Raw genomic sequence first — 72,089 nt, 5'->3', positions numbered from 1 at the left:
GGGCACGGAAGCCGAGTCGGGAAGCGTAACGGTCATAGTGACCGTGGAATTGGTGTCCAAGAGAGTCTTTACCAGGAGTCTTGGTTTTAGTAACGAATTCAGGAATGATGCTAGACTTAGAACTGATAGTCCTAAGTACCATGGAACGAGGTTACTCATACACGAGTCGACCAACGAACTGGCAGCTCCTTGTTGTGATCACAGAGTCTTTATCCTGCAGTTTCTGATGAGAAGCAGATGTGTGTAGTTAGTGGAACCTGGGAATGATTGGAAATTAAATGACGTGATGAGGCCCAATTCCTGTGGTAAGTAGAAAGGTGGGGGATTGCCAGAAGGGACCATGACACTTTTACCCAAAACATAAATTGTTTGTCTTTCTATAGGTGGTGCCTGCTGAATATTTCCAGCATTTTCTGTTTTTCATCATTTACAAACTGATTTAAATCACCATTGTTTAAATCATTATTTACAAACTGATGTTTTTCCATTTCGGTTTATTCAGATTATCTGAGACACGTGACACCAAATGGTAGCGTTTTGCAGTACAGTATTAACCAACTTGTTCAACAGTAGCATTTTATATTTTAAGTGAAACTGAGTTCCAAATGAGTGAAAGTAAAAGATCAATCAAAAACTGCAATTTTCTCCTTCAATTGAATTGAATTGACTTCATTTCTTACATCCTTCATATACATGAGGAGTAAAAATCCTTATGTTATGTCTCCATCTAAATGCTCCATGTGCAACCACAGTAATTTATAATAATTTATAATAAATAGAACAGTTAATGTAACATAGAAATACACGCAAATCAGCGTGAGTTCATCAGTCTGATGGCCTGGTGGAAGAAGTTGTCCAGGAGCCTGTTGGTCCTGGCTTTTATGCTCCAGTACTAGATGGTAGCAGCCAGAATAAATTGTGGCTGGGATGACTTGGGTCCCCAGTGATCCTACGGGCCCTCTTTACACACCTGTCCTTGTAAATATCCTGAATCATGGGAAGTTCACAACTACAGATGTGCTGGGCTGTCCGCACCACTCTCTGAAGAGTCCTGTGATTAAGGGAGGTACAGTTCCCATACCAGGCAGTGATGCAGCCAGTAAGGATGCTCTCAATTGTGCTCCTAATGGAGATTTTGAAAAAAAGTTATAGATACGGAATGAAGTATAAAGCATGATCAATTAGGAAATAAAGTACAAACCACAAAAATAATTTAAAGTACTGTAAGTTCCCGAGTGCTAAGGGATGCACTAGGCTGAGGGTGCAGACTATACTATGCAGAGCATTGAACAGCTTTCATCACTTAGAGTGATGTGATAAAGCTGTGAGTCTGAAATAGAACAACTGGTTTGGTTTCCCAAGAGACAGGCTGAAAACCTGATGATGCTCCACTCTTTGATAATCCCTTTGCTGCCAGTTCTGGCTGCAGCTTACACTTGATGCCATGTCCTTACTTCAGCTGTGGAATTCTCAATTAATAATATGTCACGTATCCTATTTTCACAGCACTGGCCTAACTTACAAAATCAAACAGTAACAAAACATGTGCAAGCTAAGCCTGAGTCTGGCAATCAAATGATTTGTCAGTGGGGCAACTGCTTCAAGAAATTAAACTAGAGGTGGTCTTTAATGGTAGAAAGTCCAATGCCTTTGTGAACTATTGTGAACCAGGAGTTCAACAAGGAGTGTCATTTCTGTGAATATGATCAAATATTACAAAAAACTGAGATGGCTGAGGGTTGCTTTGAGTGTCGAAACAGGCCAGAGTAGCTAAATAACCTGCTTCAATTCCAGTGCTCTTGGAGCTGAGGATCAGGTTCAGTGGAGTGCTTATGGGACATAGGGATGTCAGATGATGTGGATGTTCTACAGTGTAAAGAAGGGAAATAGGCTTTTCTTACATGAAGGTGAAAATGACAAGTAACTTTTAAAGATGGAATTATATTGGCCTGATTTGCATTAAACTAAATGTCATTAATATTTACGTTATTTGGATTATAAATCCACCAGTCATAAATCCTTCTTCATTAAACATTTTTTGGACACAGATTAGGAAATTATTCATCGCAAGGAGGGCTGGGCAGGACCAAAACTAAAACACAAACAGAGTGAAAATGCTCCTAGCCTGAGCTCACACAAGCCAAATTTTGAGGAGGATATAGTTTCTCATCCCAGTTGTTCCCCTTTTTATATCTCACCAATATGGGTATACTTTCTGTCTAACTTTGGGAGCACAATGGACTGAATCACACTAATGATTCGAGATCTTCCGGTCGACTGCTATGTGTGCATCAGCATCTTCCTGACTTCTAAACTTGCAGACAGCTGCGTGGAAACAGAGAACTCACTGGAGGTCAAATGTGTCGTTCCCAAACTCTTACTCTGTCCCTGGTCACTGTTTGCAACAGCCATTTAATACATTTTTAGAACGGAATCACCAATTAACTGTGAAGATCAGTGGCTTGTTTTATCTTAATTAGATTTAAGACTTTTAATTAATTTACATCAATTGAATGTGTGTTTTGATGATTTTTCATATTTTATGAATGACTTCAATAGCTTCCATACCTGTCAAACCTTTGGGGACATTTGATGACACTGTAAAGGCTTCATATAGTCGTGAGCTGACACAACATTATCATAGCATTCTTTATTTAATTGCTACTAATAACCATAATATTACATATTTCTTTAAGATCCTTCAGCCTCTGGTCTGTAACAGCTCACAGAGCAAACCATTCTCCCACTAATCTTTCCTATAATCTGTTATCCTTCATCCATTCCATCTGTTCCACCAGCCATTTACACAAGGACAATTTAAAATAGCTGGTTAACCTATGAACGTAACAGGTGTTTGGAGATGTGAGAGGAAATCAGCATGCTTGGTTGAAACCCATATGGAGTCAAAGAGAAGAACTGCAAACTCTACCCAGACATCATTAGAAGTCAGGATTGAAGTCAAATGGCTAGAGTTGTGAGGCAGTAACTCTGCCAGCTGTGCTGCCAAAACAGCAAAACAGCACAAATGGAGGGACCAAAGGAACCACATGGTTGTAGATCTAGAAGAAAGTTTGGGTGGAGCGTGATTCAGCCTAATATTTAGTGGGATGGGGAAGAGGGTGGGCTAGAAGGTTGCAATATGGATACTGTAAATAGTTTAGAAATGCAGTAGCCTTCAGAGGAATATAGCCAACATGTGGACAAGTGTGGAATAGTTTGAGAAAGTCAGCATGGAAAATGACAAATTTTACCTGCCTAATTTAATAGAATCTTGTGATGAACAGCAATGTTGAGGATAATGTGATTGATGTGGTATGTATGCTTTACTGACAGATATTTTATGAGGTATCACATATACGCCAGCCATCAAGGCTGACAGTCATGGAATGATAGGAGCTGTAACAACATGGATAGAAAATTAACTAACAGGGTAGTTGTGAGATGCTTAATGGATGTGGACCGAATTGTACTGTATAGTTCCACAGAGTTCATATGAAAACCATTGTTTTCCTAATATGTACTAATGATTTGTACTTGGGTGTATAGCACATCATTTCCAAAGTTGCAGGTGACTCAGAATGTGTAGAGTAGTTAAATGTGAGGAGGGTAATAATAAACTTCATGGAGAAGTGGACAAACTGGGTTGGCGAGTTGCAAAAAGAAAATTAATGCTGAGACTTGTGAAGAGCTACATTTTGGAGAATGAGAAGAGACAGTATAAGCTAGGAGCACCTATTCTAAAATGAGTACGAAACAGAGATGGAAGAATATTTTACATAGTCTGTTGGGAGTGTCAGGGCCAAATCTCAGCCTCAGGGAATATTTAGTAAAGCACTGGATTATGAATTTCACAAATGGAAGCATAGAGTACAAGAATAAGGAAGTCATGATGAATCTTTATAAAACAAGAGTTGAGCTACAACTCTATTGAATTTTGGTATCACCTGTCATAGAAAGTTTGAGGGCCTTAGAAGAGAGATTTACAAATATTATTCCAGTGATGAAGAGCATTAGTTATTGGATAGACTGGAGAAACTCAAATTCTCTTACAATATAAAAGGAGGAAACCTGACCTGTTGAAAGTTATCTCCTCAGAACAGAGGGCGCTGTGAGGAGATCCAGTACAGATATTTAAAATCATGAATGGTATATATAAAGATAAGCTGTTCTTATTAGCAAAGTGATCAAAGAACTGGAGAGCATAAGACCATAAGACCATAAAATAAAGGAGCAGAGGTCAGCCATTCAGCCCATCAAGTCTGCTCCACCACTTTATCATGAGCTGATCCGTTCTCCCATTTAGTCCCACTCCCCCGTCTTCTCACCATAACCTTTGATGCCCTGGCTACTCAGGTACCGATCAATCTCTGCCTTAAATACACCCAAAGACTTGGCCTCCACTGCCTCCTGTGGCAACAAATTCCACAGATTCACCACCCTCTGGCTAAAAAAATTTATTCGCATCTCCGTTCTGAATGGATGCTCTTCAATCCGTAAGTCATGCCCTCTCATACTAGACTCCCCTACCATGGGAAACAACTTTGCCCCATCCACTCTGTCAATGCCTTTCAACATTCGAAATTTTTCTATGAGGTCTCCCCTCATTCTTCTAAACTCCAAGGAGTACAGTCCAAGAGCAGTCAAACATTTGTCATATGTTAACCCTCTCATTCCCAGAATCATTCTAGTGAAGCTTCTCTGAACCCTTTCCAACGTCAGCACATCCTTTCTTAAATAAGGAGCCCCTGCACACAGTACTCCAAGTGAGGTATTACCAGTGCCTTATAGAGCCTCAACATCACATCCCTGCTCCTATACTCTATTCCTCTAGAAATGAATGCCAACATTGCATTCGCCTTCTTCACTACTGACTCAACCTGGAGGTTAACCTTAAGGGTATCCTGCATGAGGACTCACAAGTCCCATTGCAGCTCAGAACTTTGAGTTCTCCCCCCATTTAAATAATAGTCTGCCCGTTTATTTCTTCTACCAAAATGCATAACCATACACTTTCCAACATTGTATTTCATTGCCACTTCTTTGCCCATTCTCCCAATCTATCCAAGCCTCTCTGCAGACTCTGTTTCCCCATCACTACCGGCCCCTCCACCTACCTTTGTATCGTCAGCAAACTTAGCCACAAAGCCAACTATTCCATAATCCAAATCATTGATGTACAATGTAAAAAGAAGTGGCCCCAACACGGACTCCTGTGGAACACCACTGGTAACTAGCAGCTGACCAGAATGGGATCCCTTTATTCCTATTCTCTGTTTCCTGCCAATCAGCCAATGCTCTATCTGCATATGTAAATTTCCCATAATTCCATGGGCTCTTATGTTGTTTAGCAGCCTCATGTGTGGCACCTTGTCAAAGGCCTTCTGAAAATCCAAATACACAACATCCACTTCATCTCCCTTGTCTAGCCTACTTGTAATTTCCTCAAAAAATTGCAATAGGTTTGTCAGGCAGGACTTTCCCGAGTTCTGAGTGCTGAGTTCTGCCTATCCTGTCATATGCCTCTAGGTACTCCGTAACCTCATCCTTGACAATTGACAACCTCATCCTCATCCAACAACTTCCCAACCACCGATGTCAAGCTAACAGGTCTATAATTTCCTTTTTGCTTCCTTGCCCCCTTCTTAAATAGCGGAGTGACATTTGCAATCTTCCAGTCCTCCGGAACCATGCCAGGATCTATCGACTTTTGAAAGATCATCGCTAATGCCTCCGCAATCTCCACAGCTACTTCCTTCAGAACACAAGGGTGCATTTCATCTGGTCCGGGAGATTCATCTACCCTTAGACTATTCAGCTTCCTGAGTACTTCCTCTGTCGTAATTGTGACTGCGCACACTTCTCTTCCCTGACACCCTTGGGTGTCCGGTATACTGATGAGGTCTTCCTCAGTGAATATTGATGCAATATACTCGTTCAGTTCCTCCGCCATCTCTTTATCTCCCATTACAATTTCTCCAGCATCATTTTCTATCGGTTTTATATCTACTCTCACCTGGACTCACCTACTCCTTCTATACTTGAAAAAGCTTTTAGTATCCTCTTTGATATTATTTGCTAGCTTCCTTTCATAGTTAATCTTTCCCCTCTTAATGACCTTCTTAGTATCCTCTTGTAAGGTTTTAAAAACTTCCCAATCCTCTGTCTTCCCACTAATTTTTGCTTCCTTGTATGCCCTCTCCTTTACTTTAACTTTGGCTTTGACTTCTCTTGTCAGCCACGGTTGCATCCTTTTTCCATTCGAAAATTTCTTCATTTTTGGAATATATCTGTCTTGCACCTTCCTGACTTCTCGCATAACCTCCAGCCACTGCTGCTCTGCCGTCCTTCCCGCTAGTGTCCCTTTCCAGTCAACTTTGGCCAGTTCCTCTCTCATGCCACTGTAATTTCCTTTACTCCACTGAAATACCGACACATTGGATTTTGGCTTCTGTTTTTCAAATTTCACAGTGAACTCAATCATGTTATGATCACTGCCTCCAAAGGGTTCCTTCACCTCAATCTCTCTAATCACCTCTGGTTCATTACACAATACCCAATCCAGTACAGCCGATCCCCTAGTGGGCTCAACAACAATCTGTTCTAAAAAACCATCTCTTAGATATTCTACAAATTCTCTCTCTTAAGATCCAGTGCTGACCTGATTTTCCCAATCCACTTGCATGTTAAAATCCCCCACAATTATCATAACACTTCCCTTCTGACAAACCTTTTCTATTTCCTGTTGTAATTTGTAGTCCACATCACTGCAGCTGTTTGGTGGCCTGTATATAACTGCCATCAGGGTCCTTTTACCCCTGCGATTTCTCAGCTCAACCCATAAAGATTCTGCAGCTTTCGATCCTAAGTCCCCTTTTCTAATGATTTAATATCATTTCTTCCCAATAAAGGCACACCACCCCCTCTGCCTACCTGCCTATCCTTCTGATACACCGTGTATCCTTGGATGTTCAGCTCCCAGAGACATGCATCCTTTAACCACATCTCAGTGATGGCCACAACATTATACCTGCCAATCTGTAGCTGTACGACAAGATCATCCACTTTATTTCTTATGCTGCATGCATTTAAGTACAACACCTTAAGTCTAGTATTTGGTACTTTTTGCTTTGATTTCACTGCAACTTTATTGCACTGCAACTCATCCCAAAGGCTGCAACTTAGCCCCATCATCTACCTGTCTTTCCTGACATCTTTACTGCTTACTATCTTAGATTTATTTCTGTTTTCCCCCTCCTCCACTCTATCATTATGGTTCCCATCCCCCTGCCAAATTAGTTTAAATCCTCCCTAACAGCTCTATTAAACCTTCCCGCCAGGGTACTGATCCCCTTCGGGTTCAGGTGTAACCCGTCCTTTTTGAACAAGTCATACTTCCCCCAGAAGAGATCCCAATGATCCAAGAATTTGAAGCCTGCCCACGACACCAGTCTCTCAGCCACGCATTCATCTGCCTGATCCGACTATTCTTGCCCTCACTAGCACGTGACACAGGTAGCAATTCTGAGATTACTACTCTGGAGGTCCTGCTTCTCAGCTTCCTTCCTAACTCCCGGAAATCTCTCTTCAGGACCTCCTCCCTTTTCCTATCTATGTTTTTGGTACCAACCTGTACCAAGACAGCTGGCTGCTCACCCTCCCCCTTCAGAATATTCTGGACCCGATCCGAGACATCCCGTTCCCTGGCACCTGGGAGGCAACACACCATGTGGGTATCTCTATCAGGCTCACAGAATCTCCTGTCTGTTCCCCTGACTGTGGAATCCCCTATGACTACCGCATTCCTCTTCTCCCTCCTTCCTTCCTGCACAGCAGCGCCAGGCTCAGGCTGGAGACCCAGTCACCATGACCGTCCCCTGTCAGGTCATCCCCCTCAACAGGATCCAAAACGAGATTTTTTTTTGCTGAGGGGTCAGCCACAGGGGTGCTCTCCACTATCTGGGCATTTTCCTTCCCTCTCCTGACAGTCACCCAGTTTTCTGACCCCTGTAGCCTAAGGATGACTACCTCCCTGTAGCTCCTGTTTATCACTTCTTCACTTTCCCTAATAAGCAGTAGGTCATCAAGCTGCAGCTCCAGATCCCTAACAGAGTCTCTGAGGAGCTGCATCTCGGTGCACCTGGCTGGAGGTCTCCCAGGATTCCCACATCTAACACCCTGAACAAAGCACTTACCCTGCAGGCATGCTATCTAATTCTACAGGAATGAAACAAGGAAAAATAAGTCTACTCACCCACTTACCTCACCAAACCCACAAGCTTTTTAAACCGTTAGCTCGTACCGTTAGCTGTGTGAGCCCTGCTGTTCCTCTGTCTGTCCGGGCCGATTCGCCAAGGGGGAGAAAAAGAGTTGGTGCCTCGCTCTCGCCTCTTCCCGTTACCGCCTAAGCCCATTGAGCCAAAGCTCTACACTCTGCTGCCATTCACTCCGCTGCCCGCTGTATATGGTGGTCTCCTTTTCAAACTCTCCGCGCTGTCCTGTCTACATCACATGCCCTGCGCAGTCTTGTCCTTCTTGTACTTGAAGAACTTTTTTAAAAAACTGCCTTCCTTCAGAATTTAGCTCTCACGCCAACCTTCTTGTCCCGATCCAAAAAACAACCGTTGGAAGTCCCCTTCCTTTTTAAACTTTCTCTGTGTAGAAAGTGAATGACTGGCAAAGGAAGCAGAAGTAAGCTGGTGAGTGACTTAGTGAGTAGCTGGGGTCTGGAAAGCATTACAAGGGAAAGTGGTGGAAGTAGATTCAACTGAGGCACTCAAAATTAATCTGGATAGATATCTGAAAGAACTTGTGGGAGTATGGGGAAGTGCGGGAGGTACAATGTTAACTTAGTTTATTATTGTCACATGTATGAGGTAAAGTAAAAAGCTGGTGGAGTTTTGATGAGGATCTTACCAGATGAACAGACATCTCCCATGCTGCAACTGTTCTAAGATTCTATATGAATTTAGAATTAATACAGGAAATAGACTGCAGCCTTTCTCATCACAAAGAAACAAAAATATATTCTGAAGGTAATGCTCATGCCACAGGTGGTTTAGCTACTGCATTTGCTGTGGTTCCAAATGTCTGTAATTTTGTCAAAGTTGACTCAGTCCTACAAATACTTGCCAAGGAAGCAGATGCAATCTCAGTATCCATTCTTGCTTCGCTCTAATAGGGCGGGCTGGGGCTGTACTGCTCTGTTCACGTGCAAGAGGAAGCGTCAACTTCATGTAACTTTCTGAACTGTTTTATATTAATCAATTTTCAGATTGATAGTGAAGTTACTCACCATCTACAAAATGACACACAACCTCCTGAGCTAATCTTTTCCTTTCAAACCCACAAGAATCATTTAAAGTGTCCAGCACCAATATATATGTACTCGTTACAAAATCATGATTTAAATTTCAAAAAATTGTATTACTTAATAACCAGAATAGGATTCTGTCATCTGAAGAGGAGCCATTCAGTTCATCATGCCTGTGCTAGTACTTTCAAAGCATTATAGAATTATTCCAACTGTCCTTTCCTTCCCTCTAGCTATACAACATTTTAGATTATGAGGACACACAGTCCTCTTTTATTGTCATTTAGTAATGCATGCATGAAGAAATGATACAATATTCCTCCAGTGTGATATCACAGAAACACAGGACAGACCAAGACTGAAAAACTAACAAACACCACATAATTATAACATATAGTTACAACAGTGCAACAATACAATAACTTGATGAAGAACAGGCCATGGGCACAGTAAAAAAGTTCGAAGTCTCTCAAAAGTCCTACATCTCATGCAAACGGGAGAAGGAAGAAAACTTTCCCTGCCATGCCAACCACAGTCCAACTCTGGGTCGTCCGAAAACCTCGAGCCTCTGTTCAGCCCTCGACACCGAGTACCGAGCACCATCTCTGCCGAACACTTCGACCCCAGCCTCAGTCGCCAGCAGCAGGCAAAGCCGGGGATTTTGGGGCCTTCCCTCCGGAGATTCTCGATCACACAATACTTTTTTGTGAACCTTCATAATCAAATCCCTTTTTGAATGTTACAATGGAATTTCTCATACTTTTGGATTCTTTAAGGCAATGTATCTTAGATAAGGATATCTGACTATGTTTTCCTCTTTCAGATCAGGCTCATTTGACAATTATTTTGAAGCTGTGACTTTTCAATATTGACCTTACTATAAGTGGAAACAATTCTTTTTCATTTATTCCATCATAATCTTTCATAATGCTGAATGCATTTAATTAAATCAATATTCAACCCTTTTCTGATCCAATGTAAATAGGTCCATTTCACCAACCTAGCTGAACTCTGATGCCTGGTACCGTACCAATTAATGTTTTCTTCTCAGGTAGTCCGACCACCTTCAGAGATTTGTGCGCTTCTTGCCTGCTGCGACCTCCTTGAAAGTATATCCTTTAGTTGGGTTAGGACTAGATGTCATCACATATATCAAGTAATTCATAAAGCAAATTATTCATTGAAAATAATAATCAACAATAAGTGTTCAATCACACAGGTTTTTTGTTAGGTAACATGAATGGGTAACGTGTTATAATAGCACTAGCTGATATCTGAGCTCACTGTAGATGGCAAAATTATATTAAACTCTCTTTATCTAGCTAACTGATGGTTTGAATAGCTCAGTGTTTACTATTTACTTATTTTCCAGGTTTAGATCATCACCTGTAAGACTAACATCTATTGGTTAATCCTAAATATTCCTGAGAAGGTGGTGATGAGCTGTCTTCATAAACTAAAGCTGTCATTCTGGTCACAATACTCTTGCAGTGCTGTTGGCTAGGGATTTCAAGGATTGTATGAAGGTCCACCATTACGTATAGTACTTCCAAATCAAAATGGTGTTCATTTGGAAAGGAACATGCAATTGGTGGTATTACCACGTTTGTTGTCCTTGATCGTCCTGATAGAAAAAGATAGTGCATGGCATAAATATGTAACTACAGTGCAATGCGTAGACAGAATTAGCTGTAACAATGTGTCCTGGAAATGGAGGGAACGACTGCTTAGTATGGGGAATGGGATGTCAATCAAGTGACATGCTTTGTTGGAGATGATGAGCTTCTTGAAAGTTGTTGGAGTAGGTGAAGGTATTCAGTCACCATCCTGAATTGCATATTACAGATGGTGAAAAGCCTTTAGAGTGTCAGAGGTGAGCCATTCAGCTCAGGGTACTCAGTCTTTGGTGTGGTTTTGTGAAAATTCCACTGATATTCCTATCCGCCTTCAAGTTTTTAGTCCATAATTAGACTAAAGTATAATGAGGTCTGGACTTGTGTAGTCCTGGTGAGATCCAAAATTTCAAACTAAGCGTCAGTACTGGAGGGAGTTGCTGCCACGTATTGGCACTGTTGACAGCAGCCTGCATCTTATTGGGAGTTGACTAATTGAGCAGTGATTAGTTAGGATGAGATGTCAAATTTGTTGTTGTGATGTGTCCGGTGTGGTAGTGTAGTGGGGGTAGTGCTCATTGCTCTCATTTTCAGCTTCCAACAGGAAGTCTCATGTCGTGTCTCCTCGCTGGTGACGCACAGAAACTGAACTCCTTTCAGACTCAGGCTGAAGTATAGAGGATAGGGAGGAGGTCCGGCCCCTGCACGTGCAGCACGCAGGCCCACCATTGTGTGGACACACCCTGGTGCTCATGAACCAGATCCCCAGCTCTGGGTAAATCGACCCACTGCTTGTGGACAGCCTAGGGACAGACGAAGGCTATGGGAGTAACTAAAGACATCAAATCCTAGTGGTGCTCCTAAGGCATCTGGACGTCATTAAACGTCCTTCCAGCAGCTCTTGCAGCCAAGCCAGTGCCAAACATATTGCTTCATAGCTTCCATTCGGACTACGCTGGTGAGGCCGAGAGGGGGATCTTGATGACTGTCCATCTCACCATCTCAGGATCTCAACACCTTCTGCCCAGGCTTGTGATATGGTGGTGATCATAACCCATTGTCCCTCAAGACAGATGGATGCCAACCACCACCAGATAGGTTGAGTTGACATTAAAGTAAATAAATCCAATTGACTAGAAACTGTCTTTTTTAAAATAAAGATCTTAGGAGGAAGTCAAGGAGAGCCATTTATCAGAGATGGACCATCTGTCTGGCTGAACATGAATATAATTAGTCATGTTCAGGTGATGTCAATAGAGGAATGTTGACAAAAGTATTAAGTTAATTCACTATTCTGCTTCAAATCTTCATAGGAAATTTAACATCTACCTGAACAAGTAGACATCATGTCTCTCCTCATACATCAGTTTAGGGCTTAATCATGCACCAACATTCTGAAGCAGGACCAAAACAGGAGTTAGTAACCCAGGCATTGTACAAATGCAGTGAATCAGCAATACTCTGCTTGTCACATATATGTTATAGCCTTATCTTGAATTTCTGCCAAATTTAGGTCTACATAGTGAGGTGAAAATAAACAACAATGGCAGATGTCAGAAATAGACTTTGGGCTTGCCTTCACAGTCCTGCACTGACCAAGGATGCCCTTAAATGTGAAAATTTGTTGTCCCATGTATGACCTATTCTCTGCTTAATTTTTCTGATCAGGGATAAGACCTACAAAGATCATTCTGAATTCTCTGTAATTGTTTTTATTTATTACTTTAGGGTCATTGAATCCTAGAGAAGTACAGCAAAGAAATAGGCCCTTCAGCCCATCTAGTCTGTGCAGAACCATTTTAAACTGCCTCCTCCCATTTATATGCATTGGGACCATGGCTCTCCATACCCTTATCATCCATATACCTATCCAAACTTTCCTTCAACTTTGATATCAAGCTTGCATACACCTCTATGCTGGCAGCTCATTCCATCCTATCACAATCCTCTAAGTGAAAAAGTTTCCCCTCATGCTCCCCTTAAAATTTTCACCTTTCACCCTTAACGCATCCCCATGACATCTGGTTGTACTCCCACCCAACCTCAGTGGAAACATCTGCTTGTATTTACCCTACCTATACCCCTTATAATTTTGTATACCTCTTTTAAATCTCCCCTCAATCTTTTAACTTCTAAGGAATAAAGTCTTAACCTATTCAATATTTCCTTATAACTCAGATCCTCTAGAATCGGCAACATCCTTGTAAATTTTCTAGGTACTCTTTCAACCTTATTTATATCTTTCCTGTAGGTAGGTAGGAGACCAAAGCTGCACACAATACGCCAAATTAGGCCTCACCAATGTGTTATACAACTTCAACATAACATTGCATCTCCTGTACTCAATATTTTGATTTATGAAGGCCAAAATCCACTATTGGGGTAGTGGAGGTATAATTTGTCCATCTGTGCTGATCACCCCATCCTTGACTAAGCTGTTCCACTGTGAACACGATCTGTTATGAGTCAACATGATGCTTTCAGATCAGGTCACGCATAACACATACCTCCGCCGCACTGCTCAGGTGTGTTTCTGGGGTACAGGGGTTAATGACCCTTGTGCCTGTTTTCTGTTCTATCGCTGCGCAGCAGTGAACCATCTGATTGTCTTTGGGAACTAGTTGACTTGATCAGCATTTCTGTTCTGGGTATTGTTCACGATTGCACTTAATAAAAAAAAAATCCGTCTTTATGACCCTTTCTAACTGTGACACTACTTTCAACAAATTATGGACCCGTATTCCTAGATCCCTTTGTTCTACCACACTCCTCAATGCCCTACCGTTCACAGTTTAACTCACTGTTTGGTCCTACCGAAGTGCAACACCTTGCACTCGTCTGCATTAAATTCCATCTACCATCGTTCAGCCCATTTTTCCAGCTGATGCAGATCCCTCTGCAAGCTTTGATAGCCTTCCTCACTGTCCACTACACCCCCAATCTTGGTGTCCTTTTATCTTATTTCACTTAGAGATACAGCTATTCTGACCCTTCAAGCCACACTGTCCAACTACCCCCGACAGCCCTGAGTTAACCCTAACCTAATCATAGGACTATTAACCTTCCCGGTCTGTCATTAGACTTGTGGGAGGAAACTGAGGGACACTGAGAAAACCAATGCATTCCAATGGGAAGTCCTACAGAGGATACGGTGATTGAACTCTGAGTTCTGATGCCCCGAGCTGTCATAGCACCACGCTAACCACTGCATTACTGTGGCACTCTTTTTGTCTCAGGGTTGCGGATAGAAAGAATGCCGACCACTGAAAAGATATGAACATTATTTCAAAGTAACTCTCCCAGAGGGAACTTCCAGAAGCCACTGGATTGAACGTTCCATGTTGTGGCACAGAAACAAGCACTATCTACATCAATTACCCCACAAAATCACGACCCATTATAGGCCCCTTAAATTAAAAAAGTTTGTGCCTTATGTTTGAAATCTGTGTGCAAGCTCCAGACAGTGGCTGTGCAGAATAGCTGTCTTATTCAGCACAGTGCACACCAGGTAAGGACTAGACCTCTGACCTCTGCAAGCTTCACAGCAAATTTGGCAGCACTGCCTGTTGCATGATTATCTCACTAGTTTAAACTGCTGAGTCATGAAAGAAATGCAAAATAATATCTCTCAATTGTCCCTCCACATTACTCCTCGTGAGAAGGACAGCAGGCTAATTGGTATTGCTCCAGTGTTCCAGAATTGCACTGTCACAAGATTACTTGAAATTTAAGGTCATACTGATGTATTTTCATTAAAATAAGTTGATTCAATCAGCTGGATCAAGATCAAGCAAAAGAAAGCTCAGTGGCTTCTCAGAGATGCTAGTTCTAAGAGCTTGATTTCCAAGCTTTTCAAAGTATTATTTGACAAATTAGCTGCTCAGCTGGTTCAACGACTCTAACTGTCCCTGACAACTGGCATTTACTCATTCGACTGTGGGATAATGAACAATGTCCCTATGCATGAGATGGGATGAAGGTCAGGTGCTGATGACTATAAGCGGTATTCCAGTTGTTACTCCTGTCAAGGCTGATGTCAATCAGACTCATAAACAACTGCTGCAAAACCTCAAATAGAATAACTCACAAACAAAATGCACCACATCAGCAGACCATATCACTCAACGTGACAGGCTCAGCCTTGTGATTTAGAAGTATGAATCATTTCCTCATAGACTGGGCATCAGAGACAGTCCTTTTGACATGCTGAAAGCCTTAGAAATGCCAGCCCAGTCTTTTTGAGAACATGCACTTTTGGAATATATCTAGTTAGCCACTATACAAAACATTCAACTTTTTCAGACTACAGCAAGGTCTGGTGCTGATGATTCACAATTCACCTGCTTATTTATCCTAAGAAGATAAACAACTTCATTAGGATAATGGATAAACATTTGAATAAGTATACCATGGTCATTTGCCATTATCCATGCAACTCTCATCAGTACATGTGCATAGACCCTGGGATCAAGGGATGAAGTGAAAAAGAAATTTCACTCCAGTCATGAGCAGTGCTTTGTATGAATTCTGATGGACATAAGAAGATTCTACTTGCCAGAACTGGGAAATACACAAACCTTGGAGGAGTTGCAGCTGGTAGGTAAGGAATAGGGAAGACAACAGGAATTCTGCAGATGCTGGAAATTCAAGCAACACACATAAAAGTTGCTGGTGAACGCAGCAGGCCAGGCAGCATCTCTAGGAAGAGGTGCAGTCGACGTTTCAGGCCGAGACCCTTCGTCAGGACTAACTGAAGGAAGAGTGAGTAAGGGATTTGAAAGTTGGAGGGGGAGGGGGAGATCCAAAATGACAGGAGAAGACAGGAGGGGGAGGGATGGAGCCAAGAGCTGGACAGGTGATAGGCAAAAGGGATACGAGAGGATCATGGGACAGGAGGTCTGGGAAGAAAGACAAGGAGGGTGGGGTGGAACCCAGAGGATGGGCAAGGGGTATATTCAGAGGGACAGAGGGAGAAAAAGGAGAGTGAGAGAAAGAATGTGTGTATAAAAATAAGTAACAGATGGGGTACGAGGGGGAGGTGGGGCATCAGCGGAAGTTGGAGAAGTCGATGTTCATGCCATCAGGTTGGAGGCTACTCAGACGGAATATAAGGTGTTGTTCCTCCAACCTGAGTGTGGCTTCATCTTTACAGTAGAGGAGGTCGTGGATAGACATGTCAGAATGGGAATGGGATGTGGAATTAAAATGTATGGCCACTGGGAGATCCTGCTTTCTCTGGCGGACAGAGCGTAGATGTTCAGCAAAGCGGTCTCCCAGCCTGCGTCGGGTCTCGACAATATATAAAAGGCCACATCGGGAGCACCAGACGCAGTATATCACCCCAGTCGACTCACAGGTGAAGTGTTGCCTCACCTGGAAGGACTGCTTGGGGCCCTGAATGGTGGTAAGGGAGGAAGTGTAAGGAATAGGAAGGCTGATTTCAACTGACAACAGTTTAGAACAATTTTTTTGTTGAATTAAGATCATATTTAATTGAAGAGACAAATACAAGACCTCATGACAACACCAAAATCTGGGCAATGGTACTTGTTATATTACACCATCATCCAATCGAGAGACCACAAGGATATGCCTTAACCAGAGATAGCAACTGCGAGATCAGCCATCAGTTGTTATCCGCAAAGTGTTGGGCTATTCTGGAACTGGGAACCAATACCAAGCTTAATCCTCCTGTCAGAGGTATTGCTTTCTTACAATAGGCACCTGCAAGTCTTGGGGAACTGTCAACAACCTGCCTCTGTAAACTCCTCCAGTTCCAGTGGGAAGGTTGCTAATTCAACATGAGCATTCTCTCTCAGTATAAGCTTTTGCAGCAGCAGGTTGTTGACACTTCTCCAGTACCCCTGGGTGGGTACTGCGATGCATCAATGTCTCTCACGAGAGGGCTGAGTTCAGAGTGACCTTTGAATTCCTGATTTTCCAAAATAGCAAACTCTAGTTGGGAGTGTCAGTGGGTAGATCACTCCATCCCCTTGCCGTGCACCAACAGCCCAGAGTGAGCACTCAGCTCAACTTCACCTTGACTTGAGGATTAGAGAGAATGGTCTCTCTCTCTAAATCCTTCTCCGTGTTCAAGTCCCATTCACACAGATCAGTAAAATCTTAGGCCAACTTCCTGGAGTATCATGCAGGCAGATCTGTGTTTTCTTTTTCAAAGCAATACTAAACCAAGGCCCTGTCTGCTCTTACAAGCGGATATTTCTTCCTGTGACATTATTCTGAAGGAAAGCAGAAGTTATCCACGCAAATATGTAACTCCCAATTAATGTTATTGAAAGAATAGCAAAATACTTTGCCATTATCGTTTTGCTGTTTTTTTAAAGGAATTTGCAGTTAACACATTGGCCTCTGAGCTTTAGAACTATGTAATTAATTGCAGGATACGTTGAAACACCTAGAAGGATTATGAGAGGTCTAAAGCTGACTTGTGAAAGTTGTTAAAGACTTCCTTCAGCTGCTGTGGTGGTGAGATGGTGCTCACATTGATGTTAAGTAGATCTCAGCTCAATGACAGTAAGTCCATATCAAAGTTATCTGTGAAATAAGTGAGCTCATTGTGGCAGCAGTGACTTCACATCTAAGATTTAGTGTGCCTGGGAACGAGAACGGATTCAAATAATTCTCGTTTTCCATTGCTGCTTTTTTTTGTCCTCCCACTCTTTCTCTTAAAAAATGCAAATGCAATTGTGGGAACATTATTCATTTTTTTAATTCCAACTGAGGGTCTTAAATTAAGTAAATTATTAGACTATTGAAGAAGAATAAACCTTGGTGAACTCAGCCTGCCTCCCATTCTGTTAAGGTTGACTGGATTCTTCTGGTTTACAGGCAATGTGTATTTATAATTTGTGTAAGCAAATCTTAGCTGTGTAACATGGCACTAATACTACCAATACAAATATTTGTGGAAATCTTTTATTTTCAGCTGATCAATACTAACATTACTAATGCTTGACAACAGGGCTCCAAAATCCGTGAAATAATCTGAATGTTCCTCCATGTTCATCAGCAAAAAAGAAATGCATCACTGATCCAAACAAATTTAAAGTAATTGTTTTCCATTTTAAAAATGCCCAGCCAACATGAATAAGATTGATTTTTATTCACTTTCACGGATTAAAATGAACAATTTTGCCTACATAATTAATCAGGGATCAGTTGCAAATAGTAAATCAGCTTGTTTAATACCAGGGTTTGAAATAAAATGTACATGCAGCAAACATCTTCCAGTACGTTGTGTATGGATCTGCATTATGTATACAAGTTCTCTTATAGGACTGTTCAGCCCTGATCAAACATAACTTTAGCTGGTGTCAACATTCCTCTTGCATGCAATATTGTTTACCCGTAAAATACTTAACTAAACAATATTGGATTCTGCAGCTGTTATTATACACAGAAGCAAGGTTTGCAGGCACCAGTTTGTTATTATTCACAGTGTAACCAGTTAGATTTCAGCAGATTAGAATACATAGGTACGCCAAAGAAGACAACACAGAACATTAAATTTCACATGCAATTGCCACAAAAATGAAGTCATTGCATTTCCTTTTTTGCTATGTTAAACCTTGGATTTTCTGGAAATGCTACACTTACTGTAGAAACAAATGTTGATGTTTTCTACAGACCCATTTACAACAGGGTACTATTGAAAAAGTTATGACCAGGATCCATGGTGTCAGGGTGGATATTGTCATGACATGATACCACATAAAAAGCAGACAGCAAAGTTTGATAATTACATTACAAGGATTGCTGCCAATTTCACCACTCTAGTTATATCCATCTTCTAATGTTGTATCAGATTTGTAATTAAACGGCCCTTCATAAATACAGACAGAGTTTTAACCACAATTAATATCCAAATTTTAACTAAATGACACATTGAAAGCATGTACCAGTAATTTACTAAAACTGCTTTGTCAGAATATTAACCTTGAGATTTATCTTAGGAAATCCAGTAATGAATGTTATTGACAGTGCATGCCATGGTCTGTGTTCTTTGTTATATTGAACAGTTTTGGCTGCTGCATTAAATGAATATCAAAATTATGCCCAGTATTATTCACAGGATTAGATAAAATTATGTTGTTGAAACAGACTATTCAGCCAAACAAGTCAATGTCAGTATTTTTGTTTTACATGTGCTGCATACTTGATCCTTTTTTATCTCACACTATTAGCATATCTTTCTTCTTTTTGCCCTTTCTTCCTCAGTAATCATCTGCCTGTCCAGTATGTCTTTTGCCTCAAGTTATTTCCAGATTCAGAATATTCTTTGGAGAAACTTATTAGGTTCACACAAATATCAATCATGGAACACACAGTACCACATACCTGTGGAGGGAAAATAAAAACACCTGTAGGAGTAAGTCATAGTTACCCTAAAAAGCAAGGCATGAGTTTTACTGAGACCCACAGGCCTTGTTACTTTCTATGAGCTAACCATGTTGTGTCATCTAACAACTGTGGATGTAGGCTTAATGTTGAATATTTTGCAGAAGTGACGGCTTGTGTCCAACTCGAAGTGGTGGTGACATTCTTCTAATGAAAATATAGATACAGTCTAAACTTGCTGCAAAAACGTAAGCCTTGCCAAATACAGTCTGTGACCATTTTGTTATGTTTTAGTTGATGCCAAAAGCAATCCTTGACAAATATTCAGTTTACTTCTTTCATATCTAATTATTTGATGGTGATATCAAAATATTTGTTAAAACAACTATTTCTTTTTCTCTTTGACTTATCTTTCTCCTTTAACCATTCTTTGTTTCCTTGATTCTTTCCTGCTTTGTATCTGATTTGCCGTTGAATGAAGTACTCTACCTCATCTGGTTAAGACCTACGATGCTCATTAATAATTCTCCAGTCTGACACACATCTCACTATCTAGCATTGATTTCTGGTGCACCAATATACACATTCAAAATGCACATTTAAGTGTCCAAACTAACTGAGAGAGAGTAAGCAATAGTTGTGTTTGTGGAGGCCCTTTGGGAGAGATTTGCTGTATGGTTTCCTTATTGACCATACAATAAATTTATGGGTGTGGAAGTCTAGTCATTAACACACAGAATTTGGCTTGGTTTGTGGTTGCAAAAAAGTGTGTGGGAAAGTGGATAATGCCTGGTATACAGTCTCTCTCTAAGCACTTCATTTCTATTGGCATTGGTGGTTAATGAAAGGATGCATTTCCATTATTGAAAAATTATGAGGCTTGATGTGAGCCTAATTATCTTGGGTAAACTCTTCAGTCTGACCCATTCATTGCTTTAATCTTCACTGCTTTTTGTACTTTGATCTCAGTCTCTGAGATCTCCCTCTACCTCCAATTTTCTTATCGTTGGCAGTGATGTCATAAGCATCTAAGTACCGATAATCTTGAATTTTCTCCCTAAATCTGTTATCATTTAACACTTATTAAATCTATATTTTATTCTCATATTCTTTTCTGTATCACATGTTGTAAATATTAGAGAATTTAGACATGTTCTTGTGTTAAAGGTGCTACATAAATGCGAGCTATTGAGTTGCTGCTCATGACAATAGCACGTGATATATAGAATTTCAATGTTAAGATTCATTTAGTTTCTGATGCATTCTGGGGCTTTTACATAAATCATAAACTGGATTGAAATTTAAAGAGAAAACTGAACTACAGGATACTACTCATCACCATTGATCCTCACAACTGGGCAAATCAAATAATAATAAACAACACACAACACCATCAAAACATCCTTCACAGACAGTGTCTGCTATATCCTATGCCAAGAACCACCAATGGTAAACTAACAAATTTGTCATTTGCATATTATTAAAATGAAATGTAAATGAGCCATAGACACAATGAGGATGAACGCCCTACTAATAATATTGCATTGTAGCAAGTTATGTCACAGTAGGCAGAGCCAATTCATCCATTTGCATTTAGTGGCAATACACAACTGCAATCTTTATATGTGAGCTTAGACTATCACTACAAATAGCAACAGAATAAGTGACTACCACAGAGCATTTGATATTAAAAAATTAAAATATATTGGAGTCACATAAATTGAAAATGAATGACGTGATAGTACTGCTGAAGAGTAAGTGTCAAATACATTTTCACAAGATTATCAGTGAAAAATGAGACAATATTCTATTTGAAATATTTTTGTTTGTTTCAAACTCAATGCATGTGGCCTTTTGATCAAGGCTTTACATCTTCAGTATTTGAAGACTGATGCATGAAATCCTGGAAATGAACCTCTGCACTGGCATCTTCTCTTTTCTCAAACTAGGGCAACGGCAGCACTGCAAGTCAAGGCCCAATGACAAACCTTTAACCTTCGGCTACTCAATTACAGAAAGCTACTTATGCTCGCTCTGATAGGAAGATCAGCCATTTTGTGATGTTTGCAAAAATATTTCTAAGTCATTTTAGTTTTCTTTTCAAAGCATTGCATATAAGAATATTTTTCTAAACATTTAAGTTCCGAGTAAAACCACCTTGTTAGCAGTTTCACTTGCTAAAAAGATCACTGGATGAATGCTAACAGAAATATTGATACTTAGCAAAGGGAATCAGAGACATTTGCAATCACTTTTCTGTGAAAAGATATTACGTCTGTCATTTCTGTGGTTGATAGGTATTGTGATTGTGAAACGAGATTACAACTAGACTATTCTATTACAGTTTTCACATTACGAAGTGTTACTTAAGTGATTAACATTGTCCAACTGTTTTTAATGGCTGTAATGACATTATATATCTATCATTTGTATTCACATTTTCATATAGTTTCTCCATATTTTTGATTAGTGTTAAGATCAAATATCACTGCCTTATCGGAGCTAGAATAGGACTATAGATTTTATATTTTGACTAGAATTATGATATTCACTATAGATTGACACATTTTCTTAATCGATTATTGAATATAATAAATTAATTTAGTATCATAATTAATCTTAAATTCACATATCTTTTTGGAAAAGTTTACTTGCTCAGTTTCCCTCAATCTTGTTTTTCTGTGGCAGAGACAACTTTCAGCCAAGAGGGACAACAAGAAAGGCTTTCCTCAGCCTTCACCAAAGGCAATCTTACATCAAACACTGTTTAAAAATGCAATTTCCCATCTTTCCCTGTGAAACTAATGTTACATTGGAACAAGAAAGTAATGAGACTGTCTCAGATATTTTATTGTAATGCACTGCAGCATACAAATAATGAACTGCGATTAATTACAGAAAGAAGGCAAGGCTTTCGATAGATTTCTTCAGTAATGGAGGGCAATAGCTCTTATGTCAGGTAAACCAACTAATGAACTCATAATCGACTGATAACTTTTAAAAAAAGCATGATAAAAATACATGCAAAGCAGCTTCCTGGACATTTTTTCCCCATTAGTATCATATATTGATCTTTCTTAAGGTGGAATTGAAAACATGATTTAATTTTCATAGTTTTCAGAAATAAGAGGGAATTGAGTTTCAGGATTTTTTCTGTGAGATGAGAGTTGTTTGTCACAGCTTCTGTGTGAGGTAAAAACTTTAAGTAGTGAAGAATCGAGGAGGAGCAGCAGAGCCATCCAATTGGAATGGAGCTTCCAAAGTGGAATGTGATTTAACCTTCAGCAAGAAGGGAAAACCTCTTGTAAACATATATTTTAAAAGAAGCAAGAATTTTTAAAATGAAGCATAAGTCTGGAAAAATGGAACAATCATGATTGTATTTGAGTATGTCTGTATGGTATTTTAATGCCATACCCATTGGCTATCATCACACCACATTTACACTGTTCACTTTAGTAGTAATGATTGATATGATAAAATTAAAAACATTTCAAATTTGGGAGTAATCTGAGCTTAAATTCCACTAACATTTCTTCATTGAAAATATTTTCTATAATATAAATGTAGAGAAATCAGAAACTATTATGATTAAATTGTTATTGAATTAAGATTTCATCAACATATTTATCACCTATCTGTGAAATACAGTCACATCTGACTATTGGCTCTGTTGTATTAATGTGATGATGAAACAAGACAACATACTAATTTACTAAGAGTGAACCTGCATTTACACAGACCATGGTATCATATCCTTCAACATAAAGCCAACATTTTATAATTACAAAATTTCAAAATCAGGAGATAGAAACTCATTCACTACAATATGCAGTAAATGAATTGGGGCGGATCATGCTGCACTGTGAAACACTGCCAAAGTATCTCCTTTGTTCAATGTGCTTTCCATTTTTGCATCAGATTACTGCAGTGCTGATTGCCAGCTCCAGCCCTGGACTCCGCATGGCATCGAAACATACTGAGCAAAGGGACTAGATGTACTTGATGGCTAAACAGTCAGATTCTCACTAGACATGGCTGGTACTATTCCATTCATTTAGTTGGGTTAATCACCTTCATTTAAAAACTAAGTTAAAAGGTAAGTTTTGGTTAAGTATTTTGCTTATTTTTGTTATTTTACCAAGTATATAAGTTTGATTTAATTTACAGGAATCTGCTATGCTTAATTAAAATAATCAAAAATATATATTTTAAAATATTATGTTTGATTATTTTATTTTATTTTAACTTTATTTCTGTGTCTCTGAATATCAGAAACATTTTAAAAAGTTTAAGTTATATTTGATGGCAGTGACCTTTTCATGCCCTTTCCACAAAATCAGAAAGGCCTTCAACCTGGTTCATTTCTTTGAGCTTTTTGCAAGAATACACAGCTGTAAGATCAGCAAGGGAGTTGGGAGGGATGATGGGTGATAGGGGTTGGTGACTGTGGCAGAGGTGATTGTAACATGAACTGGCCCACTAGTTGAAGACTTCTGAAATACAGTTGCATTAACTTCAATAGAACCAAATTTAAAAAAATAAAGTTTGACACGTGTAGACTACCATATTGATCTTTCATGACATACAACAAAACAAAAATTGTCACTCGAACCGTCATGCTGTGAGATGTTTGATGTAAAATCTTACAAACACTAGATGAATAACGAGCTAATTTGTTTCTGATGTTATCGAAGTGTAGGATGTTGGCCAAGACACTAGCAGAGCTCTCTGCTCTATAAATATTATGGAAGAATTTTTTGCTTTCTTTTCTTGAACCAAATTTCCATCTTCGCCCACACACAGTGCAATAGGAGCTTGTTTGTAGGAGAAAGTCATCTCAAACTATAGGATCATTTGATCCAAGAAAACTCCCTCTAAGGAAGGAAGTCTCAGTGGCATGTACCGTGAATTATTTAACATTGCAATATCGGTGCCTACATTCAGGAAAATTAGAAAGCACAGTTTAAGATGAGAAAGTTCTTCTAAGTGACCCATATCAATATTGACATATTAATATTGCTGCTTTATAACAATACACACCGATTAAATTTCTATTCAGTTCACTGAACAACTCAGCAGTCCATCAATTGTTTGTAATCTTTTTTTAAAATATCCCTCACAGGAGACAAAAAAAATACATATAGACACACAAATAGATAAGAGTACTACATATTTTCTAATTATAGTTAGGTTAGGCTTTCCGTTAAAAAAGTCTACCTACACAGCATCATTTTTTGTCTAACATTCCTAAATCATTAGACGATAGGATTTCCATTTGAGAGAATCTGTAAACTACCAGTTACATTTTATAGTTAGGTCATGCAGCAAGACAGAATTCAATGCAGATATCGAATAGAAACACAGGACATCATTTACAATGTAAAATTACTGAATATCTCTTGATCATTTTAATGGTAACAGCAACTAGATAGTTAAGACAGTAGTAAAATAGTTGAATTCTAATGCATAGGTAATAAAGCATGAGAAGAGATTTCACTCATTCAAATTATCTGGATGGATACTGTATTGGAAACATATACTATTTCACCCTGCACTCATTAAAACATTTTATGTAGCATTTTTCAAAGGTGGCAATGTAGTGCTTCTTGATTGTACTTTTACTTCATTCTTAAATAACACGAAGGTGAGAAATAAATCTGAAGTTTTTTTGGTTTTGTATTTTTTCCAGGATGTTTGAAATATCAGTAAATAATCCAACTTTAATTATGGCAAGGCTTATGTCACAATTTTCTTATGAGCACCCTCATAAATTCATGTGCTTTGACGTTTGGTTAAAGAATACTTATTAGGAAGAAAAGTTACAAATCTGACCCTCAAAACTACAGGCTTAGTCCATTTGTGAACAGATATATAATGGGAAACTGAATGTGATCATTAAGGATAGCTGCTAGGTTGTGTAATGACTAGAGATGCTTTCACAGGCAAGAATGCAATATTACAATTGCCATAACTGACTGAAGTAAGCAAAATCAGAAAAGCCTCTCATTTTCATCTTAATACTACTTTTATTTTCAGTTCAGCAGCCCATTTTGGCTCTACTTTTGCTTTTCTTTCATTCATTGTCTCAAAGGTACAACAACCAGATTGTAGTACATTATCAAGAATATACTAAATCAGCCATGATGGAATGGCAGAGCAGACTCGATAGGCTGGAGGGCCTATATTAGCTCCTATGTCTTATCGTCTTATATGTGTAATGGGGTGATCACTGTGTCCTGCTCTTAAAACCTGTTCTTTTATTATACAGGGTCATTTTTGAGCTTTATTGATAGATAGCATTTCATTGTAATTTTATCTATTGTGTTTTTCAAGTCAGTGTAAGATCAGTTGCAGTCCTTCATGTGGTGATTTCCTTACGTGCATTAGATAGTATTTTCCCCTTTCAAATCAATGCTGACTTCTTCAAGCAGATTACTGTTTTAAAAATGATTCCACCTTACTCGTTCAAAATCAGTTCCTTTACTGTCCATGAAAGAAAGTAATAATAATGGGTCAGGTGTTCTTCATTTTATCAGTTTTTCTAAGTACAGGCACCATCTTCAAATCTAATATTACCTGTTCAATGCCAGTGGATTTTCGTAAAGTGATTATTGGTGCTTTATAAATCTCATCATTGCCTTTCCCTGCACTGTGAATTATTAAGTATTTATACTACATATTTCTGCTTTTCTCCTGTCAATTGATCTACAATTTCATTCTCTGAAATGAAGGTAATTAATTTTGCTTGGAATATCTTTAGAAGGACAAAATATTCAGTTGTTTTTCAATTAAGTAGTTAGTCATAAGTCTTAGTCACAATTCTTAGTTTTGGGACTGTTTGCATCTATAATGGTGTACATATTGGAATTATACACCCCATTATGGAAAGTTATTATGGAAGTTGCTGTTCATTTTTTGTGCCAGCCTTAGATTCCAAGTCTTTTGCTTAGTCCTCTGATCAGTATTTTACTAACTTGCTTACAATTTCCTTTCAACATGCTCTTATTTTCTTGGAATTTGTCAGATAAGCAGCTTCATCTTTCACGCTTTAGGGTTTGTACAGGCTAATTATGTTTTTCATTTTAAGTGTGATAGCACAATTGGTTGTCTTTTACAGATCATTATCCACATTGATAATTGATCTCAACTTAGCTGAGCAGTATAACATCTGAATGATATGAAGATTTATTATTTGTAGTGAATTAATTGAAAAGTAATGAGAAAATCGATCAAATGTTCCTTGACATATTGAGAGCAAAGGTTGTTTTCAGCTTTTTCAGAATTATACCTCATAGAGTTGTTTTCTTTAAAAGAGCTAATTCAAGGTATTGTATATGAGGGCAGTGTCTCCGTTTCATGATATTCATTATGTAGAGGAATTCAGTATTCCAATAACTGAGAATTTAAATGTTTTATACATTTAATGAGTCTTTGCAACTTTCAAAGTGCTGATATACTGACTTAGCAGAGATAGTTTTGAAATTTACACATTTCTTACCTTTTATTTGGGTTCTATTCATTTCAGAAAAGCAAGTAAACGTTCACAGTCTAAGAAAAAAACAAATTTAGCCACCTTAAAAAAATCTGAATGTCAATTGTAATGAACTCACTATACTTCAAAATAGTATTTCCTTACAGCTTTAAAACTATTGCTGTCACAATGTTTGAATTTAACTCCGAGATACTCACATTTTGTATGACTATCTTTTTCTATCCTTTCCTCCCAACTTTTAGCTGTTCATGGAAACCTATTGCCTGTAAATTAGTTTATCAAGTTGGGCATTAAAACTAAGTGGATTAAGCAGTTATTTCTGTATCTATACATTGAATTCAGACTGGAAATAATGTGCAACTTTTATGTAAAATGGTGGGTACCAAAATGTAAACTGTTAGATTTCTCAACTTAAAGTACAGAGCCCCGGAAATGAGGGCACATGCATCCCAATGACCCAGATTAATCCCGAGTTATAAGTCCAAGGATTTTGATGTCACCAGCCTTGCTAATAAAAGAAGGTAACTGCCTGAGAGATACCTATCCGAGCAGTATCATCTAGAAGAATCACTTAAAATGTGCAGTTATTCCATCATCACACATCAGAAATAAGAAGAGAATTAGATAAAGTATCTCCTGCAAATGGAACACAGCCAACTCAAGATGGAAGTGATTTGTTGATATGCAAAGGTTTGCCTGCATATGAGCAGAGATGCAGACAGACCAATGCTTCAGATAATCCAATCACAAAACAAAATTGATCATCACCTTAAGGCAAAATACCGCCTGCCTTACTTTCCTCAAGGAGCCTCACTCCAGTATAACTACATTCAAATTTCTCTCACCTCAATAAACTGACATTTGTCTTAAGAAATCATGTTTGAGTATCCAAGATCTCAGTGTGTTTAAGTACTTTGATGAATATAAACATTTCACTGTCACTTAATCAGGTATTAATTTATTCCCTTTGCAGTTCTGATTCAACTAGATGACCAAAACTTGTCAATGAAATGGTCAAATTCTGTGAGACTCAGAAAGCTAACTGAATTCTACAACTGCCTCTTCAGGAAACATATATTCTTTGTCTGGTTTCCTCCCTTTCTACAGGACATGTCCATCAGCTGAGCATGAATGCAGGAAACAACAGGAATTCTGCAGATGCTGGAAATTCAAGCAGCACACATCAAAGTTGCTGGTGAATGCAGCAGGCCAAGCAGCATCTGTAGGAAGAGGTGCAGTCGACGTTTCAGGCCGAGACCCTTCGTCAGGACTAATGAAGGAAGAGTGAGTAAGGGATTTGAAAGTTGGAGGGGGAGGGGGAGATCCAAAATGATAGGAGAAGACAGGAGGGGGAGGGATAGAACCAAGAACTGGACAGGTGATAGGCAAAAGGGGATACGAGAGGATCATGGGACAGGAGGTCTGGGAAGAAAGACGGGGGGGGGGGGACCCAGAGGATGGGCAAGAGGTATATTCAGAGGGACAGAGGGAGAAAAAGGAGAGTGAGAATTTTTTGCTTTCTTTTCTTGAACCAAATTTTCATCTTCGCCCACACACAGTGCAATAGGAGCTTGTTTGTAGGAGAAAGTCATCTCAAACTATAGGATCATTTGATCCAAGAAAACTCCCTCTAAGGAAGGAAGTCTCAGTGGCATGTACCGTGAATTATTTAACATTGCAATATCAGTGCCTACATTCAGGAAAATTAGAAAGCACAGTTTAAGATGAGAAAGTTCTTCTAAGTGACTGCTACCAACCTTATAGTTCCCACACCCCGCACTTCCCGTTTCTACCTCCTACCCAAGGTCCACAAACCTGCCTGTCCTGGCCGACCTATTGTCTCAGCTTGCTCCTGCCCCACCAAACTCATTTCTGCATACCTCGACACTGTTTTATCACCCCTTGTTCAATCCCTTCCGACCTATGTTCGTGACACTTCTCACGCTCTTAAACTTTTCGATGATTTTCAGTTCCCTGGCCCCCACCGCTTTATTTTCACCATGGATGTCCAGTCCTTATATACTTCCATCCCCCATCAGGAAGGTCTCAAAGCTCTACGCTTCTTTTTGGATTCCAGACCTAATCAGTTCCCATCTACCACCACTCTGCTCCGTCTAGCGGAATTAGTCCTTACTCTTAATAATGACTCCTTTGGCTCCTCCCACTTCCTCCAAACTAAAGGTGTAGCTATGGGCACCCGTATGGGTCCTAGCTATGCCTGCCTTTTTGTTGGGTTTGTGGAACAATCTATGTTCCATGCCTATTCTGGTATCTGTCCCCCACCTTTCCTTCGCTACATCGACGACTGCATTGGCGCTGCTTCCTGCACGCATGCAGAACTCGTTGACTTTATTAACTTTGCCTCCAACTTTCACCCTGCCCCCAAGTTTACCTGGTCCATTTCTGACACCTCCCTCCCCTTTCTAGATCTTTCTGTCTCTGTCTCTGGAGACAGCTTATCCACTGATGTCTACTATAAGCCTACTGACTCTCACAGCTATCTGGACTATTCCTCTTCTCACCATGTCTCTTGCAAAAACGCCATCCCCTTCTCGCAATTCCTCCGTCTCCGCCGCATCTGCTCGCAGGATGAGGCTTTTCATTCTAGGACGAGGGAGATATCTTCCTTTTTTAAAGAAAGGGTCTTCCCTTCTTCCACTATCAACTCTGCTCTTAAACGCATCTCCCCCATTTCACGTACATCTGCTCTCACTCCATCCTCCCGCCACCCCACTAGGAATAGGCTTCCCCTGGTCCTCACCTACCACCCCACCAGCCTCCGGGTCCAACACATTATTCTCCGTAACTTCCGCCACCTCCAACGGGATCCCACCACTAAGCACATCTTTCCCTTCCCCCCTCTCTCTGCATTCCGCAGGGATCGCTCCCTACACAACTCCTTTGTCCATTCGACCCCCCATCCCTCCCCACTGATCTCCCTCCTGGCACTTATCCGTGTAAGCGGAACAAGTGCTACACATGCCCTTACACTTCCTCCCTTACCACCATTCAGGGCCCCAAACAGTCCTTCCAGGTGAGGCAACACTTCACCTGTGCGTCGACTGGGGTGATATACTGCGTCCAGTGCTCCCGATGTGGCCTTTTATATATTGGTGAGACCCGACGCAGACTGGGAGACCGCTTTGCTGAACATCTACGCTCTGTCCACCAGAGAAAGCAGGATCTCCCAGTGGCCACACATTTTAATTCCACATCCCATTCCCATTCTGACACGTCTATCCACGACCTCCTCTACTGTAAAGATGAAGCCACACTCAGGTTGGAGGAACAACACCGCCTGGGTAGCCTCCAACCTGATGGCATGAACATCGACTTCTCTAACTTCCGCTAAGGCCCCACCTCCCCCTCGTACCCCATCTGTTACTTATTTTTATGCACACATTCTTTCTCTCACTCTCCTTTTTCTCCCTCTGTCCCTCTGAATATACCTCTTGCCCATCCTCTGGGTCCCCCCCCCTCTTGTCTTTCTTCCCGGACCTCCTGTCCCATGATCCTCTCGTATCCCTTTTGCCTATCACCTGTCCAGCTCTTGGCTCTATCCCTCCCCCTCCTGTCTTCTCCTATCATTTTGGATCTCCCCCTCCCCCTCCAACTTTCAAATCCCTTACTCACTCTTCCTTCAGTTAGTCCTGACGAAGGGTCTCGGCCTGAAACGTCGACTGTACCTCTTCCTAGAGATGCTGCTTGGCCTGCTGCATTCACCAGCAACTTTGATGAATGCAGGAAGACATCTTATTTTAACCAAATGAACTACAACTCTAAACCTAAGCTGACATGAATAAAACAGTAAGAAATCAATCAATATCCTCTTCTTGAAGCTTCCTCTTTGCAAATTACACCACATCCGCTGAGCAACTCAGCAGCTGCATACCAGGTACCTGTAAAAAAAAGCCTGAAGCAATCACGACATTATGGGTAAGGGTATGTATTGTAAATCAATCACCACAACTTCGAAATAGTATTTATCAAGTATTTAGGTAAATGTTCCCATTTCAGCTTCAACAGAGAGAATTTCTTAATCAGTCATTTTGCTGGAAGAATAGAATGATGATCTGTGCCATGAGTAACTGCTTAACTTTAAATAAGTTAAAAGAAGAGCTAAGTCTGTCTTTCTAGTTCTATGATTGGGGTTTAAGTTCTGCTCCCTTTGCTTATTTTAGCGAAGAACTTGTATTAGGTCAAGCTATTGTGCATATAGTTAAAATATATTTGGCTTTATGATAAATTTAGCAATGGGTAAATCAGGAGCACTGTGAATACATGTGAACTGGCAACACTCTTTAATCAGATACCATTTTTGCTTCATTCTCTCTAAAATAACTCATACCATTTTCTGATGTTATGAATGCTCAAGCAAAGATGAAAGCTGGAAGAAACTAAAAAGCTGGTGATAAAACTTGTATAGTAAAATATAACATTTGTTGTAGAAAATTCTAATGACATTTATCCTATTGTCAAAGCTCAGCATGTACTGCATGTTGGTTGAAATATCCATATTAATGATTATGAAAAATCGGTAACTTAATTTTTGGATCTTATATTGAGTTTAAATAGTAAATGGGTCTATACTGTATAAATGTAATATTATTTAATCTGGGTGTTTTGGTTAACAGTGAAATAATTTGCTTTAATCCACACTGTGTATATTTTATATGAAAAGAAAACATGTCTTAATTTATTATTGCTTACTTCCTTTAGTTTGATAACCAAAAATGAACAACACCAGAGATCTTATTAGATATAAAAAGCCAATATCTACTTTGTACTGTGCCTCTAGATATTGTTGTTTAATTGAGGTTATGAAGATGTTTAATTTTCTGTAGTTGTTTTTATTTCATTCCAAAATTAAATTGTTACTTTCATCTGCAGCTTGGCCTTTTTGGTTACCAACCACAGAATGGGATAGAGCATGGGTGGATAACATGGTGAGCAGTATTTCCTGTGCACTTTATAAATGGAACTTTCCAAAGCTGCTAAACTGAAGGAAATGATTATGTTATAAGACCTAACATCTTCATTAGTGATCTATAATACAGTTTGCATTGATAGAAAGTTGAAACAGCTTTATATTGATGCAAAGTGCCTATGCTAATTGAATTGTGAATTCACTCTAATGAAAGACTGGCAGCGTGTCTCTGGGCTAAGAAAAAATAGGTGCTTGTCGGATATATGTTCGTTTAAGAATCATAGCACCTTAAAATGGCTGCTGCCTTTGTATCATAACTTGCTGACCAAGATCACATTGATGTTAAGTGCACTTAGTCTTTATGAAATACAAACATGATCAGAAAATCATGATAACATCACATTATTAATGACCTAAGTTAACTTATGTTGAATTCTATATTTCTTATGTGATAGTTTATCTGAAATCACATAGATTATTCAGAACTTTTGATTCTGCAGGTACTGAGCAAGATTACTAATATGACAATACATCATCAGTAAAAACATCCCAGCACAGTACAGAAAAAATGTCTCGGTTTAATAGAACAGCTGCTTTTATAGTTTTGATCAAAAACACCACAACCTTTGATAAACTACAATAAATAAAATGAGCAGAAAATTGGCTTGAAAGCGGATAACATTTTGTGATACAGCTTAGATTAGATTTAATTCCATTTCGTATTCAAAACTTAATGTTCATTTAAGAATGATTGATTGGATTTTCTGTGGATTTGTCCTTGGTAACTGATTGTGTTGATTTGTCCAAGATGCAATGTGGGTCACCTATCAATCAGCTGTCTGCCATATGACAAAAATGCATGTGTTAAAATGAATATAAATGTTTGTATTTTATCAAATGTACATTTTGAAAAATATCAATATTTGAAAATGTGCATGATTTATGTATATGGCACAAGAATTCAAAGTAAGTTGCATACTTAGCAGCATGTCAACTAATTCAAACATAATAATGATAAAAATTGATTTTTTTCACATTATTTTTCTTCTTAGGAAAGTGTGAAATAGTATTTCATTTTTATGACTTCAACACAATTAAACAATATATAGGCTAAAATTCTACCACTGCCGATTTATTCATCCTCTGCTTATGCTACTGAATGTTATTTTTACAGGTAAAGATACGCAATCCAATAAACCAGATTGAACAGACCAAATGCTGTTGGGAAGAATATTCTAGAGTAAGAATCAATTTTGGTAATACGGATATGTATTCGGCCCTGCCTCCATGCTCCTGTACGGCATTCCTCGAAGCAGCAGAAGAAACTGCTACAGTCTTTGCCATCCAAGCACTCATAGCCGTAGTCATCATGTTCTTGTAGATGTGCAATGTTGTTCACCTGAATTAATGTTGATCCTGGGCGAACATTAATGGCAGGTGATTTCTGCAAATATATCAAAAATAATGTATTAATTGATCTTGTTTTATTTTTGCAAGATTTTGAATTCTATAGTGGTTAATATACTGTAGCAGTGACTAAATTCATACTTGGAAGAGGACCTGTATGTATTTAAATTGCAGGCCATCTGGCATCAGTCCCAATCTTTTATTCATAGATAAACCCCTACTAAATGATGGGATGACCTTTACAACAATGCATTGCAAATATGAATGACAAATTTGTGGAAAAAAATTGATTTATTTATATTGGTTGCAGTAATTTGTCAAAGTCATTAGGGACTTACATTTCTAAGAGTATGAACAACTTAGATTACATTAATATTTTGTCACACTTGAAATTTCTTTTTAAACTTTGTCATCTAATCATGGTGGTAAAATGTTTAAACCGCTATCATTTTTTTACTTCATCTGCCAGTCCTTGCTGCTCTGATGTTTAATATTGGCAATTTAAACCACAGGCAACTTTTTTTACCAGTCTACTCTGTTAATCTTTATTAAAAGACCACTGGGAGATGAAGACATACGAACAAGAGAAAATCTGCAGATGCTGGAAATCCAAGCAACACAAGCAAAATACTGGAGGAACTCACCAGGATGTATGAAAAAGAGTACAGTCAATGTTATGGTTGAGACTGGAGAAGAAAGTTTGAGGAGCCAGCGTCAGAAGGTGAGAGGAGGAGAGGAAGAAACACAAGGTGACAGGTGAAACCAGGAGGGGAAGGGTGAAATAAAGGGTTGGGAAGTTGCTTGTGAAAGAGATACTCAGCTGGAGAAGGGTCAATCTAATAGGAGAGAACAGAGGGCCATGGAAGAGGGACACAAGGGGAGGAGCACCAGATGGAGGAGATGGGCAGGCAACAAGATAAGGTGAGAGAGGGAAAAGGGGATTGAGGTTAGAGAAGGAGGCGAACGGGGTGGGGGGCATTACCAGAAGTTCGAGAGATCAACGTTCATGCAATTAGGTTGGAGGCTATGCAGATGGAATATAAGGTGATGCTCCTCCGAACTGAGTGTGGCCTCATTATGACATTAGAGGAAGCCACAGATGGATATTGTTGGAATGGGAATGGGGATTGGAATTGAAATGGGTTGCCACTGGAAGATCCCAGTTTTTCTGGAGAATGGAGCATATGTGCTCAGTGAAGCAGTCTCCCAAAATATGTCGGGTCTCACCGATAAACAAGAGGCCACACCAGGAGCACCGGATACAATGGATGCCGCAACAGACTCACAGGTGAAGTGTCGCCTCACCTGGAAGGACTGCTTGGGGCCCTGAATGGTAGTGAGGGAGGAGGTATAGGGGCAGGTGTGGCACTTGTTCCGTTTTCAAGAATAAGTGCCAGGATGGAGATCAGTGGGGAGGGCTGAATGGACAAGGGAGTCGCAAAGGGAGCGATCCCTGTGGAAAGCAGAAAGTGGGGGAGAGGGAAAGGTGTACTTGGTGATGGTGTCCCATTGGAGGTGGTGGAAGTTACAGAGAATTATGTGTTGGACGCGGAGGCTGGTGGGGTGGTAGGTGATGAAGATATATGAACTCTTTGCTACAGTTAATGGTGGTAAAGCACTTAAGCATATCATTAATATTGTTTTTTAATGTTTCACTGATACTGAAGTTATCAATTGTAAAGTTCTCAGAACAGCTTCATATAATTATGTTTCCCCTGTGTAATCATCGGAACATCTATTTAATATATTGCAAGTTCTTATGGCTGCTAGCATTTGGCCTAGCAATGATGATCTCAGCATCTAGCACAACACAAGCTACAATCTTTCAACTACAAGGGGAATTTTCTGCTTAATGATTGGGGAAGAATGGAAGATTCTCCACAAGAGTTCAAGCATGAAGCAGTGAGTGCTCCCAAAGCAACAAACAAGGTGCTGAATGAACCCAACAGGTCAAGCAGCATCTGAAGAGGGAAGTGGACAGTAAATGTTTCAGGTCAGGATCTTCATCAGGATTGAAAGATATTAAGAGTGATAGTGAGTATAAAAAAGTGTAGCAAAAGCTGGCAGCCTATAGGTGGATCTAGGTGAGGAGTGGCGATAAGGCAGATGGAGAAGGGAAAAGGAGAAATAGGGATAAAGGCTGGGACGTGATAAGTGGAGGGAACAAATGGTTGCAGATGATAGAATTATGATAGGACAGGAAGGTGGAACATCAAATAAGGAAGTGGGCTGAGTAGATGGGAACTTTGTGGGGAGGATAACTATGATAAGGAGTCATGCTCCCAAGGGGTCATTCCCAGACTACAAGGGGAATGCTTTTTTGCAAAGAGGTCATAAAGTTATAGCTAGCTACTCATGATAGGAGGTTATTAGGCAGGTAAGGGGTAATATTAAATATCTGCCATTTGGGAAGTCTGTGATGACGATAAATTTCCTTGCCTGTTCTGTATAAATGAAAATAAGAAACGGCAACAGGAATAGGTCAATAGGCTCTTGAGCCTATTTGATAATATTATAAACAAGAGAAAATCTGCAGATGCTGGAAATCCAAGCAACACACACACAAAATGCTGGAGGAACTCAGCAGGCCAGGCAGCATCTATGGAAAAAAGTACAGTTGAAGTTCCAGGCCAAGACACTTCATCAAGACTGGAGAAAAAATAATGAGGAGTTAGAGTAGGAAGGTGAGGGAGGGGAGGACGAATATCATGGCTGACCCAGCCCTACCCTCTACGACACCTCCCTGCTTTTTCGCCATGACTGCCTCCACAACTCGCTAAGGAAGACAATTTTAGTGATTTTAAAACTTCGGAGAAAATAAATTTCTCCTTGTCTCTGTCTTAAATTGGTGTGCCCACCAGAAAAAAAATTTCCTTCGCAACATCAACATTACTAGTCCCTTTCATAACATTACATCTCATTCTTCTATATGCCAATGAATATGGTCCAATCTCAATTGACACTTCAGGAAAATAGTATAAGAATGTTTCCAGTGTTTCTTCCAACAGAGAAATAGCCTTCTTCAGATGTGGAGAACAACACTATCCACAATACATCAGGTGCTATTTTACAAGTTATCGCTGAAGTCATCAAAATATCTCCACACCCCAGCAATGAAAAATCTATTTTTCTTCCTAATTATTCCCTGTACCTGCATGCAAACGTATTGTATTGCATATGCTACAACCTTTAGGCTCCTTTGTAAAAGAATATTTTGTAATCTCACTCCATTTCAGTAATATTTTACTTTTTCATTCTTCCTTCCAAAGTAGATAAACTCATATGTTCCACATTCCATCTGCCAACCTCTTGCCCAGTCACATACCTATCCATATCTGTTTGCAGGCCTTTTATGTTCTCCTCACAACTTGCAGACTCGCGTAGCTTTGTGTCATCAGCATATTTGGCCTCTATAGGTTACAATCCTTCAACCAAGTCATTAATATAAAGTAACAAATTGTTGAAACACTGGCATTATTCCAGGTAGCACTCCTATAGTTCTTCACTGCCAATTCAAAAATTACCCATAAAGCATAATAGGGAAAGTTCTCAGGCTTATTTTAAGAGATGTGATAACAGAGCACTTAAAAAATATTAATGGATTCAGACTATCAAAGAAGAACAGAGAAGGAAGTGGGGATGTCCTTTACAAAGCACAGTTTCGATGGTGGGGATGGGAGGGAACACATAATTAAAATCTGGTTGTATTGCAGATGAATAACGGAAGTTTTCAGATCAGTGAAATGAAAAATCATGCCAGACATAAATGTGGGTTTTGGACCATCTTGGCCATCATTTGGGAGAATTTCTAAGTTGTTCTTTTTGGCAGTAACTGCATCAATGGTCCTGTTTGGAGTTGGAACATAGACTGGTGCCAGGCTCCTCCTGGAGCTACTCGGAAATGTTTCTGAACATTTTGCCCTTCACTTTTCTCCCAATCTCTCAGGAGAAATATTTGTCCTGTCATCAGTAACTCGCACAGGAATCTGGCTTCAAACACAACTCTGCTTGCAGAGTATCAGCATTGTTCATATCACAATGTGTTGTATTACATAACATGCCATGATTTTTGAAGAGATTTTGAAGGGGAAATATTTGCAAATGTTTCAGTCTGAATTAGGAATTGATGATTAAATTTGATACAGAGTTTACATTTTAACCTATCCAAATATATCTTCAAATGTTCTTTCAGGCATAAAATTAGGAGATAGTCAAATTAATTGTGTACTTTCTGATTTATCATACTGTGCATCTTAAAATGTAGTTGCACAAGGCTGCAGATGCAGAAAAATTGATTGTTGGCATTAAATTTTCTAACATGGTGAATTTCATAAATGTCACAAATCTATGTTGAGAGTGATGGAACAGAGCAAAATGTCTTCGGAATATTTGTTCAAAATCTTTGAATTTTGTTGCAATGTCAACAAAACACAGGAGATCATTAGGACTTGGATCATATAATCCAGATAGGAGCTTAAATGAGGTCATTTGAATTATCTGTAAAGTTAGATTCATGGAGTTGCATTCATAAGGTGATACTGCACAGAAGTGTCCTGTCAGCTCTCTAAATAACAATCAGCAGTCCATCTATACAAATGGCATTTTGTATTTTGGGATGATTTTTGCATTTTGGGATGATGAGGGAAACTTATTATCAAAGTATGTATAGGTCACCATATACTACCCCGAGATACATTTTTTATGCAGGGAATCGCAGTAAAGCAAAGAAAAACAGTAGAGTCAATGAAAAACTACACAAAAATAAAGACTGACAAACAACCAATGTGCAAAACTGTGCAAATACAAAAAAAAACAAAAAATAATAAAAATGAATTGTAAATAAATAATACCCGAAATGTAGGTTAAGAACTAAATTGGACACCTTATTCAAAGATGCTGCAATTCATTGGTACAATGCATTGTTAGATAGCAGACGAGGCAAAGATCTGACAAAGGAATTATGAGAAATGTATGGTGCAAAATAGGACACAGGCTGCAAACAACTGAATGTCTTTGCTTTCACAGAGAAATAAAAAAATGGGAGATTCGCCAGAAGTGTACTGGAATTGGTATGCCTGTAGGTAAAAAAAGGGTCATTGATGAGTGTTTCAGCAGCAAGTAAACTAAAGAATAATGGAGTTGAATTATGCTATAAAGATGAAGATACCGTAGGTAATCTTCCTGATGATGTAGACCAAAGTTCATCTCAGGGTCAAAAGTACACAAAACTTGTCAGGGAAAGGAATATAGTATTGACGGGAACAGAGGTTTCCTGGTGGTGGCTGATGGAGTAACAGCAATCCAACTTTAATTATCTTAATTATCTTTATTTATCTTACTATTTCCAACCTGTCTTGAAACTTCTTTTGTACGTGTGATATTCTTTCATTATGGCTGGAAGAAGTGTCAGAGGTACTAAAAACGATGATTTTCCTGTCTCTTTGGATTCTATTATGGAATTGCTGCAAATTAAAAAACACGAGAAGCCTCTGGGAAGTTTCAACAATTCAGCACTGAATATAAACAAATAGATGGCAAATTGGACTCTATTCAACAAACTCTTAATGAACACGATAAACGTGTTAAAATAATGAGGAAAATTTGTCGGCTCTGGAAACGGAAGTGGATGAATTACAGAAGCTTTGTGAAAAGCAATCAAAGTCCAATGAAAAGTTAAGACGGAAGATTATCGACCTAGAAAATAGAAGTAGAAGGAACAACCTATGGGTTCTGGGTCTCGAAAAATTAATTGAAGGTAACCATCCTACGGAGTTTTTAACAAACTTTTTGCCAGAATTATTTCCGGAGATTTTGACGTCTGTGCCTATGATCGATCGAGTTCACAGATCTCCTGCGTTTAGACCTCCTAATGCTCAGAGACCAAGATCAGTAATAATATGTTTTCAGGAATTTAAACAAAGGAACTCTTAATTCACAGATCTCATCGAAGAGGCATGATTAACTATAATGGTCGCAAGATTAGAATTGTTGAAAATTATTCATCTGAAGTTATGCAGGAATATGTTAAGTTCAAAGAAGTTATGTCCGAGCTTTTTAATATGGGTTTCAAGCCTTCCCTTTGCTACCCAGCCTGACTCAGAATCACACTTAAAAACGGTTCTTTCAAATGGTTCCGCTCCACTGTTGAAGCACAAAAATTTTTAAAATCTGAAGGTTAAATCCGAAGGCTAACAGTTTAGTTTCTCCTTACATGAAGACGCAAGATTAAATGAGAAACTTTTAATTTACAAATCCCGTCGAAGGGGCAAGATTGGTTATAGGGTGGAATATTAAGATTCTCAAAGATTATTTGCTTGAGGTTATGCAGGAATGTGCTAAGTTTAAACAAGCTCTGTTGGAAATTCTTTTACAAGGGTTTTAATCCGTCCCTTGGCTACCCAGCTTGACTGAGAATCTCATTTAAGATGGATCCTTCGAATGGTTTTGTTTGAATGCTGAAGCACAAAAATTTTCTATATTTGAAGGCTAATTGCTTAGTCCGTTTTTCCATGAACATATAAGATTAATGTTTAATGTCTATCCGTATGAATAATTGTATATTTTACTTTTGGTAAACCTTTGTAACTAATTTCATGTTTTTAATACTGTATTTTTGATATACAAGAATTGAATCTCTTGTTTGGGTATTGTTTAGCCTAGGTTGGAATATAAATAACCTTGAAACTAATTGGAGCGATCACCAGGTTTTTTGGGGGGGTTGTCCGTAGTTCATAGATGCCAATTTTCTATTGGTCGGTTTTATTTGTTTGGGAGGTGGGCGGGGTTATGTTTTTCTTTCCCAGAAGCTGTTCTCGAATTTTTAGCCAACTTGTTGCTTGGTTACCATTTTTCAAGGCTTATGGCTTGGTTTTTAATTTACATTTTAACCCTTCCTTTAAACAATATTCAAAATGGACCAAACTATTAATTTACTCAGTTTTAACGTGTAAGAGTTAAATTACCCAGTTAAACATGACAAGATTTTTACTTATATTAAGAAATTTAAGGTCCCTATTATTTTTAAACAAGAAACTCACATACGCAAATGTGATAATCTACCTTTTTTAGCCGTTGGAATGGACATTGTTTTCACTCTTCTTTTCAAGCCAAATTTAGAGTTTCAATTTTTATAGATAATATACTTTCCTTTGTCCAACATCAAGTACTGTCTGATACAAATGGACATTTTGTTATAGTTTCAGGTAAACTAGATAATAATAAACTAGATAACTAGATAATTTGCCAATGTGTATGCCCCAAATATAGATGACCCAGGATTCTTTGAACGCTTTTTTTTCATTTTTACCAGATCTGAATCTTTATTCTTTGGTGATGGGAGGAGATTTTAACTGTTGGCTAGACCCAATTTTAGACCGATCATCTTCTAAACCAGCGTCCCTCAATAAATCAGCTTTGTTTACTCAATCCTTTTTATTGAAGTGCGGTTTAGTTGATGTTTGGCATTTTTTATATCCTTTAGATAGGGAATATTTGTTTTTTTTCCCATGTTCATCGTACGTATTCCAGGATTGATTTTTTTTTATCGATAGTCAAATGATCTCATCAGTTCATTCCTGTGAATATAAAGAGATTGCTGTTTCAGACCATGCTCCTATATTTTTATCTTTAAAACTCCCTGTTCTTCTTCAAACCAACAGATTTTGGCATTTTAATACAACTTCGTTATCTGATAAGGAATTTTTAATATTTCTAGAGAAGCATATTATTTTGTTTTTTGATGAGAATAAAAAGGAAGAAACTCCTACTCTTATTGTATGGGATACTTTCAAGGCCTATATTAGAGGACAAATTATTTCTTATACTGCGAGTGTTAAGAATAAAGCTAATAAAGAAAGAATTGAATTAGCCAATCAATTAAAACAATTAGATCAAAAATATGCTACAGCTCCAGATCCTGTTTTATACAAAAGACGTATTGAAGTTAAAACTAAATATGATCTTCTGTTAACATATCCAATTGAAACTAAACTTCTTAAAGATAAAACTCAATTTTACATTCACGGAGATAAATCAGGTGAAGCATGGGCCAACCAATTAAAAACTTCTGTAGTTAAACGACAAATTAAAGAAATTTGCAAAACTAATGGTGATAGGACGACTGATTACTCTGAAATTAATGATACTTTTAGAGAATTCTATTCTAAACTTTATAGTTCTGATTCCCCTAAAGATAATACTGTAATGAATAATTTTCTAGATCAATTAAATATCCCTACACTTTCTGCAGATAACTGCAAACAGATGGAGCAACCCATTTCTTAAGAGGAAATTGCCAAGGCTATACATTCATTACACTTGGGGAAGGCTTCGGGTCCAGTTGGGTTTTCTGGAGAATTTTTTAAGGCTTTTTCTTCATTAATTATACCGCGATTACACTTAGTCTTTTTGGATTCTTTCAAATTGGGTAGTTTGCCTCAATATTTTTATGAAGCTTCTATTTTGCTTATCCTATAATAGAACAAGGCTCCAACTGAATGCTCTTCATATAGGCCAATTTCATTACTTAATGTAGATAGTAAAATTCTTTCTAAAGTTCTGGCTCGTAGGATTGAAAATATTTTACCTTCTATTATTTCTGATGATCAGACTGGATTTATTAAAAACTGACATTCCCATTTTAATATATGTTGTGTATTAAATGTTACTTACTCTCCTTCTCAGGAGATGTCAGAACGTGTGATATCCTTAGATGCAGAGAAGGCCTTCGATCATGTTGAATGGAATTATTTATTTAAAACCTTAGAAAAATTTAATTTTGGACCAGATTTTATTCAATGGATTAAATTATTTATTTCCTTCTGCCCAGGTTCTTACTAATTTTCAAAATTGCAAACAATTTAAACTTCACCGCGGAACTAGACAAGGCTGTCCGTTGAGCCCTTTGCATTTTGGTTTAGCTTTAGAACCCCTTGCCATTGCTTTTTGAGAATCTAATGATTTCTCTGGTACTTTAAGGAGAGGCATCACCAACAAAATCTTGCTTTACGCTGATGATATATTGCTTTTTATCCCTAATGTTGAGACCTCGTTACCTTGTGTACTTTCTTTACTCTCCCGTTTTAGCCAGTTTTCAGGATATAAATTGAACCCACATAAGAGTGAATTATTTCCTTTAAATAATTTGGTATCAGTTAATACTAATCTCCCTTTTAAAATTGTAAGAAATCAATTTACTTATTTGGGTGTAACAATCACTAAGAGTTACAAACACCTGTTTAAAGAAAACTTTCTTGCTTTATTGAGCCATGTAAAAAAAGATATTATTAAATTAGTCACCTCTTTCAATATAATTGATTAGATGAATTAATTCTATTAAAATGAATATTCTACTTAAATTTATATATCTTTTTCAGGCTTTACCCCTTTTTATTCCTAAATCCTTTTTTGACTCTCTTGAATCTACTTTATCCTCCTATATATGGAAAAATAAACATCCTCATTTAAATAAAGTTCATCTTCAAAAACCTAAAAAGTCTGGAGGTTTAGCCTTACCTAATTTTAGACTTTATTACTAGGCAGTTAATATACGATATCTTACGTTTTGGCTATATTATATTGATTGTGTAGACTGTCCAGTATGGTTTTCTTTAGAAGCTAATTCTGTTAATAAATTTTCTATTATTTCTCTTCTTGGACCCTCACTTCCTTTATTTGTAAGTAAACTAACTGATAATTTAATAGTTAAACATACTCTGAGAATCTGGATACTATTTAGAAAACATTATGGTTTATTGAGATTTTCCGTTTCTAGTCCCATCTATTCTAATTGTTTTAAACCCTCCATGACTGATTTAGTTTTTAAAGAATGGTACAGGTTGGGTATTAAATTTTCTTGGGATCTGTTTGTTGGAGGAAATCTTTTTTTCATTTGAGCAATTGTCAGCTAAATATAGCCTACCCAAAACTCACTATTTTAGATATCTACAAATCAGAGACTTTCTAAGATCTCAATTATGCACATTTCCTATAAGCTCAGATAAAAACTTACTAGAAGTAATTTTTAATTTGACACCTTTTTGTAATGGTTCAATATCTAATATTTATGGTATGTTACTGGAGACGAGGAATGTTCCATTAGACAAAATTAAGAATCTCTGGGAACAAGATTTACAGACATCAGTATCTGAGGAAACTCGGAATGAAATTTTTAAGCGGGTTAATACGTCATCGCTATGTGCTCACCATTCCTTCATACAATTTAAGGTGGTACATAGAGTCCATATGACTAAAGATAAACTATCTCATTTTTATTCAGATATATCTCTCCACTATGACAGATGCAATAATGGAGAAGCTTCATTAAGAGAACCTGATCATTAAATTTGCTGATGATACCACAGTGGTGGGGCTCATCAGCAAAAATGGTGAAACAATGTACAGGGAGGAGGTCAAACACCTAGAGAGCTGGTGCAGTGATAACAACTTGATGCTTAATGTCACCAAAACCAAGGAGATGATCTTCGATTTCAGACGGTCTCAACCTGAGCATACACCCCTCAGCATCAGCGGCTTCACAGTGGAGAGAGTGGAAAACATCAAGTTCTTTGGGGTGCAGATCTCGGACAATCTCACCTGGTCCAGGAACACCACTGGGATTGTGAAACGAGCCCAGCAGAGATTGCACTTTCTGAGGAAGCTTAAACAAGCATCGCTCCCCACTAACACCTTAACTACATTCTACAGAGGCATGGTTGAGAGTATGTTGACCTTTTGCATCACAACCTGGTACTCCAGCTGCAGTGCTGTTGACAAAAAAGCCTTGCATAGGGTGGTTAGGGGAGCAGAGAAGGTTATTGGGGTCTCCCTACCTTCTGTCCAAGACCTCTTTCAGAGTCGATGCCTCCAGAAGACACAGTACATAATTAAAGACCTCTTACACCCTCTCCATGAACTGTTTGTTCTTCTGCCATTAGGCAAACGTTACAGGAGCATCAAAACTAAAACCACAAGGCTACTAAACAGCTTCCTCCCACAGGCAGTCAGACTGCTAAATAGCTGCTCTACCTGACCCTGCTTTGGACACTTTTAACTTGCACTGGACACTTATAACTTGATTTTAACTGACGTGTGGCTGTTGTGTTTTACTATTTATTGTTATGTTTATTATTTAGTCTTGCGTTTGTTACGTTATGATTGCACTGCTCTTGGGAAATGCTGTCTCATTCTGCCCTGCAGAGCTGATGTACGGTTAGAATGACAATAAAGTTTTTTGAATCTTGAATCTTGCATCTCTACTATGGATCAAGCACATCTGGATTGGAAAATTTATAAAAAGGCGGGAGGAGAAGATGGCGACGCGCCTGTGCGTGCGCAGCCCACCGGTGAAAACTGATATCGTATCTGTTAAATAGGGGCCGTGGACAATTCTGATTTGATGGAGAATGGACGTGAAAGCACAAAGGAACATCTGGAGAAATTTCTGAAACGCCCGTTCGTTGCTGTCGTTACTGCATGGTCGGGAATCTTTCGGAGGGTAGGCCTCAAAATCCCCGGCCCTGCCTGATTTTGGCGACCGAGAAGGAGGTTGAATCGTTCGACAGAGATAGCGCTCAGTACTCGCTGGCGGAGAGCTGATCAGAGCTCGAAGTTTTCGGATGACTCAGAGTTGGATTGTGGTCGGCATGGCAGGGAGAGTTTTTCTTCCTTCTCCCATCTGCGTGAGATGTGGGACATTTGAGAGACTTTGAACTTTACTGTGCTCATGGACTTCTTCATCAAGTTATGGTATTGTGCACTGTTGTAACTATATGTTATAATTATGTGGTTTTGTCAGTTTTTCAGTCTTGCTCTGTCCTGTGTTTTGTGATATCATACCGGAGGAAATATTGTATCATTTCTTAATGCATGCATTACTAAATGACAATAAAAGAGGACTACGTGTCTTCATAATACAAAAAATCTAAAGGTATAGTATGATTTTGTAATTTATTTTCGGATAGTAGTTTTATGTCCTTTGAACAATTATCTAATAAATATAATCTGCCTAGATATCACTTTTTTAGATATTTGCAAGTTAGAAATTTTTAAAATACTGTTTCTCCTAACTTTCCGAATTTATATTCAATGCATATTTAGGAAAAAAGTGTAGACTTACATCCTTTTCAGAAAGGTGTTATAGCAATTATTTATAATACAGTTATGAAAACTTGTCCTGATGTAATCTAATAAAATTAAGACTGATTGGGAAAGAGAATTTAAGATTATTTACTGATTGAAAAATGGGAAAAAATTCTTCAATTGGTTAATTCATCCTCTATATGTGCTAAACATGCATTGATACAGTTTAAAGTAGTGCATAGGGCTCATACGTCTAAAGGTAAATTATCTTGTTATTATTCTTATATAAATCCTATATGTGATAGATGTCACTCTGAGATAGCTTCTTTAATTCATATGTTTTGGTCATGTCCTTTGTTGAAAAAATATTGGAAAGATATTTTTGATATTATCTCAACTGTTTTGAATATTGATTTACAACCTCATCCAATTACTGCCATTTTTGAGTTACCAATGATAGAATCAAGTCATTTAACTTCTTCAGGTCGTCGGATAATTGCATTTCTTACATTAATGGCTAGAAGATCCATTTTGCTGAATTGGAAAGAGATTAATCCTCCTAACACATTTCATTGGATCTCTCAAACTATGCTGCGTTTAAATTTGGAAAAAAAAATAGAAGTATTGTTTATGATCCCTCTATTAAATTCGAAAAGACTTGGAGGCCATTCATTCAACATTTTCATATGATGTAATTTGACCTTTTCCAAACTTATTCTATTTCTTTGTAATATTTGTTGAGAGGAACAGAGTCGTCGACACTAATGGTTCCTTTTTTTATGATGTTACATAACAGCCCATGTCTTTTTTTTTAGTTTAGTTGATTTACACTGTTTAGGTTAGTTTTTTTTTGAAGGGGGGTTATATTTTTACTTTTTTTTCTTTTTCATAATTTTTTGAGAGATATTTTTCATTGTTCTATATCGTTCATCTGTACCCTGTATGATTGGGAGTTTTAACATTTAAGTGTCAACTGGGCTGAAATTTAACTATGTCAATTACAACAATGTAGTCCCAATAACTTTGTATCAATACTATGTTATGTTTATTATTATGAAACTATTAAAAAGATTGAAAAAGAAAGAAAAGATTTAGAGAAGATTCATTGTTCAATTTCTGAATCTCATCAAGACTTTCAAACATTGTGGGGACCCTTTCTGAATTATTTTCAAAACTTTCAAAACCCTCAATTCATTGTTTAAATTTAGATGTTGGCTATTACTAATTTTTATTATACGAGAAGGTATTTTACTTTTTTTTCTCCTTAATAAATAGCTTCGGTCTTGGTAGGGGTTAGATTCTTCTTTTGTAATAAATTAGTATATTTCAATATACACATCAAAGTTGCTGGTGAACGCAGCAGGCCAGGCAGCATCTGTAGGAAGAGGTGCAGTCGACGTTTCAGGCCGAGACCCTTCGTCAGGACTAACTGAAGGAAGAGTGAGTAAGGGATTTGAAAGTTGGAGGGGGAGGGGGAGATCCAAAATGATAGGAGAAGACAGGAGGGGGAGGGATAGAGCCAAGAGCTGGACAGGTGATAGGCAAAAGGGGATACGAGAGGATCATGGGACAGGAGGTCTGGGAAGAAAGACAGGGGGGGGACCCAGAGGATGGGCAAGGGGTATATTCAGAGGGACAGAGGGAGAAAAAGGGGAGTGAGAGAAAGAATGTGTGCATAAAAATAAGTAACAGATGGGGTACGAGGGGGAGGTGGGGCTTTAGCAGAAGTTAGAGAAGTCGATGTTCATACCATCAGGTTGGAGGCTACCCAGACGGAATATAAGGTGTTGTTCCTCCAACCTGAGTGTGGCTTCATCTTTACAGTAGAGAAGGCCATGGATAGACATGTCAGAATGGGAACAGGATGTGGAATTAAAATGTGTGGCCACTGGGAGATCCTGCTTTCTCTGGTGGATAGAGCGTAGATGTTCAGCAAAGCGGTCTCCCAGTCTGCGTTGGGTCTCGCCAATATATAAAAGGCCACATCGGGAGCACCAGACGCAGTATATCACCCCAGTCGACTCACCGGTGAAGTGTTGCCTCACCTGGAAGGACTGTTTGGGGCCCTGAATGGTGGTAAGGGCATGTGTAGCACTTGTTCCGCTTACACGGATAAGTGCCAGGAGGGAGATCAGTGGGGAGGGATGGGGGGATATATTTCAATATAACTTTGACTAACCTACATGAATACGGAGTAATGAGATTGTTATTATGAATAGATATAATGTAATTGGTAGTTGTTTTTTCCGACCTTTATATATACTTTCTTGTACTTTGTATTCTCTTCTATGTAGGAACTAATAAAAATATTGAAAGTGACTAGAACAGAGATTGCAGCAAAGATTGACGACATTAGGACCATACGGACTCCATTAATGCTTCATTAGAACTGTCAAATAAATGACATGATTTGGGCACCATGGTTCAGAGATCAATCCCAGCATTCTCTGTAAGGAATCTCTGTACGTCCTCCCCATGGAATGCATGGGTTTTCTCTGGGTTCTCTGGTTTCCTCCCACAGTTCGAAGACATACTGGATAGGTTAATTGGTCATAATAAATTGTCCCATGATTAGGTCAGGGTTATATTGGGGTTGTCAGGGGTTGCTGGGGCAATGCTGCTCGAATGGCTGCAAGGGTCTATTCCATGATGTATCTCCAAAATAAAATGATTGAATCATTTTAATCTGCTCTCTTTTCACCACGTCTCTACTAAGTTAGGGTTCCATGCAGGTTGCAGGGACTTGAAGAAAGTAAGGCTGAATAACTTGCAGCCATCAGTTTTGGAGGTTAATGTACACAACCTTGAATTTTTGGAATGCCCTCGTGTCCTCACAATTGAACATTGCCATTGCTGGAAGAAATGGACAGAGGTGACGTACCCCAAGGTCCTAGTGGTTATAAAATTTGTAGAATTCAAGAAAGCAACACAAATGTTAATAGTAATAAGAAAAAATATTCACAACATGCAGGCTTTGGAATGAAACTGCAATAAAAGGGCCTACACTTTCACAAGCATCTTCCAACCTCAATATTTAATAGACAGTGTAATAGTAAATAATTGATTGTAATTCTCATCACTGCAACATTTTAGTTTTGAATCATTTGTAATCGAGACCAGCAATCACTGTGATCACTGCCTCTTGACCAGCGTTCATTTTTGTATAGGTTTTGGAGCTGCTTTGGGGAAGGTGGAAGACGGATGACCCAGTCACACATTAGATGCCTTGTATTAATTTGTGAGCTGCATTTCATAGCACAATTTTTCACAAATATTTGACCAATTTCACAATATATCTCAGGAGATGCGATCTCTAATTTCTATTTAAGGCTTATTTGAGTTACAGCAGGAAATCCACATCTTGAAACTCGGAGTTTTTCTGATTGATGACCCTGCTATTACTAATATCCATTGTGCTTACTAGCAGAAGAATCAATGACTTTCCTGAGCAGGCACAAGAAGAAGAATGGGTTGCTTGAGAAATGAATATCATCCATGACTAGAGAGAGAATTATTTTACTTTAATTTCCCTCTTGGCTGGAGATATGACTGAGGGAACAAAATGGATATTTCAAACTGATCCAAAGGAAGAGTCAGCTCCTTGTTTGAACATTGAGGCTTGAAACCCCACTTAAATGATCGGCAAAAGGATATTGCAAAAACATGTCATGCGGTAATACATTATTGGCTCTGAAGTGCACTTCCACATGACAGTACTTTATAACATATCACAATTTGATATTGGATTGAAACTCCATAGCAACACATATTTTTCTCTGTGAAAAGAGAACTTACTGCTGGTTTGGATTGTGGCTTCTTCTTTTTCGTGTTTTTTCTATTGCTGCCAAAATAATGTAGGGTCCCATACTCCATGAGGGCGGCGAAAACGAACAGGAAACAAACAGACACAAAGAGATCCATAGCAGTCACATAGGACACCTTTGGCAATGACTTTCTGGAAATCGTACTGAGTGTTGTCATAGTTAGAACTGTAGTAATACCTGCAAAACGTGAAAAGTATTATTAATTCTATGGAGTACAGAAAGCTTTTGCATTCATTTTACAAAACAAGCTGGTTCTAAATCAGAAAACAAAATCCATTCAAATATTTTCAGTGTTCCCTGTTAGTTATCTCAAATCCTTCTGCTGCAAATTACCTGCCAACAAATAACAGTTAACATTGGGGAACACAAGAATGTGAACCCGAGCTGCTATTATCCACAATTGCAATGGCCAGCAGCTGGATATGGAACTGAGGGCATCTGAGCTGGACACAGTCAACATTCCCTGCCACACTCAAACAAAATATTAACCTAAAAGAAAACGCACTTGGGTGTGACAAAATTCATTCAGCAAGGCAATGAATTAAGGCATCTTGAGAGTCCTGCATTACTACAATAACTACAAACTATTTCACCATAAACACTTGGGTATATCATGACATCATGCAATGTGCTATATAAATGAAAGAGAATTGCTTTTAAGAGGGCTAAAACTGAAATCTGCAATCATCCCAAAGAATATTTGTGATTACCTGACCAGAGGTAATAGAGGCTCCACCATTTCAGCTTCCTAATCTTAAAGCGTTAAACTGTTTATCACAAGTTACAGTTCTTCCTGTTTCCAAAGAAAGCATCAAAATTGTGTCCTGGAGAGCAAAATAATGATAAGTAGGGATTCCCTTGCCACTCCAAATTTTTGGGTTAATTTTTTTATGGAACTGTAGTGAATTGGAACTGAAGGATTTTTCTCACCATCTTCCTATTTTACTTCTAACATTTCTGTTTTCTGCGTTTCTGCATTGAACACTGTATATAGTGGACATGTCATAAAATGAAATCTAGACCAATATATCACATATTTAAGACTATAAAATTCAGGCAGAAATAGTTATGCATGGCAGTAGACTAATCTCTTCAATGGCTGACTGACAGTACCAATCCATAGGCTCTGACAGAAAGTAGAGGAAACACATTAAAGAAAAATAAAACACGTTTGTTTTGCTAGTTTGTATGTAGTTTGCTCTAAAAGCCAGAGCATCCCCATTAAGTTCAACCCATGCGTCTTTACTTGAAATCTATTATCTTTCTAATGTCTATCATTCATTTGTGATTCTCTTGCTACCTAGTCTATTTAGGGCAATTTGAAGCAACCAATCTATCTGCCCATCTCAGATGTGGGAGAAAAACTGAACATATAAAGAAAACCTACACAGCCAGAGAGAACATTCAAACTCCACACAGACACTACAAATGAATAGTATCAGTGCAGATTGTTAGAGTTTATTGGCAGCAGTATTGTGATTGGTTTCCATATCTGTTCCAACGTTACTGCACCAACAATCCCTCTACACAAGTAGAGCTTGAAGTAATGGTGCCTTCACCCAGGTTGAGGAGAAAGCTTTAAAAATCAGCACTTCATAGCCGTTTTCTCAGAGCTTGAACAGCAGCTAATCAGAGTTCAGGATTCATTAGCAAGGTCAAGTAAAAATAATGCAGGAGCAAGCAGTGCGACTATTGTTGGAGTGGGGCAGTGTTAGAGTGAGGAGACTTTTGGCTTTGGCTCAACGGGCTTGGCGATAACAGGTTTGGGCGATGTCCGTATCTGGTAAGCCTTTTCTTGCTCATTCTTCATCTGTAAGTCTATAGCTACTTCAGTGAGAGTGGTTCCAGGGGCTGTGTTTCGTCCTTTGCATGAGATGAGAGAATGCTGGGAGGGTCTCCAGCTTCCCGGATAACTACACCTACACCAAATGCACTGAGCTGCAGCTCCTCAGAGAGCAACCGGATCGCTGGCTCTGAGTCCAGCACAGACTCAGAAGGAAAGGGGACACAAGAGGAATGCAGTGGTGGTAGGAGATTAGAGGAGTAAATAGGAGAGTCTGTGGACACAATAGAGAAACGCAGATGGTATGTTGCCTCCCAGGTGCCAGGGTCAAGGATATATCGGATCGTACCCACAACATTCTGAAGGGGAAAGGTGAGCTGCCAGATGTCTTGGTACATACTAACCTTAATGAAATCCTGCACAAGGATTCCAAGGTCCCTTTGTGCCTCAGTTTTTTTTATATTTTATCTTCATTTAGAAAATGTTCTACCCTTTCATTTCTTCTAACAAAGTGTATGACCAAACACTTCTCAACACTGTATTCCATCTGCCACTTCTTTGCCATTCTCCTAATCAGTCTAAGTCCTTTTGTCGTCTCTCTACTTCCTCAAAACCCCCTGTTCCTCCACCTATCTTCATATCATTTGTAAACTTTGCAACAAAGCCATGAATTCTGTCATCCAAGTCATTGGCATATAACATAAAAAGAATCAGTCTCAACACAGACTCCTGTAGAACACCACTAGTCACCAGCAGCCACCAGAAAAGTCCCGTTTATTCCTACTCTTTGCATCCTGCCAATCAGCCACTGTTTTATCCATCCTCGAATCTTTCCTGCAAATTCATGGACTCATAGCTTGTTAAGCAGCCTCATGTGTGGCCCCTGCTAAAAGGCCTCCTGAAAATCCAGGTACATATCATCAGCCAATTCTCCTTTATCTATCCTGCTTCTTATTTCTTTAAATAATTACAACAGATTTTTTAAATTTATTTGTTTATTTACGGGATGTGGGCATCACCAGCTAAGCCAGCATTTATTCCGCATTCCTAGTTGCCCTTGAGAAGTTGGTGATGAGCTGCCGTCTTGAACCGCTGCAGTCCCTGATGTGTAGGTGCACCCACAGTGCTGTTAGGGGGAAATTCCATGATTTTTACCCAATAACAATGAAGGAACAGCGATATGTTTCCAAGTCAAGATGGGGAGTGACTTGGAGGGGCATTTCCAAGTGCTGGTGTTCCCAGGTATCTGCTGTTCTCGTCCTTCTGGATGGTGTTGGTCATGGGTCTGAACGGTATGCCTTAGGAACTTTGGTGTGTTGATGCAGTGCAGCTTGCAGATAGTACACACTGCTGCAACTGTTCGTCGATGGCGGAGGCACTGGATGCTTGCAAAAGGGGTACCAATCAAGTGGTTTGCCTTGTACAAGCTTCTTGAGTATTGATGGATCTGAACTCATCCAGGCGCGTGGCAAGTATTCCATTACACTCCTGAGCTTGTAGAAGGTGGACAGGTTTTGGGGAGTCAGGAGGTGAGCTATACACCGCAGGATTCCTAGCCGTTGACCTGTTCCGGTAGCCATGGTGTTCATATGGCTAGACTAGTTCAGTTTCCTGTCAATGGTAACCCCCAGAATGTTGATAGTAGGGGATTCAGTGATGGTGGTGCCACTGAATGTCAAGGGACAATGGTTAGAGCCCCTCTTGTTAGATATGGTTATTGCCTGGCACTTGCTTGACTCGAATGCTACTTGTCACTTGTCAACCCAAACCTAAATATTGTCCAGGTCCTGCTGCATTTGGGTGTGAACTGCTTCACTATCTGAGGAGTCATGAATGGTGCAGAGCTTTGTGCAGTCAACTGTGAACATCCCCACTTCTGACCTTATGACGGAAGGAAGATCATTGATGAAGCAGCTGAAGATGGTTGGTCTAGGACAGTTCCCTCAGGAACTCCTGCAGTGATGTCATGAGGATGAGATGATTGACCTCCAACCACCGCAACCATCCTCTTTTGTGTCAGGTCTGATTCCCACCAGCGGAGGATTTTCCCCCTAATTCCCATTGACTCCATTTTAGCTAGGGCATCTTGATGCCATTCTTGGTCAAATGCTGCCTTGATGTCGAGGGTTAACACTTTCACCTCATCTCTGGTACTTAGCTCTTTGGTCCATGTTTGGACCAAGGAGGTGATGAGGTCAGGATTTGAGTGGCCTTGGTGGAACCTAAATCTAAGCAGGTTATTGCTGAGTAGGTGCTGTATGATAGCACTGTTGATGACCCCTTCCATTACTTTGCTAATGATTGAGAGTAGGCTGATAGGGCGGTGATTGGCTGGGTTGGACTTGTCCTGTTTCTTGTGTACAGGACATACCTGGGCAATTTTCCGCATTGCTGGGTTGATGCCAGTGTTATAGCTGTACAGTACTGGAACAGCTTGGCTAGTGTGGTGGCAAGTTTTGGAGCACAAGTCTTTGGGACTATTGCCAGGATTTTGCCTGAGCCCAAAGCCTTCACAGTCTCCAGTGCTTTCAGCCATTTCTTGATATCATGTGGAGTGAATCGGATCGACTGCATACTGACATCTGGGATGATGGGACTTCTGGAGGAGGCCGAGGTGGATCATCTATTCGGCACTTCTGACTGAAGGTTGTTGCAAATGCCTCAGCCTTATGTTTGAACAGGCATGCTGGGCTCCTCTATCATTGAGGATGGGGATATTTGTGGAGCCTCATCCTCCAGTGAGCTGTTTGATTGTCCACCATCATTAACGGCTGGACGTGGCGGGAGTACAGAGCTTAGATCTGACCTGTTGGTTGTGGGACCACTCAGCTCTCTCTATTACTTGTTGCTTATGGTGTTTGACATGCAAGTAGTCCTGTATCGTGGCTTCACCAGGGTGACACTTCATATTGAGGTATGCCTGGCGTTGTTCTCGGCATGCCCTCCTGCACTCTTTATTGAACCAGGGTTGATCCCCTGGCCTGATGGTAATGTTAAAGTGGGGGATGAGCTGTGCCATGAGGCTATTGATTGTAGTTGAGTACATTCTGCTGCTACTGATGGCCCACAGCGCCTCATAGATGCCCAGTCTTGGGCTGCTAGATCTATTCAAAGTCTATCCCATTGAAAATGGTGGTAGTGTCACACAACGCGGTGGAGAGTTTCTTCAATGTGGAGATGGAATTTAGTCTCCACAAATACTGTGTGGTGGTCACTTCTACCAATACTGTCACGGACAGATGCTTCCGCGGCAGGCAGGTTGGTGAGAATGAGGTCAAGTGTGTGTTTTCCCTCTTGTTGGTTCCCTCACCGCCCGCTGTAGTCCCAGTCTAGTAGCTATGTCCAGCTCGGTCTGTGGTGGTATTACCGAGCCAGTCTTGTTGCTTGAGTAATCTGTACGACAGTTCTCCCAACTTTGGCACAAGTCTCCAGATGTTAGTGAGGAGGACTTTGAGGGTTGACAGGGCTGGTTATGCCGTTGTCATTTCCAATTCCTAGGTGATGTCAGGTTGTCTGTCTGGGTTCATTCCTTATTGTTTTCTTTTTAACGGTTGGATACAACTGAATGGCTGAATTTTGCCCAAAACTATTTGAAAAATATCTTGTGGTCAGTGTTAATAAAAGCATAAATGCAAATCAGCTCCTTTAAAAATAGTTCAACACTTTAACACTAAAAATCAGAAATCTATTCGAAGCCAGTTCGTACCTAATGATGTTCTTGCTGGCACAGCCTCTTTATTGATCCAAAATGAAACCCATGACAAGACAACTGTAAGTGAGCAAGGTATGTAGGTCTGAATAGTGAAGTAGCCCATTCTTCTACTTAGATCAAAGAATATTGTCATGATGACATAGTCTCCTGTAAAGTAAAAAATTAAATCACATTTTAGTTAATTAAAATAACACCATTTTTAATATGAGTCAATAAAAACGAATTGTTTTTCCAATATCTACTTGACCATCTTCTCATTAAAATTGATCACAGTTTTCTCAACCACATGATAAGCTGCATTCGCTGCTTTTCAGAATATAGCAATGTCAAGGGATCATCTGCATAAACCGGCTGATGAACGGACTGTATTTTTTTTAAAGACCTATTTAGAGCACAGACGTCCTAACATAGCCTTAAAATGAAATCATCCTCAATAAGCAGTGACCCAGATTTTGCAATCAGTGATGATGGGGTTGCATTTGACGGTGATCCAAAAACAGTTACTCACAAAGATTTAGCAGGCTCAGGAGCACTGAGTTGACTTTGATTGTAGCAACTTTCATTGGGTATTGGCAATTTCCTGCAACCATCATTCAACTGAAGAATTCACAAAGCAGTGAAACAAAAGGTTGGGGATTCAACTTGCATGTAAATAATTTAACAGCATAGTAATATGTGATTAGCAGAACACCTAAACTACCATAAATAAATTTTAAAGTATTTGTTTATGGCTGTGAGGGAAGAAGGCATTGCAGAGTCACTAATGTCTGTTTATGTGTGTGTGTGGAGTGTGCATTTTCTTCTGGTGACCATGTGGGTTTTCTCCCGATGCTCCAGTTTCCTCCCCTTTCCAAGCTGGATGATAAATGCATGACCATAAATCATCACAAGACTGGTACAGTATAGATACAGTTGATAGTACTGTAGAGAGAATAGGTTACAGGGAAAATTAGTGGGGTAATGAAGTGCAAGAACTCAATGGGCTGAAATATCCTCCCTTGAGGTCATAAAGAAACATGGAAGAAACAAATAGTGAATGAAACTCCATACTCATGAAATCAGTTCAGTGCACGAGAAAGGTTCAATAGCAGTTATAAATGAAGTTAACAGTTAAAATGGAATTAGTTGCGACAAAAACTAATGTCATATTGTGCAGTCTCAGCACAAGTTCTGTGTTCATTGCAACTGCAAGGGTAGCATAGCCAAATCTGTGGAAGAGCAGTATGAATGGTTACAACTTGCGGTTTCCACTTGTAACTGCATAATTGTTGATAGCTAGCATTCCTGTCAATTTTACCCAATAACGGTGAACATTGGTCTTTTTGAGACAAATGTAAGTGCAAACTCTGGGCCATTTCATATTGGAATCTCATGAGTTTTAATGAGTGCAACAATATTCGGACCTACTAGTGCATTTTTGCCATTATACCGGCAAATCCAAACATTAGGCCAATGTTCTTTTACATGGATATTCCAGATTGTGTTTAAGAGCATCCTCAATATTAAATATATAAAACAGTTTCCTGAAGATGAGTTATATTCAAATATTTTTCAATGCAACTTTTATATTTATCTGTTTCCGATCCCGATAGGCACTTTAAACAACATATCTGTCAATTAGTCAGTCTTTAAACAAGCTTAACAACCTGGTTTTCTGATCTTTACTGATTTCCTTCTTTTAATTAGTAAAGTTGCAAATATAACACTAAGGTAAATTCTATAAACTGACTACTATTTTACTGCCTTTGTTAATCCATAGAGCCAGTATCCAGTGGTTCACTGTCAGAGAGTGAGAATAACATGCTATCAGATCAATCATGTTCGAGGACTATCTCCTTAGCGGCTCACCAGAGACCTGGCAAAATACTTGGCACAACAGACGGAAGTACCTGTGCATTACTGGCCACTGGGATTTGCTATCACTGTCACTAAGTATGCAGGCATTATTCATTTTTTGTAATGGTTTCCTTCCTGTAAAATCACAGGTCATTGTCCCAATGTGACTTAAACTATTTAATCATCTGATCAACTTGAATTGTTATAGTTAATCTGGAGACATGAAGATGAATCTCACATGACAGCTGGGGAATTTGAATTTGAGTAATAAAGTAAATCTAAAGTATAAATCTGATCTCCATAATGGTAACCAAGGAACAATTGAAATGTCATTAAAATCCCTTTAGTTCACCTAAGAAAGGATAGCTGCCATCCTAATCTGGCCTGGCCTAACTCTAAAAAAAAGCATTGCATGCCTCTTGAAATGCACAATAGATGCTGGCCTTCCCACCAAAAGTGAAGGAATGAAATACCTGCAGTTACATCTGCTTGACAGGTGAAAATAGTGGTGCACTGAAAATGTAAATTAATGTCATAATATATAATATCTAATCCTTACTGTCTTGTACTTAGTCTGTGAGGAATTTTTACTTTCGGTACAGGAACAAAGCAGGCAGCTGAGGTTTTCATGCTCACTCTCTGTCTATCCTAGTTTGGCTTTCCACTGAAGTCAAATAAAAGGAAAGTTAGGCAACAATGCCACACCATCATCCCCTGTTTCTCCTTATGACTGGAAACAATGAAACCACTGCACCTGCTTTACAACTTTTTATTTCACTCTTGATTAATTCAAAACATCCTTTTAGATGTCACTCAAAGGGAAAAAGATAATACCATCCCAATAAAGAAAAATGACAAGGTAATGTGTGTAATACTGATTTACCAATCTGACCATTTCTGCTCTTGGATGAAGTAAAAGGTTTAAAAACTGAACAGTTTTACAGAAGCATTGTTGCACAATTCCCTTCCTTACCAGACTGTGTATGCATTACTTCAGTGATGTTTCTCAATCCAACAAATGCAAACTGGTAAAGTCTCCAATGCCTCTGGTCAGCAACCTCAACAGAATTGTGCTTCCAGCGATACTCAATTTCATTTTTTGGATACCCATCTAGAAAAGAAATTCTTGAGAAATATAAAGGAGTTAACTCACAGTGACTACAGAAATCAATTGGGTTCATCGGGTTCATGAACCCAGATTTTCTTTTAAGGGCTTGTTAGCTCTGAAGAGTAATTTGATTCGAGGATAGTAGAGTTTCTTTTGTTTCCCGTCCACCGGTGAGATGATCACACATAGCCCTCTTGATATTTATTTGGATTACTATAAATGCAGTAATAACAAATAATATGTGAAAAATTAGCCAACACTTTACTGCCTGATGTTGCTAGCAGAACATAGAGACAATCCAGCATTGAGATCTGCTTCTCCCAGAAAGTCCAAATTTATAAACCAACTCCGGACACTCACAGTGTGTCAGGAGAAATGGCAGCTCTGGTTTAAGATAATTAAGTGGGAGAGGAAAGATTAAAAGAGGATCTGAGGGGCAAGGTTTTCACATGGGGTGGTGCGTTTATGGAATGGGCCACCAAAGAAAACGGTAGAGGCAGGTGAAGTTATAATGCTTAAAAGACATTTGGACTGTTACATAGATATGAAAGATTTAAAGGGATATAATCCAACTGGAGCTCACCCAGGAAGGCTTATTGGCCATCATGGGAGAGTTGTGGTAAATCTCCAGGACTCCAAATTACTTTATTTGATGAAATATTACCTGGGTACTGAAATCCTGTTGACGCATCTCCAAATTTTATGACATAGTTGCAGAACTATAAATTAGCTTTAAAGCCAATCTTTACAAATGGCACAATTTAAAAGCCTTAGAATGATGATGACACTGAAAAGTTATTATGATCAGGTGAAATCCCAAATGTTGTGCTCCATTCTTTCAATAAAGGAAGACACTGAGTGACAACATTCGCCACCAACTCCAGTGAACAGCTTCTGGTCATCAGAAGAGATGCATGTTCAAAGACCAAAAGCTCAAAGCTGGAACCAAGCACATGGTTAAAATGAGAAGCAGTGATCCCACCTCTTGTAGTGCTTTGGATACAAGGACACTGTATAGAATGCAAATCATAGCACTCTCTCTGTAAAATCTTCCAGATCATTTGGCAGATTGGACAAACGAATGACAGCATTCTCTCCCAGGCCAATAGTACCAGCCCTGATCAATTCAACCTGCTCTGATAAGCAAGCTATATCGTCTGCCTCTCTGATTCATGACTCACAAAACATGCACTGTACACCAGCCTACATCATGAGAAAAGATTTCCAGGAAGGCAGAGAGAAACATTCCAAGGACAGTTTTAAACTCTCTTTGTAAGTTGTGTCCCTTCGAAGCCCATGACGTATTGTAAGGAAGAAAAAGCCACCAGGAAGGAGCATGGTACCTCAACAAGGAGCATGGGGAAACGTTTCACAAACAGAGAAAGGAATACACAACACTTTAAACTTTCTGCATACAACCTGCATCACCTTTGGTATAGTCAATGTGGCTTATCCATCTCAAAATCCACACTACTGGAATGGAAGCAAGTAATCCCCAATACTAAAGGAGTACCAAGATGACATAACATGCAATGTGGATGTGACATAATTCTATCATACGGTGAAAAAAAAGTGTCTTTTGATGTAACAATGTAACATGACAAAAATAAAATCTTGCCTGGCATTTTATGAAGCTAATAGGGCTTCTCGGCAATCATTTTCAGGATAATGTTACATGCTGATTATGGGATTGTATTTTTATTATACTCCCTTGGGATAGCTTTCAATGTTGACATTTGTAATACAATGAAATAGTGATTAGGTTACAAGACTTGTATTCAGAAACCTGAATTAATGATCCCAAGATATGACCATGAATTCCAGTATGGGGAGTTATATCCAAGAAAGTGAATAAAAGTTTGGAATGGAAACTAGTAACCATAAGTGAGAATATAAGGTTGTCAGTTTGTCATAGAAAACAGCTCATTATTTATTGTTCTGCCAACTTCACCCTGTTTATGCTACATATGATCCAAGATCCATCAATGTGGTAGACTCCAAACTACCCTCTATATTCAGGATAGCAGTGATTAGGGAAATAAACACCAGCCTCACCAGCAAAGCTCACATCCCGTGAATAAATTAGCCATGATTGAATGGCAGAGATGGGCCAAATGGACTAATTCTGCTCCTATGCCTTATTAACATATAATGTCCTTCCTCAACTTTCCATGATGGAGTGATACAGTCTATGTGGTGAAAAAAATATGATGAGCCCAGTTTGTTCATCCCAGTTTGGCAAAAGAATAAATCAAGGAAGGTAGTGCACCCGTGGCTGACAAGAGAAATTAGGGATAGTATCAATTGCAAAGAAGAAGCATACAAATTAGCCAGAGAAAGTGGCTCACCTGAGGACTGAGAGAAATTCAGATTTCAGCAGAGGAGGACAAAGGGCTTAATTAGGAAGGGAAAAAAAGATTATGAGAGAAAACTGGCAGGGAACATAAAAACGGACTGTAAAAGCTTTTATAGATATGTAAAAAGGAAAAGACTGGTAAAGACAAATGTAGGTCCCCTACAGACAGAAACAGGTGAATTGATTATGGGGAGCAAGGACATGGCAGACCAATTGAATAATTACTTTGGTTCTGTCTTCACTAAGGAGGATATAAATAATCTTCCAGAAATAGCAGGGGACAGAGGGTCCAGTGAGAGGGAGGAACTGAGTGAAATACATGTTAGTAGGGAAGTGGTGTTAGGTAAATTGAAGGGGTTGAAGGCAGATAAATCCCCAGGGCCAGATGGTCTGCATCCTTGAGTGCTTAAGGAAGTAGCCCAAGAAATAGTGGATGCATTAGTGATAATTTTTCAAAACTAGTTAGATTCTGGACTAGTTCCTGAGGATTGGAGGGTGGCTAATGTAACTCCACTTTTTAAAAAGGGAGGGAGAGAGAAACCAAGGAATTATAGACCGGTTAGCCTAACGTCGGTGGTGGGGAAACTGCTGGAGTCAGTTATCAAGGATGTGATAACAGCACATTTGGAAAGCGGTGAAATGATCGGACAAAGTCAGCATGGATTTGTGAAAGGAAAATCATGTCTGACGAATCTCATAGAATTTTTTGAGGATGTAACTAGTAGAGTGGATAGGGGAGAACCAGTGGATGTGGTATATTTGGATTTTCAAAAGGCTTTTGACAATGTCCCACACAGGAGATTAGTGTGCAAACTTAAAGCACACGGTATTGGGGGTAAGGTATTGGTGTGGGTGGAGAATTGGTTAGCAGCCAGGAAGCAAAGAGTGGGAATAAACGGGACCTTTTCAGAATGGCAGGCGGTGACTAGTGGGGTACCGCAAGGCTCAGTGCTGGGACCCCAGTTGTTTACAATATATATTAATGACTTGGATGAGGGAATTAAATGCAGCATCTCCAAGTTTGTGGATGACACGAAGCTGGGTGGCAGTGTTAGCTGTGAGGAGGATGCTAAGAGGATGCAGGGTGACTTGGATAAGTTGGGTGAGTGGGCAAATTCATGGCAGATGCAATTTAATGTGGATAAATGTGAAGTTGTCCACTTTGGTGGCAAAAATGGGAAAACAGATTATTATCTGAATGGTGGCCAATTAGGAAAAGGGGAGGTGAAACGAGACCTGGGTGTCATTATACACCAGTCATTGAAAGTGGGCATGCAGGTACAGTAGGCGGTGAAAAAGGCGAATGGTATGCTGGCATTTATAGCGAGAGGATTCGAGTACAGGAGCAGGGAGGTACTACTGCAGTTGTACAAGGCCTTGGTGAGACCACACCTGGAGTATTCTGTGCAGTTTTGGTCCCCTAATCTGAGGAAAGACATCCTTGCCATAGAGGGAGTACAAAGAAGGTTCACCAGATTGATTCCTGGGATGGCAGGACTTTCATATGAAGAAAGACTGGATGAACTGGGCTTGTACTCGTTGGAATTTAGAAGATTGAGGGAGGATCTGATTGAAACATATAAGATCCTAAAGGGATTGGACAGGCTAGATGCAGGAAGATTGTTCCGGATGTTGGGGAAGTCCAGAACGAGGGGCCACAGTTTGAGGATAGAGGGGAAGCCTTTTAGGACCGAGATTAGGAAAAACTTCTTCACACAGAGAGTGGTGAATCTGTGGAATTCTCTGCCACAGGAAACAGTTGAGGCCAGTTCATTGGCTATATTTAAGAGGGAGTTAGATATGGCCCTTGTGGCTACGGGGGTCAGGGGGTATGCAGGGAAGGCTGGGGCGGGGTTCTGAGTTGGATGATCAGCCATGATCATAATAAATGGCGGTGCAGGCTCGAAGGGCCGAATGGCCTACTCCTGCACCTATTTTCTATGTTTCTATGTTTCTATGAGCCACTGCTACTGATGAAGGCATCACTGGGCTGCTGTTGGTGAAGTGGTTGCAAGACTTAGACCCAGCAGTAATGAAGGATGGTTTGCGACCCATGAAGATTTATGAGGGTAAGGGGTCAGGGGAAGGCTGTGCTGGATGATGTGGTTGGGAGGCGTCTGCAAGTGTTCCCATGTACATTAGAAATTACAAGTATATAGTAAAATCCCATTTTGACAGGATTATCCCATAGGTCTCCCAGAAGTCAGCGGGCATTAGAGAAGTGTATATATACAGAAATCATACAGAGATGCAAGAATAATTGGATTATAATCATGATTTTAATATTGATTGGGACTGCTATAGTGCTAAGGGCAGAATTTGGTAAGCATATCCTGCAAAGTTTTCTGTGGCCTTTCTAGAGAAGGGGCGTTATGAGAGGAATAGTCCGCATCCATGTCGAAGATTGTGATCCTCGAGGGCATAGATTTAAGGTGACTGCGAGGAGGTTTTAAAAGGAATCCCAGGAGTAATTTTCTGGAATGTGTTGAGAGGAGGTGATGAGGCAAGGGACAGTAATGACACTTAAAAGGCTTCTGAACGGGTACATGAATGAGCAAGGCACAGAGGGATGTGGAATTAATGTAGGCAAGAAGGAATAGTGTAGACAGGCATGCCGTTCAGCATAGAAGTGGTGGGTGTTAGACTTTCTCTTTTAAATAGATCATTTTCCCTTCTTGTATGGCATGAATATTACTTACCACATATCAGACAATGCCTAGATGCCCTTCCTGCATACAGCCAAGGATAGCTCTTTTTTCCAAGGATTTACTACCGAAATGGAATATTATGTAATTATCAGCAAACACCCCTATTTCTGACCTTAAAGCCACTCCTAACTTACTTCTGGAATTCAGCCCACACTTTGATCAAGGATCTGATGAGGCCTGAACCAGATTGTCCTGATGAGACTTAAAATGGTCATCACTGGGAAGGTTATCGGCGAATACATGTGAATGACGTTTTCCATCACTTGGTGAATGAGAGTTAAACTGATTAGCTGGTAATTATTGGAGTGAATTTGTCATTTTTTTCTAAATAAGACATAATTAGGTAAATTTCCATATTATTGTGTAGATGAAATTTTGCATTTTTATCCAATTTTAACTAATTGTCTATATTTATATGCCCAAGTTACTGTGCTGCAATTTAAACTCAGATCCCCGGAACTTATTTGCAGATTCTGAATTGTTATTTTAATTCTACCTACCTTACCCCTTTAAACATAATATGTAACAGATGAGTTCCATTGTGGGCATAAAACATTGGAGCTAATTGATGAAGATTAGTCATTGCTCCCAAATGTCTTTTAAAATTGTGGATGTTGGAATTATTGACTCACTACAATAATGTAGAGCTGTGTTTATAATTTATTTGTCATACACTAGGAAATATTTCTCTTATTCTATGATTGAATGTGAAATTGGATTGATGTGGTTAAAAAAAGACATTTTTGAGACGTTTTAAAGACATTGTTCTAATGCAAGAATATCTAAGTCATATATTTAGGTCTTCAAAAACAAAATAATTTATATTTTATGTACAAAAGAAAAAAATAAAATTAAGCATAAAGTTCAAAATGATTTTGAATAAATAGAAATAATTTCTTGAAAATCACGGTAAGAAATAATAAGATGACTTCATCTGCATTATTCTAAAAAAAGTCTCAGAAATAAACCTATTTTTCATTTTTTTCACCACAATACAATTTGGGAATTATTGTATCAAATAAACTATTTTGACCCAAGCAAAGGCATCATGGTAAATAAACAGGTTAATATAACCTGGCTTCATTTGACTGATGGTGGTTTAAAGAATTAACAAAGCTGCAATGTTCGCTTTGGCTCTAACTTACACGATAATGGCTTATCAATCACATTAAACACCCACCTAGTAATATGGCATTATTACAACATAATTTACATCTCAAATTATTTTGTACTGGAAGAAAAGCCTTACATTGCACAACACTTACAGCTTGAGAATTCCAGTGGGCAAGAGTGATGATCCATAGGAAAATCATGAAGCTGGAGATAACATTCAGCATTGATGGTTAATCTAGTGTTTGCAAACAAAAATGAAAAACAAAGTGGTTAACATTGTAATTCAGAATTTTAGTCATATGTAAACATTATTTATAAATATCACTCTATGTGGACACTGTAGTGGTAATGTTTATTCTACATAAACATAAATTTACTCATAGTTAATGATTTAACACCAGATTTTATGGAAAATTGATTGCAGGGAACTGCGGTCTGAAATAAAAAATGGCTGACCTCCCCAGAAAGCCTAATACAAGCATCACATTAAAGTTGTAGCAGCAGAATCCTTTGGAAATTGTACAATGCAATGCAACACACATTAGGTGATTTTACTGGCTCTAGTTAGAAACCCACACCTTCAATTAAGCTATGCACAACTGACAGCCAAGGACTCCCATCAATAACCAAAATTGCTGCTGCTTTTTCAATCTCCTTCCATAAGTAATGAATTAAGTGAAATGGAATTAATGTACATTGAATCACTAAGTAGGCAGATGAAACAGCATAATAATTTTTTTCCCACACAATCTCATGGACTGAGGGCAGTGAGAAAATTATCCCTCATGTGTTACTTCACCCTGTTACTGGATATTCAGTGTCACTTGACTCTGCCGTTTTGATCAGGCTCATGTTTTCATTAACCCGGTCCAACACTACTTGTCTTTATTGGGATCTTTCTTATTCTACCATCTATCTTATTAAGGTTCAAGGTTATGAATGTGCTAATGGTTTTGGGGGTGGTGGCTGAGGTTGGTAGGATTATGGCTTACGGTTGGTATTGGGGTCTGGATTGTAGGGAATTCTGTCATTCCGGTGGCCCAATCAGCGGCAGGAGCAGCACTCATACTCCTTCATATGTTCCAGCAGCTCTCATTGTTTCAATTCCAGGAGTATCCTTCCTTCTAAATAGGTCTTTAAAAGTTATTTTTCTGTACAGTTATTACCCCCTCAGCATCTACCTATGCTTTGGCACAGGCACACAGAAAGCACAGTAAGGGGAAGTCCTCTAAAACATTGCAAATAACATAGATTATGGACTCCCATGCACACAATTGAAAAGTTCAAAGTTGAAAGTAAAATTTATTATCAGGGCACATACATGTCACCACATGCGACTCCTAAGATTCTTTTTCCTGCGGGCATACTTAGAAAATCTATAGATCAGTAACTGTAAATAGGATCTATAAACTGTAAATTGTAATCAAACTGTGCAAATGCAGATAATAAATAAGTAGCAATAAATAACGAGGATGAAATAACAAGATAAAAGAGTCCTTAAATGAGTGTAGTTATCCCCTTTTGTTCAAGAGCCTGATGGTTGAGGGGTAGTAACAGTTCTAGAACCTGGTGATGCAAGTTCTGAAGTACCTGTACCTTCTACCTGATGGCAGCAGTGAGAAAAGAGCATGGCCTGGGTGGAGAGGATATTTGATGATGGATGCTGCTTTCCTACTACAGCGTTTCATGTAGATGTGCTCAATGGTTTGGAGGGTTTTGCTGATGATGTATTGGGCTGAATCCACTACCTTTTGTAGGATTTTTCACTCAAAGGCAAGAGTGTTCCCACTCCAAGCCACATAATATTAAGGATCTACGCATGTCCACCTCCAAAGACTTGGTATCTTTAAATCATTGTGCAGGCCCCATTTTCTAGTGACATATTCACATATTCATTGGAAAGAAGGAAGAGGATGAGAGAAGACATGATAGAGGTATACAAGATAATAAGAGGAATAGATAGAGTGGATAGCCAGCGCCTCTTCCCCAGGGCACCACTGCTCAATACAAGAGGACATAGCTTTAAGGTAAGGGGTGGGAAGTTCAAGGGGGATATTAGAGGAAGGTTTTTTACTCAGAGAGTGGTTGGTGCATAGAATGCACTGCCTGAGTCAGTGGTGGAGGCAGATACACTAGTGAAGTTTAAGAGACTACTAGACAGGTATATGGGAGGAATTTAAGGTGGGGGCTTATATGGGAGGCAGGGTTTGAGGGTTGACACAACTCTGTAGGCCGAAGAGCCTGTACTGTGCTGTACTATTCTATGTTCTATGTTCTATATTCCTTCAATTAATATTTTTAAGGTGTGCAACTTTAAATTCTGATACTGGTGAAAATAAATAATAGTGTACAGCTAACAAAAATGTTCATTTTGATTATAGGCAATCAGCCCTCAATTATCAGCAGTGGCTGGTACAACAGAGACCAAAAGTCACATGCACATAATACATTTCATTTTTCAAAATGTATTCACAGAAAAAAATCACATTGTTTCCCCTTTAGAAGCAGTTATAATACCCTGCAAATTCTCAACTACTTATAAATATAAAATTCCCCATCACAATTACCCAATTATCTTTCTGTATCACCTCCCAAGCTTTCATCTCTGCCACAAATGCTTTTAAGCTGCCTTGCTTTTATGCTGTACTAGGCTGATGTTGGTAAGTCCATTCACTGTGACATCCCTCAATGGAGGTTTTGAACTGTGTCAGCATTGCACGAAACACCTCTCTTGAAGCAACCAACTCAATCTGTGCACACCCAAGCCCTTCAACTATGCTGTTAATGACAAAAGTCTTATAGACTTTGACCTTCTCCATAGAATTCATCCAATTTTGAATAACTTCACTACAGAAAACAAACCCTATCACAATACCCTTGGGTCCACATTTTCTTGTTAAACTAGGAATTCTGTCTTTGGTGGCTGTTACTTTCTTCAAGGAATTGCAGTCCTGTCCAACATACCCCATTCTGTAACATTTGAAGCACTGAACATCCGAAGATCAGGTGACTTCAAAAACATCTATGGCAAAATCTTCCACCTTTTCTAACCACAAGACCTGCATCTTTAGTACTTACGTGGCTTTCAGCTGCCCCCACCTGCAACATCCCCATGGCTTGACAGAAGACCACGCCACCAATATCAATATCTGTGTGTGGTGTTCACTTACACCACAACTTGGACAGTGAGTGAAAATGCTTCATAGTTTCCTCTTTACCACTGGCATTTCTGCACACTCCGTGAAATGTAACAACACTTGTAATGGCAGCTCGAACCCGCTGCTCATCCCTTTGTGTCGGCTTCATCATTCAACGTAATCATGCCTTGTCATTTAACTCACTGCTACCTTATTGCACTAACAGTGAACATTTCATCCAGTGGTTAAAAGTTACACCTGAATTCTCTCATATATTAAATAAACTCCTGATCTAAAAATGCCTGGAATTATCTTCAACCTGACCATCTGTTCACCAGACACTTTCTTCGAACAACTGGCTGCATGGACCAGATATATAATTCTCTGGCTCTGATGGATTAAGATGTCTCGCTGAGGTTTTCACTATACTTTTGCATATGACATTTTCTGTAGTAGGTGCATTTAATGGACTCACCAAGGCCTAGAGCTCTAATACCAACAACAACGCATTCTGCTTAGGCGTTTCCACATTTCTTCGCCTTGTGCCCTTTCCTGGGACAGTGTTGATATTGTTTGCTACGCCATCCCAGAAATATTATCACTCATTCCATACACAGAGATAGTCATTATATTCATTGCCTGTTATCACCACTGCTCTATTCAGAGAACTGTGTTCCCTCTTTTATTGGCACTGAATTATTGTCCATCACATCTACAAATGGCAGCTATCAAAGCTGAGCCCAGTATGGTTGTCATAGGCTCATTGTTATTGTTTATTAAGACAAATAGCAGAGATACAGCTGGATGAAAACACCTTTAATTAAAGGCATATACTGTAATTCCCAAATAATAGCAGCGGTCGATGTGACAATATGTGAAAGCACATTCAGGAACAGCTTCTACCCTGCTGTTATAAGACCACTGAATGTTTCTTTAGTATGATAAGATGAACTCTTGACCTCACAATCTACCTTAATGATGATCTTTCACCTTATTGTTCAACAGCACTGCACACTCTCTGTAGCTGTTACTCTATTCTGCATTGTTATTGTTTTATATTCTTCTTCTTCAAGGCACTGTGGAGTTCTTTGATCAGACAAACAGTATGCAAGTCAAGTTTTTCAATTCCCATTCAAGTGCGTCACATTTGAAAGGTTTGAAGGTGTAAAGTTTGTATCACATGATGCATCCGTTTCTTGAAAGGTGTGTACCACAGTATTCACCCCTTACGCATTGACAACACATACCTATAAAGATTCTGTCTGTGTTTTGAATTTTGCTGACTTTCCAAAATAGATTCTGCCACGTAGGTTAGTGTTGGAATATTGTGAGCAGTTTTTGGCCCCTTATTTTAGAAAGGATGTGCTGAAAATGGAGACAGTTCAAAGAAGGTTCACGAAAATGATTCCAGGATTGAATGGCTTCTCATATGAAAAGCATTTGATGACTGGATCTGTATTCACTGGAATTCAGAAGAGTGAGGGGTACCCTAATTGAAACCTATCAGATGATGAAAGGCCTTGATAGAGTGGATGTGGAGAGGATATTTCCTATGGTGGGAGAGTCTAAGACCAGAGGACAAAGTCTCAAAATAGAGGGATGTCCTTTAGAATGGAGAGTGGTGTATCTGTGGAATTTGCTGCCACTGTAAGCTGTGGAGGCCAAGAATTTATGTATATTTAAGGCAGAGGTTGATGGATTCTTGATTGGTCAGGGTATGAAGGGATACAGGGAGAAGGCTGGAGTCTGGGGCTGAGAATAAAAATGGATCAACCATGATGGAATGGCAGAGCAGACTCAATGGGTGAAATGGCCTAATTCTGTTCCTATATCTTATGGTTCTAAGGTCAATCTGTGTAGATTCCAGAATGTTAATTTGTATTTACCAGCACTGGGTGCCTTGATGCTCTGTGATTCTGATATCTGCCTTGGGCCTTTAGTTCCTGCACTATCCCCGTGAACAGTAGGAAAAGGATATATATGAATACATAAGTTCAGTTCACTCGTGCCATTGTGAACAATGACATACAAAGCCCTGCTTTTATATAGAACATGGTCTCCAATGCACCATCAAACACCACTTAAAGTATTTGAAAGCTGCTGCTTAGTTGGAGGTGGATGAAAAAAGGTAGATTGAGCAAAGAGCAAATACAGGGAATATTGTCCATGAAATGATTGATGCAATCTGGGCCAAGGCTGTTGCTCTGAGAAACACCAACACTGATACGCTGGAGAGGAGATATCAGCTAGCACGAAACACAACAAGCAGCATCTGTGACAATTGTGACTTTGATGACAGAATATATTTCCTCTGACCCTGTTCTTTTAGCTTTCTGAGGATCACTTGTGTTAATGTATTTATTGATGTGGTGCACTACTCAATATTCACAATAACTTCAGTGCCTATCTTTGAGTTTTGATATTCCTAAATATTTTCCAAACCACTAGGATTGGAATTCCAGTGTCGATGGGTACACATGTATTGAATATGTCCAATCAGATTCCAGCCCAGAAACCTTGTTACTGAGCTTCCCCTGAAAGGTAGCCAGCACAGGTCTAGATAAACATGCCTTGAAAGCAGTACTTATTTTCTCACTCACTATGCCATTCTGAAAACACTGATGATTAGGTACTCAAACAAAATCCTGAATGCTTGCAAAAAGTGGATCATCAATGCTGCTGTAATGCTGATTTCCTGTTTTGACTTAAAGAGATTATCAGTCTTTGAAACAAAATTCCATACATGTCACCTAAAGCATTCTGATCTGAATAAACAAATATATATTCTTTAAAAATTTATATCATCTATCTTTTCTTCCAACTCACGAAATTATTGTTGAATCCTTGGAAATAATGAACATTTCCTGTTAGAAGTCATTTACATCATTGTTTTACCTGCATGCTGACTGCAGACTTGCAGAGCTTAAAACAACGCCAATATAACATCATTCCCAAGAACTCAAATTTTAAAAAAAGCAGATCAGCAGTATTTTTTTAAAGTTTATTGTAAATTTAGTATTTTCCATTCCACCTTAAGGATTTTTATGATTCTGTTTGCTATCCTGGATACGTTTCTTGAATGAAATTACATGGTATTTTATGCAATAATTATCAATTGAATGGCATTGAATGAAAGAACCCATTAAAAATAACATTTTTGGCAAACGTTTTAGTGCATACATAGTATTTAACAGGGTGCTTGTAAAACCACAGTCAAATGGCATTTAATAGATTCAGCACAACTCCCAGTTGGCACCAGTGTGCTACCAGAACGATCCATCACAGTTTTAAAAACCTTGTCAGTCGTGAGATGTACCTTTTTATCTGGAAATGGAAATGGTGCATTTTTAGGTAACCAGATGGGCACCAGCATTTGAAAGTTTTATCCTAAACACAAGGGGCTCTGGCAGGTGCAGAAAATCTTGAGCAACACACACAAACTGCTGGAAGAACTCAGCAAGTGGATGGAGGAAAATAAATAGTCGATGTTTTGGGCTGAGACTCTTCTTCCAGACTGTTTTATCTGCTTGTCTTACCTCAGAGTATACAATATTTTGCCATCATTCTCAATCCGCAGTAACCGGTTGGGTGTTGTTATCCAATGAGCATCTGACTTCCTTGAGTTTCGGAAAAAGGTGTCCGGTATCCAGATTTTCCCAACCATGTTGCTATTTAGCATAAGGACTTTCATTGTACCATTAAACTTCAGTCGGCTATCGTACCAGGACTGTGCAAAAAATATGTCAATTGTATATTCCTGAAAAAAAAGCAGAAATGTATATTGCGCATGCCAATTCATGGAGCATTCCTTAATATCACACTGTATATTGCATTGCTTTCAGCAGCCGCAAAATAAGTTTCACCACTGAAAAATTTTCTGTGCTTAACAATTTTCCAGATATCCATGGAGTTCTGCAACATCTACATACCATAATTAATGTCATGGAGTACTACTGTAAGGAAACAGGTCGTTCAGACTATTGAGATGATCCAACACTCCTTACCAATCCGACCAAAGATCCATACCAATGTTAGAGTGACCTCCTTTAACTTTTATCTACATTGCTTCAACAACCTCCATATGTCATCACTGACCCACATGCCGGGGCAATTAACAGTGGCCAGTTCTGAATATCTTAAATGCAAATTTTCTTCCAGCTTTGAACTTAATTTGCAAGCACGCAGACTGAAGTTTTATGAAATCTTGGTGCCATTCTGCTTGGAAACCCATAAAGCCCATGCCAGTCATCGAGCCTCCATTACAATAATCACATTTTATTCTCCCTACATTCCCATCACTTCCCACCTCAGGTTCAACCATTCATCTACACACTAGGGGAGGCTAATAACCCTACCCACCTGCATGTCACTGCGGTGTCAGAGAAACGGGAGCACCAGAGAAAACGAGAATGTGTAAGCTCCATACAGATAGTACCAGAGGGCAGGATTGCACCCAACTAGCTGGAGTGAGAGACAACAGCTCTATTAGCTGTGCCATCGACTCCCCCCAGCATCCCAGTATTCCTAAAAACACATTTAAAAATCTATTTCAAGCAGCAAATGGGAAATCTTATTGGTGATTAATCTAAATGAGATTTTCACAAAATAAACATGAAGTTTGCACCTATAAACTGAGGTGAAAAGATAATTCTTAATATTTTGTTTGTAACACCAGTATTTTTTGCTCTCCTTCATTTCAGCTTGAGAATATGTACCACCAGGTTCAAGGACAGCTTCCTTCCTGCTATTCTAAGACAGTTAACTTGACCTCTTGACTGCTTGATGATAAAGATCTATCAATCTACCCTGCTGTGGCCCTTGAACCTTACGTGTCTATCTGCACTGCACTCTCTCTGCAACTATAACATTACGTTTTACATTCTGTTATTGTTTTATTTTTGTACTACTTTGATGCACTTCAGTTTGAAATAATCTGTCTGGAAGGCTGCAAACAAAAGCTGTTTGGTGTACGTAAGTACAGGTGCTAATATTAAATTAATAACCAATTACCAAACATGGGAATAAATTAAACATGGCCAAAATACAAACTACATTTCATCTTCTTCAGATAAAATGTTTGTGAACTCATGCATCTCTGTGCTAGAACTAGCACAGTATTGGTACATAAATTTAATTCAACAAACAGCACAGCAGATTTGTAAATAGGTACTGTTTGTTTATAGATCGTTTGTAAGATTTGCAGCAAGTAAAGCAGGGATTCACATCACGTGTCCTGTTAATTAATTGTCTGTGATTTCACTTGTGGTGACAACATGCTTGTCTCAAGTAACTCTGTCGACCTGTTCTATTTCCCCCCTTGCGCC

At 39.1% G+C, this 72,089-nt stretch overlaps 1 protein-coding gene across 2 annotated transcripts; it reads right to left on the bottom strand.

Moving 5' to 3' along the window:
- Positions 1 to 32,871: 32,871 nt before the first annotated feature.
- LOC140194610 (gamma-aminobutyric acid receptor subunit gamma-1-like) lies at positions 32,872 to 70,429 on the bottom strand. 2 transcript variants are annotated; one of them, XM_072251848.1, is made up of 6 exons: positions 70,302 to 70,429; positions 63,781 to 63,863; positions 57,317 to 57,454; positions 54,502 to 54,654; positions 48,984 to 49,189; positions 32,872 to 33,147 (listed from the first exon to the last, which is right to left on the bottom strand). In XM_072251848.1, exons 1-6 carry the CDS (start codon positions 70,427 to 70,429, stop codon positions 32,872 to 32,874), a joined length of 984 nt encoding a protein of 327 aa, XP_072107949.1. The 2 variants fall into 2 exon arrangements, with proteins under 2 accessions (XP_072107949.1, XP_072107950.1); XM_072251849.1 differs by having other exon boundaries at positions 48,987 to 49,189.
- Positions 70,430 to 72,089: the final 1,660 nt, after the last annotated feature.

Source organism: Mobula birostris, chromosome 3 (genome assembly GCF_030028105.1).
Source record: "Mobula birostris isolate sMobBir1 chromosome 3, sMobBir1.hap1, whole genome shotgun sequence".
NCBI classification, from domain to species: Eukaryota; Metazoa; Chordata; class Chondrichthyes; order Myliobatiformes; family Myliobatidae; genus Mobula; species Mobula birostris.
This window is presented reverse-complemented; position numbering and strand designations above follow the sequence as displayed.

Excerpts from the sequence above, each read along its gene's own strand:
- LOC140194610 (XM_072251848.1), bottom strand. The coding sequence starts at position 70,429 with ATGGTTGGGAAAATCTGGATACCGGACACCTTTTTCCGAAACTCAAGG. Across the intron at positions 63,864-70,301 it reads AAAATATTGTATACTCTGAG|ATTAACCATCAATGCTGAAT; the intron begins GTAAGACAAGCA and ends TGCAAACACTAG. Across the intron at positions 33,148-48,983 it reads AGCCACAATCCAAACCAGCA|AAATCACCTGCCATTAATGT; the intron begins GTAAGTTCTCTT and ends ATATATTTGCAG.